General features: G+C 36.6%; 1 protein-coding gene and 1 pseudogene across 1 annotated transcript; one reads left to right on the top strand and one right to left on the bottom strand.

Annotated features, from left to right (window-relative positions):
• Positions 1–32,264: 32,264 nt before the first annotated feature.
• LOC122890653 lies at positions 32,265–32,415 on the bottom strand (annotated as a pseudogene).
• Positions 32,416–34,597: 2,182 nt separating this feature from the next.
• USP38 (ubiquitin specific peptidase 38) lies at positions 34,598–71,797 on the top strand. The gene is made up of 10 exons (XM_044224960.1): positions 34,598–35,759; positions 37,362–37,497; positions 44,228–44,357; positions 46,063–46,164; positions 49,802–49,960; positions 52,655–52,848; positions 55,563–55,656; positions 58,387–58,493; positions 59,897–61,259; positions 67,276–71,797. Exons 1-10 carry the CDS (start codon positions 35,078–35,080, stop codon positions 67,435–67,437), a joined length of 3,129 nt encoding a protein of 1,042 aa, XP_044080895.1. The 5' UTR covers positions 34,598–35,077; the 3' UTR covers positions 67,438–71,797.
• Positions 71,798–72,089: the final 292 nt, after the last annotated feature.

The following is a 72,089-nucleotide window of genomic DNA, read 5'->3' as shown; positions in this document are numbered from 1 at the left end:
GGATAAAAAAATCAATGCCCAGAAACCAGTTGCATTGGTCTACAGCAAAATGTGACAGATGAAAGAGAAATTATGGAGTCCATCCCATGTATAATGGCACCCAAAACCATAAGATACTTAGAATTCCATCTAACCAAAGAGGCAAGGGCTCTGTCCTCAGAAAACTATATAGCAGTCATGAAAGAAATGGAGGAAGACACGAGGAAATGGAAAAACGTTCCATGCTCATGGGTTAAAAGAACAATATTGTGAAAAGGTCTATGACACCTAGAACAATCCACAGAATCAATGCATTACCTATCAAAATGCTATCCACATTTTTCATAGAACTGGAATAAATAATCCCCAAATTTGTATGGAAGCAGAAAAGAGCCCAAATAGCCAAACGGAAGTTGAAAAAGAAAACCAAAGTTTGTAGCAACCCAATTGCAGACTTCAAGCCCTATGACAAAGCTGTAGTCATCAAGACAGTATGGTACTTCCATAAAGACAGATCCATAGATCAATCAAACAGAATATAAAAACCAGAAAGTGTTGGGACGCCTGGGTGGCTCAGTTGGTTGGACGACTGCCTTCGGCTCAGGGCGTGATCCTGGAGTCCCGGGATCGAGTCCCGCATCGGGCTCCCGGCTCCATGGGGAGTCTGCTTCGCTCTCTGACCTTCTCCTCGCTCATGCTCTCTCTCACTGTCTCTCTCTCTCAAATAAATAAATAAAATCTTAAAAAAAAAAAAAAAAAAAAACAAACAGAAAGTGATCCTGAATTCTAGGGTCAACTAATTTTCCTCGAAACAGGAAAGAATATCAGATGGGGAACAAAAGTCTCTCTAACCAATGGTACTGCGAACATGGGACAGCCAAATGCAGAAGAATAAAACTGGACCGTTTCCTTACACCATACACAAAAAATGGACTCCAAATGGTTGAAAGACCTCAGTGGGAAATAGGAATTCATCCAAATCCTTGAGGAGAACAGAGGAGGCAACCTCTCTGACCTCAGCCAGAGCAACTTTTTGCTAGGGATGTCTCCAAAGGTGAGGGAAACAAAGGCAAAAATGAGCTATTGTGATTTCATCAAGATGGAAAGCTTTTGCACAGCAAAGGAAACAGTCAACAAAACCAAAAGATGATGAACAGAATGAGAGAAGATATTTTCAAATGACATATCAGATAAAGGGCTAGTATCCAAAATCTAGAAAGAACTTACCAAACTCAACACTCAAGGAACAAATAATCCAATCAAGAGATAGACGAAAGACATGAACAGACATTTCTCCAAAGAAGACATCTAAATGTCCAACAGACACATAAAAAAGTGCTCAACATCCCTCGACATTAGGAAACTACAAATCAAAACCATAATGAGATACACCTTACACCAGTCAGAACGGCTAAAACGAACAAGTCAGGAAATGACAGGTGTTGGCGAGGATGTGGAGAAAAAGGAAACCTTTTATACTGTTGGTGGGAAAGCAAGCTGGTGAAGCCACCCTGGAAAACAGTGTGGAGGTTCCTCAAGAAGCTGAAAATAGAGCTATCCTACAACCCTGCCATTGCACTACTAGGTAATTAACCCAAAGATACAAATGGAGTTATCTGAAGGGGTAGCTGCACCCCAATGTCTATAGCAGCAATGTCCATAAGAGCTAAAGTATTCAAAGAGTCCAGATGTCCATCGACAGATGAATGGATAGGACGATGAATTGAATATGACACAGCCATCAAAAAATGAAATCTTGCCATTTACAATGACATGGATAGAATGGGAGGGTATTATGTTAAGCGAAATAAGTCATTCAGAGAAGGTATTATCACTGTCCTTCTCTGACTGACTTATTTCATGGATGATATATGGAATTTAAGAAACAAGACAGAGGATCATAGGGGAAGAGAGGAAAAAAAGAAGCAAGATGAACCCAGAGAGGGAGACAAAGCATAAGAGACACTTAAACCCAGGAAACAAACAGCGTTTCTAAAGGGAATGGGGATTGGGGAATGGTGTGGCTGGGTGATGGGCATGGGGAAGGTATGTGTTGTGGTGAGCACTATGTGTTGTGTAAAGCGGAAGGATCACAGACCTGTACCCCTGAAACAAATAACATATTATATGATCATAATAAAAAAAGAAGTGAAAGAAAAACATTTAGAATGCAAATATAAACTAAATAAACATAAATAAATAAATAATCTCACTGATAAGAAAGCAAGCAAGCAAACAAACAAGCAACTAAGCAACCTGGAATCACCACACTCCAATTTCAAGCTAGATTACAAAGCTGCTGTCATCAAAACACCATGGTACTGCCATAAAAACAGACACATAGGTCAATGGAACACAATGGAAAGCTCAGAAACTGATAATCATAGTACTCTTGGCAAAGTTTATTCATTCCTCTATTAAAGGTATATTTAAACTTAGCTCTGATAGAATTATTAACTCTGAGTAGGAATTAATAATATTGATGTCCTGTTCCAACTGTTCCTTCCAATAAATGCATTTCTTTAAACATGCTGTTTTGGATAAGTAAATATTATAAAATAAAGATGATATAGAATCCAAACCTTTAAGAAAAATTAAATTCACTTTAATAAATCTACCATGGAAAAGGAAATATAGATACCCATCATCACAACTGAGAACATCACAAAAGAAGACAATCAGACACAATCTGGTGTCTGATGGAAGAATAGAATACTACTTATGTAGTTCTGCCCAAATTTTCAACCTGTTGAAAGCTATAGATCCAGCTACTCATTTACAAAAACACAGTTGTCAGAGAAAAGTCCTAGCAAAGAGTATGAAGACATCATCAATGAAGTCAACACTGCATGTATTCTGACAGGAAAGATATTTTCCCAACAAATAAATGGTAAGAGAAAGAAAGAAAGAAAGAAAGAAAGAAAAGGAGGGAGGGAGGGAGAAAGAAGAAAGGAAGGGAGAAAGACGGAAGGAAGGAAGGAAGGAAGGAAGGAATGAGAGAGAGAGAGAGAGAAAGAAAGAAATGGGGAAAAAAGAAAAAAAAGGGGGGGGAATAAAAGAAAAGAAAGGAGAAACCTCAGAAACTAATCCACACATGTATGGTCTTAACTTATGACACAGCAGCAGAAAATATACAATGGGGAAAGGACTGTCTCTTCAGTGAACAATACTGGAAAAACTGAACACTAAATGCTGAAGAATGTGATTGGATCACTTTCTCACATGGCACATACACATTATGAATGGATGAATGACTTGAATATAAGAACTGGATCCAAGAAGAAAACACAGGTAGTAAGTTTCTTGATAGTGGTTTTGGTGAAGAGTCTTTTACATCAGACACCAAAAGCAAAGGCAACAAAAGCAAAAATAAACAAGTGGAAGAACATTAAACTGAAATTTCTGCATGAGAAAAGAAATGATCCAACCCTTAAAAGCCAACCTCCCCAATGAGAAAAAATATCTTCATATCATATGTGTGAGAATAGGCTAATATCCAAAATACACAAAACACTCCTTCAAATCCAAACCAAAACTGAATAAAAACTGGGGGAAATATGTGAATAGATACTTTCCAAAGATGACATACAGGTGGCCAACAGACACAGAAAAAGTTGTTCAGCATTATTAACTGTCATCAAGGAAACAAGTCAAAACTGCCATTGGTTATCACCTAACAATGGTTGGAATGGCAATCATCCCAGAGACAGGCACCAGGTGTGGTCAAGGGTGTGTAGACAGGGGACCCTGTACACTGTTGGTGGGAATGAAAATTGGTACAGCCACTGTGACAAACGTTATGGAGGTTCCAGAAAAAAATGAATACAGCTACCACATGACCCAGTAAGTACTCTACTGAGTATTTCTTTGGAGAACACAAAAACATTCCCTCCAAAAGAGATGTAGTCCCATGTTCACAGCAGCATTATTCACAATAATCAGATATGGAAACATAGACCGTGGGAGCCTTACACTAAGTAACTCAGATACAGAAACACAAATACCAGGGGCTCTCATGGACATTCCACATGGGAAAAAAAATGCTGAATTCATAGATAATGAGAACAGATTGGGGGTTGCCAGATTCAGGGATGGTAGGGGGAAACAGATGAAGATAGTCAAAGGTGCCATGTTTGAGTGATAAAGTCTGTGCAAGTAATGGAATTTTCTGTGCAGCATGGAGATGAAAGGTAACCCTTCAGGATAGGGTACAGGCTCCCCCACTACTTGAAAGTACAGTATTCCTAGAAACCTTTCACAGCAGAAATGAAAAGGAATGACCATTTCTTTCTACAGAAAAATGAGTGAGCATGCTCAGGCACCAAAAGTTCCTTCTCTATGGCTCTTCTTGGGTCTCAGGACACAACATCCTAATGGATCCAAAGTAAATAGAGACAAAGCACAGAAGATGCTCACAGACACAATTCAAAGTGCTGGTGGCTGAACGCAGAGAGCAGTGCCCAGGAAGAAGCTGGCTGAGGTGCACACCACCTCTGTAGTGGTTCCCCACAGAACAGATGCTGAATGCGATGCCTGCTTTTTAACTTTTTTCATAAGAGGGAAATTCTCTCCAGGTTTTTTCCTGTACTAGATCCAGGTAATAACACAAATCTTTCCAAAAAGCCAAGTGTCTTGAAATGTACTTTGAGAAAAGTGGGGAAGACTTGTACTTGAAAGTTGCTAAGGGGGTAGAAGTTCAGAGTTCTCCCAGACACAAACAAGAGCAGGTCCACTGTGAAAGGCACCTTCCTCAGCAGGTGGAACATGGACTACCTCCTACCCCCAGAAACCTTCTTCACCTCACTCAGGACAACCTACAAGATCTAGGAGTTACCTCAATTCCTCCTACCTCCCATTCCCAAATCAAACCCATCAGCAAATACTGTGAGCTCTGACTTCACTAGGTACCCAGAATAGCACTAACCCCTCCTTCCAAGGCCACCATTCTGGTCCACACTGGAGCCCATCTCTTGCCTGAGTTCCTGGAAAAGTTTCATCACTGACCTCCCTTGCCTACCCTCAACCCTGTGTCATCTGTTCTCAACACTGTAGCCAGGATGGCCCAGTGAAACAGGGCTCCATGGGGTCATGGCCCTGCAATTGTTTTTTGTCACCCTGCTGTCACCTCCCTGAGGTCATATGCTAAGCTATCTTCTGTGGCCACAGGGCCTTCGCGCTGCTCCTGGACATACCTGCCTGCCCCAGGGCCTTTGCATATGCTTTCCCTTCCACTTAGAAGCTCTTGGTGTAATATCACTCACTTTCTTTCGAACTTGACTCAAGTATCACCTTCCTAGTGAAGTCCCACCTTGCCCCTATGTGAATAGCAGGCACCACCACCACCTCCCCTTCAGCACCCCAGCCCTGTCTCCTGCTTTCTATTTCCAGAGCAGTTATCACAGTCACAAAGGCATCTTGGCAAGGGGGAAATGGAGGCTTATTCAGGTGCTTTCACCACTGACTCCCTCCGATTTCCTAGTCCAGAGCCCAGGGGAAAAGGTGACCAGAGCTCTTGCACAGTCAGGATGCCTGAGACAATGGTCCCACCTATGGCACCCTGAAGACCATCAGGATACTGAGCCATAAGAGGAATTCACTTGCACATGAGACCTGAAACCAGACACCTTCCTTGATTCCAGGTGAGCACACACATTTCCTCACCTTACCTAATGTGCTCATTTGAGAAAGCTGAACAGAGAAGCATCCCAGGATCCAAATGTCCCTCTGGCCAAGGTCCTGGGAAACAGACGTCTCTCCTACATGCATCAGCCACCTGTGATTGACACCCAGTATTCTCCTATGGTGGGGCAGAATGGTGCACCTGTCCCTCTTTCTTGGGATGTCATCACAAACCAGGCTTTGCTGCACACTCTTCAGGAAGGAACCTGCAGCAGCAGCAGCTGCAGGCTGCCCAAGTTAGGTCTCAGTATCACATCAGGCCCCATGTGGAACTGGAGCTTCAAGGAGACTGGTGTGCCATATAGCCTTGGAACCAAATGGCAGGAGCTGAGATTTCAGTTGCAAATGAAAACTGGCCTCTTCCTCACAGCACAGAAAAGTGGAGGATTTCTCAGGGGTGTGGTTTTGGAAGAAGTGTGTCTGCTGGCTGAATTCACAGACACCAGGCAAAGGACACCTGCAGTGCTTCATCTGAGGAAGCAAGGGGCACACTGGTTAAGAATCCAGAATGCTGCCCGTGGGCTGCTTCCCACCAAGCCCCCTGCTGAGACGAGGACTTGAGAACCAAACAGGAAACAAGTTTCATATCACATCTGCAGCAGGAGGGCTGGCTAGGGAGCAGAGCCCTGTCCCTGGACGAGCTGGCCTGTGCATCAAGAATGAAGGCCCACCACCATGGCCTCACAATCTCCTTGCTCTCTGATCTGACTACCCTGCCAGGCTCTTACCTACTGACATGGTTGACTCCTAAGACTCCAGACACTGCTTTCCACCCCAGCTCACTGCTACTCACAGAGAAGCCAACTCCAGCCTCAGAAATGTATTCATTATTAGTTCTGGAATTCCCTGGATTTGTCTACCCTGGCCAACAAAGGTGTCCCATCGAGATCATTCCACAAGTGCAGTAGGGTTCCAAGCCACTTTCAAGCTGCCCTTCAAAAGGCAGGAACTGGTTCGATTAGGCAGACCAGTCGAGTGACTCTGTGTGCAGGAAGCTTGGACAACATCCTCCCTGAACACCAATGCTTCGAAGTCCAAGCTTCAAACCTTCACTGGGCATGGAGCACCACATCAGCATGAATACTGCTCTTTCAAATCTCTTGCCTCCCATTCCTTAAAATCAGAAACTCCAGTCACCGCTCTATTTTCCCCTCAGAGATCCTCTGCCATGTTCTCCCTGCAGGGAAACCAAAGAACTCTTGCACCCAATCTCTAGATTGCTGACAGCTGCTTCAGTTTGACTTTGTGGCTCCATTGGAGATAAGAGAAAAGGACATTTGGGGTTAAAGAGAAGTTTTACCTCCTGTCCTGACACGGATGTGACATTGTGCCCAAGGTACACACTGCTTTCTCTGAATACTGTTTTACCACTGCCTCCAGTGGTGGCAGGCAGCATTGCCATGCCTTCCAGTGACTCTTACACCGCAGCTCACCACTATCTCCAGTGACGTGAACCTGCACTGCCAGGCCTTCCAGCATCTCTCAATGCACTTCACAACTGCCTCCACTGGTCTCAAGCCAAACTGGCATGTCTTCCAACGTCCCTCAGACTGCAACTCAGCACTGTCTCCAGTGGAGGGAATCCACACTGCCTCGCCTTCCCACACCTTGCACTGTGTCTGTTCACTGTATCCATTGTCGGGAAGCTCCCGCAGCACGTGTTCCAGCATCCTGCCTACAGCAATTCAGCATTGCTTCCCTTGGAGGCAAGCTGAACTGCCTCAACTTTCAGCATCTGTTGCACTGGAGCTCAGCACTGCCTCCAGTGGTGGAAAGATGAATGAGGAGAGAACTGCTTGATGGCATGGCAGTGCAGATGTCTGTCACTAGAGGCAGTGTTGAGCTTCATTAGGAAAGCTGCTGGGATATAGGCCGGTGCAGATTGCAGGCACTGGAGGCAGTGATGAGCCACACTGGGAGACCTTGGAAGAAATGGGAATGTCGGTTTCTGCCTGAGTCAGCTGTAGTGAGAGGGATGCCAAAAGGATTTGCAGTGCTGATGACTGCCACTGAAGGCAGTGGTGAGCTACACCATGAGAGGAGCAAGAAGACTTGACATTGCAGCTTATGTCCACTGGAGGCAGTGGTGAGTTCCATTGTGAGAGGCCGGAACATGCTGCAATGCCCTTCCACACTACTGGACGCAGTGATGAGTTGCAGTGTGAAATGCTGGAGGGAGGGGCAGCATCGGTTCCTGCCACTGGAGGCAGAGATCAGCTGCAGTGTCACAGACACTGGAGGCTTGCAGTGATTCTTACAGCCACTAGAGGTAGTGTTGAGATGCAGTGTGGGTCCGGTGATAATGAGGCTATGCAGCTTAACGCCTCTGTAGGCAGTGGTGAATTGCAGTTTGTGACTCTGGATGGAGTGGCAGTGTCAGCTCCCACCATGGGAGGTATGAGATCTCAGTCCAAATCTCATGACAACTCAAGCCCTACTCCATAGATTTTTACCCAAATATCGTGAGAACTTATTCCAAATATGAGATGAGAACTTATTCCAAAGCTCAGGAGATCTTGTTTGAAATCTTGTTCCAAATCAATAGATTTGGGTAGAATTCTCTTTAGAATTGGGTAGAAATCTCGTGAGAACCCTTTTCAAATATCCTGAGAACTCAGGAACATCAGTGATCTCGGTCCAAATCCTGGAAGACCTAATCCAAAACTGGCGAGAACTTATTCTAAAGCTTGAAAGATCTCAGTCCAAATCTCCTGGGAACTCAGGGAATTCTCACGAGAATTCCAATCTATGGATTTCGGTAGAATTCTTACGAAAACTGAGGAGACACCTTGTGACAAGTCTTTTCATATATCATGAGAACTCAGAGACATCACATGACTTCAGTCCAACTCCTGGGAGATCTATTCTACAGGTTGTGAGAACCTATTCCAAAGTTCGAGAGATCTCTGTCCAAATCAATTTGGGCAGAAAGCTCCTGAGAATTGGCCAGAAACTCCTAGTGAACTTGCTTCCAGTGGCAGGGCCCTTCAGGGGAGCTGTGTGCGCCCGGCCCATGGTTTTGAGCTCTAGCGGCAGGAGCCTCACCAGAACATGCTCCCAAACCCACGTACATGTGGCCCAAATTTCCACACAACACACAATGCCAACCAATATCTGGAGCTTTCTGCCCATCAATCCATAGGATTGTTGCAAGGACTAAATGAATTAATAATGTTATTTTGGAAATTAGTGAATATATAAAATTTAGTTATTATTAACCTTTAAGTTAAAATGGTACCATCTTTTATATATATATTTATATAATTTATATGTATATATATTCATATTATTTATATTTATATTATATTTTATAATATATAATATTATTATATTGTATTATATCATAATATTACATTATATATAATATTAATAATGATTAATAATATATATTATATATAATAATTATGATACTTATAATATATAATATTAAATATATATTTATTTTATATTATATTTATATATTTATATTTATTAAATATATTATATATTTATATTTATATTATGTGGGAGTTGCTTATATATATATGCACACACACATACAGCGTTTTATATATATATACACACATATATATGGCATTTATATAAGCACATACCTATAAGTAATATATATATATGCACACACACACACACACATATATATATATGGCATTTATATAAGCACATACCTATAAGCAACTCCCACATAATCAGATTTTTCAGGTATCTGGTGATTAAGTCCCAATGAGTGGTGTCCCAAGTGCATTCTTTTTCCCTTTTAATCTGTAGCAAATTGTCATTTTTCCCCCATTCATTCTACACATATCTATTGAGTCCTAACTATGTGCCACACACTATGTTGGAAGCTGAGAGTATAACAGTGAATAAAAACAGATATTTCCCCTTGTGTTGCTTTTGTACAGTGGGGGCTAATACCACCATTCCTATACCATAAAGCAAATAGAAAACATAAACTATGAAAAATGGAACAAAGAGAGGTACATGGTGCTATAAAAAAGTCAATTTGTCAAAAATCAATTTGCAGAAAGTCAATTTTCCAAATGACTGATTCATTGAATTCCCTAACAGACAATTCACCAAAAGCAAGTTTGCCAAAAGCCAATTTCTAGAAAATCAATTTGATGAAAAGTAGTCTGCCAAATCATTATTTCACCAAATAACCAATTCACTGAATTATTGATTTTTTCATTGAAACTTCATTTTACTGAAGTTTCAATGCAGTCCTTTTATGACAGCTCTTCAGTCCCAAATTTGACAGTCTCTCTGGGCTGATTATCAATTTCATGTTTTCACATTTCAGATGCCAAGCCCTTCTCTTGTAATATAAGCAAATGGTGGACTTCTCTTTAAATGCAGCTTACTGTCTTCAGACTTGAGCTTCTGCCTGTCTCTACCTCTTCCAGAAAGACAGCTGCAGATAACTATCTGATGATATCTGACGATGAACTGGTCATCTGCAAATTGGCTTTTGCCAAATTTGTTCTTAGAACATTGGTCCTTCATGGAACTGGCTCTCAGTTAACTGTTTCTCAGTGAAATTACCTAGAGTTCATGTCTTGAGAGACTATCACTAGGGAATCTGACCCGTGAAGGAAAGCTTCATTGAGCAAAAATAACTGATGTCAGAAGGATAACTCAAAAAACAACCAAACAGTGTGCCTGGATGGCTCAGTCCATTAAGCGTCTGCCTTCAGCTCAAGTCATGATCCCAGGGTCCCGGGATGAAGTCCAGCATCAGGCTCCCTGCTCTGCAGGGAGTCTGCTTCTCCCCCTGACCCTCCTCCCAATCATTCTCTCAATATCTCTCTTCCTCTCTCTCAAATAAATAAATATTTAAAAATTAACATGTAATGTATTATTAGCTTCAGGGGTACAGGTCTGTGAATCATCAGTCTTACACAATTCAGGGCACTCACCATAGCACATACCCTCCCCTATGTCCATAACCCAGCCACCCTATCCCTCCCCCCAACCACCCCTCAGCAATCCTCAGTGTGTTTCCTGAGATTAAGAGTCTCTTATGGTTTGTCTCTGTCCCCAGCTCCATCTTGTTTCATTTTTTCCCTCCCTAGTCCCAAAAGGCCCCCGCTCTGCCTCTCAAATTCCTCATATTATGGAGATCGTATGATAATTGTCTTTCTCTGATTGACTTATTTCACTTAGCATAATACCAACTAGTTCCATCCATATCACTGCAAATGGCAAGATTTCAGGTTATTGATGGCATAGTATTCCACCAAATAAATAAATAAATAAAATCTCAAAAAACAAACAAACAAAAGGGACAGGAAACAAAGGGAACAGCATGTCCAAAAACTAAGTGGAGGTTAAAACACCAGAATTACAAAAATTTGCAAAATGGCCAGAGTGGCTCGAATACGGAAAACAAGGGGAAGCAGAGTGTGATAAGAGACTAGCAATATAGTTGGGAGCTAGATCATGTTGTGCCTCAGAGACTATAGGAAAGACTTCTGTTATTATGTTAACAATGATGATCTTTGATGTATTTTAAGTGGAGAATGACATAAGGTTTTCATTCTGAAAGATCATTTTGCAAGTGCTGTAGAGACCATATTTTAAGAGTGTGATAGCATAGGCTGTTTTCTCACCTGGAGAGTTCTCTCACTCTTGCTCAGTCGTACTTAGATTAGGGGGAATAGAAAAAGTGGAGTAAAGTAAATCACTTACAGTGTTGTTTTTGTTTGTTTGTTTGTTTTGTTTTGTTTTTTACAATGGAGAAACAACAGAATTCATTATGGAATATTGGATATGGGGATGAAGAAGAGAAAATTCTATGGACAACTCCAAGATTTCTGGTTTGCAGAAGTAGATGATGTTGCCATTCCTGAGAAAGAAAAAAAAATGAGACTCTGTTTGTATAATATTCTCATTCAATGTATTGCTACACGTGTATATTTTATGACTCTATAAGAATATCTTCTTTCGAATCTTAAGTTATTAAGAAATGAAATGTAAAAAAAGAAAAAAATTAAATGTGAATTTGATTGAGGATTTTTATGTAATTTAGTGCTTCATGTATGTAGATACTCAATAAACCACAATCTTTATGTTCCAGGCTCCCTCATTTACTAGCTGGTTGACTTTATGCTACTAAATTAAATTCATTGTCCCTCATTTCTTCAACCTTAAAATGGGAATAATACTAGTGCTTGCCTGGGAAGAAACTAGCTAACAATATTCCTGCAATCTATTCTCTCCCTTTACTACAGGGATGCCGCCCCCCTCCCCCCAAAAAAAGAAGTTGACCTAGTTAAATCTCCTCATGAACATGCTAATGACAAAACTGGTAAACACATTAATTATGCCAAGTCATCATTTTACCAAATGATGCTAATGAGAGATCCTTGTTATGGGCTGAATAGTGTCAAGGTTAAAGCCTAATCTCTAATATTTGAAGACAAGGCCTATAAAAAGACAATAAAGTTTAAATCAGTTCGTAAGGGGGGCCTAATCCAATAGGCCTGTCCTTATAAGAACAGGAGGAGGGGCGCCTGGGTGGCTCAGTGGGTTAAGCCGCTGCCTTCGGCTCAGGTCATGATCTCAGGGTCCTGGGATCGAGTCCCGCATCGGGCTCTCTGCTCGGCAGGGAGCCTGCTTCCTCCTCTCTCTCTCTGCCTGCCTCTCTGCCTACTTGTGATCTCTCTCTGTCAAATAAATAAATAAATAATCTTTTAAAAAAAAAAAAAAGAACAGGAGGAGACACTACAGGCTTCTGTATCTCTTCATATCACAGAAGGAAAGACCTGGTGATGAAGTAAGACCTTGTGATGAACAGTAAGAAGGCTACTGCCCAGGAGCCAGTAAGAGAGACCTCATTAGAAACAAACCCTGATGGCACTTTGATCTTGGACCTTTAGCCTCTAACTCTGAGAAAATAAAATTCTGTTGTTTAAGCTGCGCAGGTCGTGGTATTTTGTTATGGCAGCTCTAGATATTAAGACAGTCCTTATCTATGGAAAGCCTTTGGCAGAATGTACCTGATCTGTTTTGATTCCTTATAGTAGCTGAATCTAGAATCTAGGGATTTAGGGGTCAGGTACCAATAACTATCTAAGTGTAAAGTGGAAATGTGTTATTATTGAAAAACTTACCTTTTGTGTAAAAAATGCAGCAACTTGCATTACTTATTTAGAGACTTCATATACTCATCTGTGCCAGAGTGAATCCTGGTACAGCGAGAAAGGACATGGAGATCTGTGTTGGTGGTCCCAGGCCTCTCCCTACTAAGCCTGTGCTTCAAGATTACTTGTAATAAAGATTAGTAAACTTGATGCAGAGTAAGATCTTTAATTCTTTTTTTTCTTTTTTTAAAAAATATATTTATTTATTTGACAGAGAGAGGGATCACAAGTAGGCAGAGAGGCAGGCAGAGAGAGGGGGAAAGCAGGCTTCCCGCTGGGTAGGGAGCCCGATGTGGGGTTCGATCCCAGGACCCTGAGATCACGACCGGAGCTGAAGGCAGAGGCTTAACCCACTGAGCCACCCAGGTGCCCTAAGATCTCTAATTCTTGACTGTCTGATTTGATAATGCAATCCTTTGTGTTAAGATCACTATCTAAGAGAACTGTGGTGAGGATTAAATGAGTCAATGCTTGTGAAAATGCAGTACCAAGTTCATAGAAAATACTCTTCAAGTATTGTTATTATTAGTCTACTATTCTAATCCTAAGGAATATTAAAAAGCTATCTTTAATAGAGTGAATAACATGTGACAACCACTTGAACTAAGTAAGTACTTCTATGGATTATCTCATTTATTATATAAAAAGCCCTAAATTCTCTATTACCATCATATGAGAGGTCTGAAGCCTCAAGACTAATTCATTTTCCTAAGGTCAGATAGCTAGTAAATTATAACACTAGGTTTTAAACTCAGACACTCGAACTCTTCAGTTGAGCTGTTTTTCCTTATTTCAAATCACACTGTCTTGCTATACTATCAAGTCTCTGAAACCACTTTTGGAATGTCTATCTAGGGGCTATTTTTAGTATGATGAAAGTATATATATTAACTAGCACCAAAATGGCCTTAAAACGTTAATGCAGTTTCTAAATAAATGTGACTTCCATCTAGGGAGTTACTAACATCGGGAGAAATTTTTAAAAATAATAGAGAAAACTATTATTTTTCTCAATTTCTCAAACTGTAATGAGCCTTTGCTATGGCACTGAGCATAACCTTCCCCCTATCCCCATGTTACCCCCAAAAGATACATGGCCCGGTCAATTCTGAAACAATAAAACTGGAGTTTTAAGAAAATTAACAAGAGGCTGAGTTAGAAGATATGCATGGAAACTTCCAAAGGAAGATTAGGAAGACTGGGAAGAAAATAAATCTAGATTGGACCACCACAGAGAAGAATGCTTATTAAGAAGAAATGATATAGATGTAGTGAAAAGAAGGGTCATATGTACCCCAATGTTCATAGCAACAATCGCCACAATCGCCAAACTGTGGAAAGAGCCAAGATGCCCTTCAACAGATGAATGGATAAAGAAGATATGGTCCATATGTATAATAGAATATTATGTCTCCACCAGAAAGGATGAATACACAACTTTTGTATCAACATGGATGGGACTGGAGGAGATTATGCTGAGTGAAATAAGTCAAGCAGAACAGTCAATTATCATATGGTCTCACTTACTTGTGGAGCATAAGGAACAACACGGAGGACATTGGGAGGAAAGGAGAAGTGAGTTGGGGGAAATCAGAGGGGGAGACGAACCATGAGAGACTGTGGACTCTGAGAAACAAACTGAGGGTTTTGGAGGGGAGGGGTGTGGGGGGTTGGGTGACCCTGGCGGTGAGTACTAAGGAGGGTACGTATTGCATGGAGCACCGGGTGTGGTGCATAAACAATGAATCTTGGAACACTGAAAAAATAAAATAAAGTTTAAATTTAAAACAGCAGCAGCAATGGAAATTGACATCAGGATCCCATTTGTGAAGAATGTGAACTTAATTTTATATATGTATGCATAAGTCAACTGCACATGAAAATATATATTTATTGTTTTTAAAAACCCTAATGTAAAGCATTTCTTTCCCTAAGCATTGTTAGAAAAAAATACCATAACTAAAAGGATCTGGAAAGATGCTCCACCATGGGTAACTGGCATCCTGCACATTCTTACATAATGTGCCAAGATTGCAAAGCCCTAACCACTCCTTTCTTTGGCCATTCCTCAAGGTTGTATTTACAGTGAGCAATCTTGAGAGATAGGTTAATGCCCTCATCCCAAAGAGCAGGCTTCTTTACTGCTTGCTATAAAAGCAGGGGATTCCCATATTTGGTGTTTTTTTCTTGTAACACAACCAACTAATGTATAGGCCCCCAACTAAGCCCTCTGTGTCATTCGCATGTGAATGAGGGACAAGGGGAACTGATGCAAATATACAGATGCTCAAGCATTGATGAAAAAATACCAGCCTAACTTACTAGCTTGCAGGCCTGGTAGAATCAAATCACAGAACCAACAAACCCTGCTCCACTCTGTAATAAAGATTCCAGAGCCCAGAATAGACAAATGAGATAAACAGCATCTTTCATAACGAGATTTTTAATGGATTTTATTTTTTAGAGCAGTTTTACGTTTACAGAAAAGTTCCCCCAGAAAGTTTTAAATTTTTATAGGCCTCCAACCCCAGTTTTATTATTAACAACTTGTGTTCATGTGGTACATTTCTTACAACTGACAAATATTAATACTTTATCTAACTAAAGCCCATAGTTTACATTAGGGTTTATTCTCTATTATACATTCTACCGGTTTACAAATGCATAATGTTATGTACCCTTCATTATAATATTACATAGAGTAGTTTCATTGCCATAAAAATCCCTGTGCTCAGGACACCTGGATGGCTCAGTTGAATAATCATCTTCTTTGGCTCAGGTCATGATCCCACATTGCTGGGATGGAGTTCCACATAGGGTTCCTTGCTCAGTGGGGAGCAGCTTCTGCCTCTATCTGCCCCTCCCCCTGCTTGTGCTCTCTTTCTCTCTCTCTGAGAAGTAAATAAATAAAATCTTTTTTTTTTAATCCCTCTGCTCTACTTTTTCATCTCTTCCTTCTCCCTAACTTCCAGCAGATATTGATCATTTTACTCTCTGCTTAGTTTTGTCCTTTCCGGAATGTCATATAGTTGCGATCATAAAATATGTAGCTTTTCCACACTGGCTTCTATTACTTAGCAACATGCATTTAAGGTTCCTCTATGTCTTTTCATGGCTTGATAGTTCATTTCTTTTTTTTTTTTTTTTAAAGATTTTATTTATTTATTTGACAGAGACAGAGATCACAAGTAGGCAGAGAGGCAGTCAGAGAGAGAGGAGAAAGCAGGCTCCCTGCTGAGCAGAGAGCCCAATGCGGGGCTCGATCCCAGGACGCTGAGATCATGACCTGAGCCGAAGGCAGAGGCCTTAACCCACTGAGCCACCCAGGCGCCCCTTGATAGTTCATTTCTTTTTAACTTCATCCACTTATGGTAAGAGAAAATATTTATATAACATCTATCTTTTCTAAATTACTGAGACTCAATAGGTCACCTAACATATGGCCTATCCTGGAAAATGTCCCATGTCCACTTGAGAAGAATATGTATACTGTTGTTAAGTAGAGTGTTCTGTATATGTATGTATATGTATGTTAGTGCATTGCATTCTTTAAGTCTTCTTTTTCCTTACTTACCTTCTGTTTGTTCTATCAATTATTGAGAGTATATTAAAATCTTTCAAATGTTATTGTAGAATTATCTATTTCTCCCTTATTTTTTCCAGTTTTATTGAGATATAATTGACATATTGGGTTAGTGTAAGATGTATAAAATAATGATTTAATACATGTGTTTATTGGAAAATGATTACCACAATGTTTAGGTTGTTTGTTTTATTTTTAGAGAGATAGCATGAGCACATAGGGGAGGGACAGAAGGGGAAGGATAATCTTAAGCAGGCTCCACACAAAGCATGAAGCCCAGATGGGGGCTCGATCTCATGACCCTGACATCATGACCTCAGCTGAAATCAAGAGTTGGACACACAACTGACTAAGCCACACAGGTGACCCTTATTTGTCTTTTCTTATGTTTAACTGAACTGCTCTATCCATTCTCTCAATCTCTATTTTCTGATTATCATTTATATATAAAATAATTACTAATAAAATATTTACTAATAATAATTACTTAATTCTGTCATTTTCTCCAGCTTTATTAAGATATAATTGACATATAACATTGTATAAGTTTAATGTATACAATGTGATAGTTTGATACATGTATATGCTGTGAATTATTTAACACAATAATATTAGTCAACACACCCTTCACCTCACATAATTAACATTTTGTTGTTGTTATAGTGACAACATTAAAGCTCTACTCTCTTTTTTTACCTGCATAATATAATGTTTCCTTTTTAAAGTTTTTATTTAAATTTTGTTAACAAACACTGTAATATTAATCTCAGGCATAGAATTTAGTGATTCATCATATACATACAACACGCAGCGCTCATCACAAGTGCCCTCCTTAACACCCATTTTATTGACTTTCTCCACATCTTCCTTTAGTTTGTTGAGTGAGCATCTTTAAGACAGTCTTTTAAAAAGATCATTGTGTAGTATGGGGCACCTGGGTTGCTTAGTCAGTTGAGGGTCCAAATCTTGATCTCATCTCAGGTCTTGATCTCAGGGTTGTGAGTTCAAGCCCTGTGTTGGGCTCCACAGTGTGGAGCATACTTTAAAAAAAAAAAAAATTGTGTAGTAGATCTGCCATTAGATATTTTCAAGGCCAGTTTCTGTTGATATTTTTTTTTTCCTTGAGTGAGCCATACTTTATTTTTTCTTTGTATGCCTGGTGGATTTTTTTTGTTGAAAAGTAGTTATTTTTATCTAATAATGTAACAACTGGAAATCAGATTATCCTCTTCCCTGAGGACTTAAATATTTTTTATTATTGTTTTTATTTTGTTTGTAGTTGTTGTGGTGGTTCTTGTTGCTGTTCTAGTCTATCTCTGTGCCAAGAATCAGTTGCAGGTGTACAATTAAGATCATCCAGGTCCTTTCTGAGACCTTCTCTGAGCCTATACAGCCACATTCTAATTTTTCCCTATGTGAAGTTGTTTTCTAATGTCCTAATCTTTAGTGTCTGGCTCCCAAAAGTGAGGGAAAGAAAAAAATTAAGTGGAAAGGAAAAAGGTGTTGGCCCTTTAAATTCTCTGGAAGTCACTTCAGCCTGGGGGATGGGGGATTGTTAGTGTGGGAGGAGGAAAAACAACAGCTGCATCTCTGTGATCAGACCTTGAGACTTGGAGGATAGGGTCTCTTTTACCCAGTTTGGTTCCTGCAAGCTATGTGGAAACTGCTCCAGGAACATGTCCACAACTGCCTGCCACGGTGGCTAGTAATAGGGAGTTGGTAGTTACTACTGAAATTGACCCAAATTAACTGCAGCTTGCCATCTAAGATATCCCCTGCAATCTGCAAGACTTCAATAGATCCGAGTTGCGAAAAAGTTGCAGCAGACAGATTCTGCCAGTGGAACTGTTATCTCAATGAGAAGACAGCTCCTGGTGCTTCCTACTCTACCAGCTTCTGAGACTCCTTCATAATGTGTTTTTAACATTAATAATTTTATCAATTTTTCCCACAAAAAAGTACTTCCAACAATAATATAAATTACATTAAAAATCTAATATTCATGGATTTCTTTTGAACTTTATTATATGTATCTTTTGTGAATTTATTTCTCTAATTCTTGAATGTACAAAATTAGGTATGAATGTAATTTTGTTATCTAGTTCTATATAAGATGCTATTCTAATATATAAACAGGTGGCCCTTGGTAATGTTTTGATTGTGTTAGTGATGTATTTCAATCATACCAGTTCTATTAAATAATTTTATGAGACATATATTTTGCCATATGATGAAAAGGTAGTTCTTTGGCTATTTCACTGTGGTACGATGGTATTTAAATGATACAAGCAATATGAGGTGTTTTTAAAGTAGTTTTCAAAAGGTTATATCACTCTTCTTTCTAGGGTAAGGTTGGCCTGGGACAGCAAAGTATCTTAGTAGTTGTATAACTACAAAGTAGTCACTGAAATAATGATTGTTTTTCAGGGTAGAAAGTCATAGACTCAGAGAGATACAAAAGTACCCAAGAGGGGGGTTTTCCTGCAAAAATAATATCTCTTTTTTCCTGGTAAATGATATCGATCTTTGTCTAATAGATCACTCTTGAGTAAAATAAGAACAGAGGAAAATAATTTGTTATTAAATTACTAAAGTGAGGATATATTTATAATCACATAAATAATTAATAGAAATCTTTTTCAATAATTTAGAAGTGCATATGCCAAAGTGAATTACATGGTTAAGGCGAGTTTCACTGGTAATTCTCACTGAGGCTCACTAAAGCATAACTCCTGAGCTATAAGTATATGTTCTTTTCCACACAGTTTAGACAGTGTAAAGCATATGTTACTTTATAAAGTTTTGTTAAAATACCATGAGCTCCTAAAGGGTAAATATATAAGATGGTAACAAGATTTAAGAAAGGAACATGTACTTAGAAAGTGAGGAGAATGGAAAGAGACTGATAATACAAGGATAAAATTGATGAAGCAAAGTATCACTAAAAGGTGAAAAGAGATGGAAGTCACAAGCATCAGAATTAACAAAAAAAGGACGTTTTCTTTTCTGAGATTAGAAGGAAGATGGGAAGTGTATAAAAATTCAAAAACTTTTTTCCAATGAAGAGAGAAAATTAATAGAATTGATGTGATAGTCCTCAATCTTTCTAATAAAGAAAGAAGGATATTATCAAAGAAAAGCAGGGGGAGGGTCCTTGGGTACTGGGGGAATATGAAATATTTAGGGATGAATGTAAAACTTGTTTAACAGCAATGAGTATTCCTATTTCATGAGTGGATAACATGAACTAGAAATATAATTAATTAGTGCATTTTCCTGGGCGCCTGGGTGTCTCAGTGGGTTAAGCCACTGCCTTCGGCTCAGGTCATGATCTCAGGGTCCTGGGATCGAGTCCCGCATCGGGCTCTCTGCTCAGCAGGGAGCCTGCTTCCTCCTCTCTCTCTCTGCCTGCCTCTCTGCCTACTTGTGATCTCTCTCTCTGTCAAATAAATAAATAAAAATCTTAAAAAAAAAAAAATTAGTGCATTTTCCTGACTTAATATTTCAGCAAACAAGGAGTAAGAGAATTGAATTATAGGACTGACCCAGCATTTGAATCCAATTAATAAAAATTTCAATAAACTAGATAATGCCTACAGCCTGTGACTACTGATTAGTTGAAATTTCTTTCCTTTCTATAAGTAAGATCTGTTATTAACCATAATAATCTACAGGGAGTTAAAGCTACTGACTGTGGTATACATCACTGGTAAGAATAAAAAACTCTGGAGTAGAACAAATTAATCATTTGTATAATTGTATCTGTTGTAAGCTAAATTGAGTAAGTTGTTTAATTTATTGTTGTGATTCATCACTTCCAGATGATCTGACCAGAACCAAAATATGGAACTATGAGACAGAAAGTGTCCTGTTAGATAAATACAGTTGCACTGACTTTACTCCAGAAGTGACATTAAAAGGGGACAGGCTTTCTTTGGCTTTGGAAGACTATGCTTATAGATTACAAAGTTCTTACTACAAGCTTAGAAAAAAGTGCCTCCCCATCCTTTTATCTCAAACAAACAACCAAAACAAATAAACAAGAAAACTCTAGCCTGCCCACCAATCCAACTTCTTTCTTTTCATGGGTTCCTTTGTAATACAGAAACTCTGTAATTAGCACTTGCACCTACATTATGGACTCATGAATAATAAATTCATTTAACAATTCATTAGCTGTTTTCTTCAATGCTTTTCTAAACAATTTCTTCTCCAAAACTTACCACAACCCCCCACCACCCCCAGTTTTCTGAGCTTTCTAAACCAATCCAAGATATAGACATGGATATTTGAGAAAATATGTATGTTTCATTAACCTCACATCCTAGTGAGCTTCCTCATAAAAACAAAGGACAACCCAAACCACAACCTTTACGTTTCAGATAGAAGGGAAAATAGAAGCAAGGAATGATGGGAGGAAGGAAAGAATGGGAAAGAAAGGAGGGAAGGAGGGAGGAGAGGAGAGGAAATTGGAAGGGTGGGGAGAGGAGAGGAGGAAGACCTGGTCTGAGTGTCGAAGAATATGGTTCAGTAAAATTCTACATTGCTGTTTTTTCCTCAGCCAAATCACCAACTAATAAAAGAGGAAAAATAAATATTAGTTGTGTGCTATCATTTGTCAAACTCTTTATGTACACTGGATTATTTAATCCATAGAACATTCCTGGGAATAAGGACTAGAGTGCATTTTGCAGATGAGGAAACTGACTAAGGTCCAAGCATGTAACCTAAGGCTGCACCATAAGAGTAGGGTCAATCCATTTCGGTCTGTTTTGAAAAACATTTGAAAAAATATTTTTTCTTCACTAATCTATAATTGAAAGTGAAAAAAATATGTAACATATTAAAAACAGAAAGATAAGTTGCCCTGCTTTGTTCCCAAATTCTCTGGTTCTTTGTTTGCCACCACTTAGAGTTAGAAGGGATACTTCAAATAAACCCTCTGGATTGTTCTTCACATGAAAGTGCTTTATAGCTAAATCTGCCTCAAGTACCACCTTCCTAAAATACAAATATTTTTTTCTACATTGGAACCTGTAACCATTATCACATCTTGTTTTATCTAAGAAATCTAAACTAGCTGGTGATACATCTTTGAGAAAAAGTATGTACAAGGCCTCAGAAATAAGGCATTAAAACATTATCAAAAATATTTAGGCATTAAAACATTATTAAAAATATTTAACAACCTACAGACTGGCAATGTCCACATTATCTTAAGAAAACATACACACACACACATACACATATATGTGTATATGTACATATATATGTATATATACATATATACACACACATGTGTTATAGCAGTTACAGCAAAGGAAGCTAAGATACAGAATTCCTAAAGAGACATAATATCACTGAAGAACTTATTTCCTGTCAAATCTCTCTTTAAAAATATTTATTTTTGCCAAATGAGCATATCACCAGAAACATCTTAACTAAAACCAAGATTAATTATTTAATATTATTGAATGCTGAGTCCTGGGAGATATTGTGCTGGGTGCTGGGTTAGAAACAGGAATGAAGATAAATATGATCCCTGTTCTTATGGAACTTAGCTCCCAGTGTAGAAAAAAAGATATTCAAGAATTATAGAAAAAATAATTATAATCGTGATGAGTGCTAGAGAAAGATACAGAATGCTCTGAGAATATTTTATAGTACAGCATTAAAGATCTTATCGAAATATTAGAGTTTGTTGCAACCAGAAGTCATTATTTCTGTTAACACATTAAAAAAATGAATAAGGGAATTTCTCAGAAAATTCTTCAGAAAGAAAATTCAACCTAAGCCAAGCACCTGGCTATATACTTGCATATTTTATTTAATTTACTTTTATAACAAAACCACAAGGTATCTCTTGACAGACCCTGGTTTTATTCTCCAATTTGGTGTGCCAAGTGCATCTTACACAATAACTGTCATGACAGAAACTTTAAAAATTACCTAAACAGTACATGAAAATTTTCTCAGTACTATTTTCTGTCTAAATCTTCAAAACTTGTACACAAGCATTGCACAATTATCCATTCCAGCCCTCTCCTTGTCTTAGCAAACATGAATTTTCAGATTATGCAAAGACCCCAATCACAAAATAAATAAAACTACTACCATTGCACAGCCCCCTGCTTTCTTGCTCTCCACTTCATTCCTATTTACACCATCCTGTAGTTACATGTCCTTCTCTGAGCAAGGCAATACCTCAGTTGTCCCCAACCAGCCAATTGCTCCTCTCTCAACATTTAACAGTAGCAATGGTAGTTCTGAGTTCCTGATAAAAATAAGTGAAGAGGAGACACACAGGTCTAGTCTAAGGGAAAATAACTGCGTTAACCAAAACAAGAATATTCTCACCCACTGTTTTTACTTGTATTATTTGTGGATGATTCTAGGCAGTAGAGGGAGAGCTGTAATAGTTTTTTATGTACCTATAAACATTTCTGCCCATTTTTTAGGGCCATATTTGGAGTTCCCCTACTGTTTATTCTGAATTCATGTTCAGCTAATTCTGACTGCTTTAATCTTTGGTGACTTTTAAAAATTAAATTTCAAGTTTAAAATTTTGTTTGAATGTAACAATAGGTAAAATGTCTGCAAATCAACAAGATGCTACTATTACACAAACTCTTCTCAGGTAAGAGGGAAAAAATTATTGCTTAGCTTTTGAGAAAAATCCCCTTATGATAATGAAAGTCTTTGATATAGCAGCAATAATTGCCTATGACATAAATTGAAGGCAATGTATAATAAGACTTGATTATCTTCAGGGCCTTCAGATTCCTTCATAACCTCACATACCACCCTATACCCTTCAGAGGAAGACATTTTGCCAACAGGTATTTCACTCATGAGTAATCTGAGCCCAAGTTTGTCCTTGAATAGGCACTAAAGGGGGACATTTGTTCATTACAGCTTCAATTCTGAACTTAAAGCTTTTATCAAAGACTTTCATCAAGATTAATTTCACAATGCCTTTTTTATGCATGTTGATTTCAGTTGTCACAAAAATAGTCTGAGTAAACTTATCTTCAAGACTCTAATTCTCATAAGGCTCTGAATTTCCCGTTTTTTGGCCCCATTCCTTATCCCTGTCCAAAACCAGAAATAATACCTGGGCCTTTTGAGACTCAGTCATCAGCAGAATGGCCTTCTTGGAACATTCTCTTCACTTCTTGCTTTAAAACCTGATCAAGCCCTCAGCCCTTTTCTCTGCAGCTCTAAGTCCTAACTCTACTACTAGAAGGCCTGGAAGTAGAGATGACATTCTCATTTTTTGTTGCTCCTGCCATACCATTGTTCTTCCCTCCTCCATAAACATGTTCCATTTAAATTTCATGACATCAAACTACAGCATTAATTCTCATTTCCTTGCTGCAGTACTGGAACAATCTTATCTTCCTCCACCCTGTTCCTTGAAGATTTTAGTTCCTAACTCCCCAATATAGTCTCAGACCCTATTCCTGTCATAAATTTCAGTTGACTTCTATGCCCACATAGATGATCCACCCAATGCATTGTCATTCAGTGCCTTGACCTTCTCTCTTCCAATTTAATCCTCCATCTTACTCCAGTTATTTACTCACATGACCATACCTCCATCTTTGTCATCCCCAATAACTACAGCTTCTCAATCATCTCAATTTGAGGCATCCCACTTTCTGACCACCATCTCCTATCTTTCTAGCTTAACTACCTATATTTGAAGAATTCCAACAAGTCTCTGACCCTACAAAAATCTACAGTTCATTGATTCTATCCACCTTAAATTGTATGGTCAGTGATAATCACTTCCTTGCATATACCACATATATCCTTAACTCTCCTTCCCTTCTCTTATCTCTTTGTATTTGGCTAAACCACAACCGTGTTTATGTCCAGTTCTCTGCCTACTCCATATTTGCACCTGTATATGTAAACATGGCTGGAGGAAACAAATAAATAAATTGACTTGTGCAACCAAAAAAGAGGCAGAACCCTTGGTGGGCCTCTGGATTTGGAAGGCAGCATATTCTTCATTTGGGAGGTTTTTTTAAAAAATTAATTCATTCATTCATTTTAATTTAATTTTGTGTGTGTGTGTGTTCCAAAATTGTTTATGCACCACACCCAGTGCTCCATGCAATATGTGCCCTCCTTAATACGCACCATCAGGCTCACCCAACCCCCCACCACCCTCCCCTTTAAAACCCTCAGTTTGTTTCTCAGAGTCCACAGTCTCTCGTGGTTTGTCTCATTTGGGCATTTTAATCTACCCCATTTACTGAGTGACCTTAAAAGCTTCTAGTTTTGACTGGGGTCTAGAACAGAAGGCTCTGCAAAAGGTTCAGGTGGCTGTACAAGCAGCTCTGCTACCTGCGTCATATAATCCACCACATCCAGTGAGCCTGAAAGGTCAGTGGTAGATAGAGATGCTATTTGGAGCCTTTTGCAAGTCCCTAGAAGTGAACAACACAAGCCCCTAGGATTTTAAAGCAAAATTCTGCCATCTTCTGCAGATAGTTACTCTGAAAAACAGCTCCTGGCCTGCAACTGGGACTTCATAGAAACTAAATGTACAACCATGAGCCACCAGGATACCGTGTGACCTGAGTTTCTAATCGTGAACTGGGTGTTAACTGACCCACCAAGGCACAAATGTGGCACGCATAGCAGTACTCCATTATCGGGTGAAAATGGTATGTATGTGATTAGGCTCAAGCAGGCCCTGAAGGCAAAAGTTACATGTAAAAGTAGCCCAAATGCTCATGGTCCTCACTCCTGCCACACTACCTTCTTTCTCCCAGCCTGCACCTATGGCCTCATGGAGAGTTCCCTCCAATCAGTTGACAGAGGAAGATTCTGGCCTGGTGTAGAGGTGGTTTTGGACAATAGGCAGACACCACCCAAAAGTGGACAACTGGAGCACTACATTCTCTTTTTCTGGGACATCCCTGAAGGGCAGTGGTAAAGGGAAACCCTCCCAGTGCACAGAACTTTGCACAGTGAACCTGATTATTCACTTTGTCTTGGAAGGAGAAATGGCCAGACATGATTACATACTGATTCACCGACTGTGGCCAATCACTTTTGCCCCAACCACCCATGGCATTGTCCAGTGGGTTCATGAACAAATGACTATGGTGACAAGGATGGAGGCTATCATGGGCTTAGCACATAGATTCCCACTTACCAAGACTGACCTATCTATGGCCACTGTTGAGTGTCCAATCTGTCGATTGAAAAGACAACATTAATCCTGATATGGCACTATTCCCTGAGGTGGTAGCCGGTTACCAGGTGGCAGACTGATTACTCTGGACTGCTTCCATCATGGAAGGGGCAGTATTTTGTTCTTACTGGAACAGACATTGTCTCTGGATATGGGTTTTCCTTCTCTGCATACAATGCTTCTGCCCAAACTATCATCCATGAACTTACAGAGTACCTTACCCACATCCATTGTATTCTACATAGCATTACGTCTGATCAAGGAATTCACTTCACAGCAAACAAAGTGTAGCAATGGACCCATACTCACAGAATCCACTGGTCTTCTCGTGTTCCCCACCCCCTTCCTGAAGCAGATGGCTTGACAGAACAGTGTAAAAGCCTTCTGAAGATTTTAGAGACTCAATTACAGTGCCAACTAGGTGACAACTTGCAGGGCTAAAGCAAAGTTCTCCAGAAGTCTGTGTATTCTCTGAATCAACATCTGATATATGATGCTGTTTCTCTTACAGCCAGGATTCACAGGTCCAGAAACCAAGCGGTAGAAGTAGGAGTGACACCACTCACTATTACTCCTGGTGACCTACTAGCAAAATTTTTGTTCCCTCTTACTGAGACATTATGCTCTGCTAGTTTAGAAGTCTTGGATCCAAATGGAGGAATGCTTCCACCAGGAAATACAACAATGATTCCAATGAACTAAGAGTTGAGAATGTCGGGACGCCTGGGTGGCGCAGTTGGTTGGACGACTGCCTTCGGCTCAGGGCGTGATCCTGGAGTCCCGGGATCGAGTCCCACATCAGGCTCCCAGCTCCATGGGGAGTCTGCTTCGCTCTCTGACCTTCTCCTCGCTCATGCTCTCTCTCACTGTCTCTCTCAAATAAATAAATAAAATCTTAAAAAAAAAAAAAAAGAGTTGAGAATGTCACTAGACTACATTGGACAACTCAAACCAATGATTCAATAGGCAAGGAGAAGAGTTGTTGTGCTTGATTGAACCTGACCATCAAGGGGAAATCAGGCTGCTAGTCCACACTAGACATGAGGAATGTACTCTGTCCAGAATATGAGAGATACTTTAAGGCATCTCTTACTATACTCCCTAAGTGATTAAAGTTAGTCTGTAAGAATCCAATCAAAATAGGACTACTAATGGACCAGACTCTTCAGGAATAAAGGTTTGAATCACTCTACTAGGCAAAGAACCATAATCAGCTAAAGTGCTTGCTGAAGGCAATAGTGAGAAATAGGTGAGAAAAAGATTCTTACAAATACTAGCTATAACTACATGACCAGTTACAGAAATGAGGACCATAATTATCCTAAGTATTTTTTCCTGACTTTTGTTATATGTTTGTGTGTGTGATATGCATGTTATGCATGATATGCATAACAGAAGTATTTGCTTAGTGTATATATGTGTGTATATATATATATACATATATATATATGCAGCAAACATTTTGTCTTTCCTCTTATTTCCTTAAGTAACATAGAACATATTGTGTGCAAGTATTATTAATTTTATATCATTTGGTATTTAAATTATAGGATATAAAGAAGAGAAAGTATCATTCAAAAATTTTACCTCCTCTTGTAGGGAAGCAAGTATTTTAGGATATTTGATAAAATTACAATCTTGTTATTGTTTCATTTGGAGATTAAATATGGTTAAGGAGAAGTGTGTAAGTGCCAAACTGACAACTGTGTAATTTTGTGTCACCTTGACTGAGCCACAGAATGCCCAGATATTTGGTCAAATAGTATTCTCTGGTGTGTGTGTAAAGACATTTCTGAATGAGATTAACATATGATTCACTAGACTGTGTAACGCAAGTTGCTCTATCCAATGTGGATGAGCCTCATCCAATCAATAAAGGCATGAATAGAAGAAAAAGGCAGAATAAGAGAAATTCATTTTCTCTGCCTGTCTTCAGACAGACAAACTACAGCATTGACTCTTCTGGAACTCTATCTTATCAACTTTAGATCCCAATACTTCTGTTTCCATAACTGTGTGAGCTAATTCCTTATAATAAATCTCATACACTTCAAACCCCTCAGACTGTTTTTCAGAGTCCATAGTCTCTCATGGCTCACCTCCCCTTCCAATTTACCCAAATTCCCTACTCCTCTCTAACGCCCCTTGTCCTCCATGCTATTTGTTATGCTCCACAAATAAGTGAAACCATATGATAATTGACTCTCTCTGCTTGACTTATTTCACTCAGCATGAAGTGGCGGGGGGGGGGGTGGGAGGTTGGGGTACCAGGTGGTGGGTATTATAGAGGGCACGGCTTGCATGGAGCACTGGGTGTGGTGAAAAAATAATGAATACTGTTTTTCTGAAAATAAATAAATTGGAAAAAAAAATAAATCTCATACAGTTCTGTTTCTATTCAATCTGTTTCTCTGGAGAGCCATGCTAATACACTAAACTATTTCATCACCACAAAAATCATCTTCATGTTATCTCTTTACAGTCATACCGACCCTTCCTCTTCTCCAACCCCACCATCCCTAACTTCCGGCAAACACTAATCCAATCTTCATCCCTATTTTTTTCATTTTGAGAATGTTACATAAATGGAATCTCATTACATAACCTATGAGATTGTTTTTTTTCACTTAACGTAATGTCCTTGAGACACATCCAAGTGGTGTGTCTATCAAGACACACCTATTTTGTTCCTATTTTGATTAGTGTTCCATGGTATGGATGTAGCACAAGTTGATTAGTCATTCACCTACTGACAAACGTTATGATTGTTTCTAGTTACTGCTTATTACAAATAAAGCTGCTATGAATATTTGTATGTTTTTGTACAAACATAATTCTCATTTCTCTGGAATAAAAACCCAGAGTGATGACTCAGTCTATGGTAGTTGGGTATTCAATTTCTAAGAAACTGCCAAATAATTTCCCAGAGTAGCTGAATGATTTTGCATTCTATCAAGATGTACGAGAGATCCAGTTTCTCTGCATTCTTGCCAGCATTAGCATAGACACTACTTTTTACTTGAGCTGTTCTAAGAGGTGTGTAATGATACCTCATGATTTTAATTTGTATGTCCCTAGTGACTACTGACTGAACATCTTTTCCTGTGCTTATTTGCCATCTATGTATACTCTTCAGTGCAATGTCTTCATGTTTTTTTGCTTTTTATGGATTGCTTAATTTTTTTACTGCCCATTTTCTAAAAACTCTTTAACCATTTTTATGTGTACAGTTCAATATTAAGTACATGTTGTGAAATCATCACCACTATCCTATTCTAAACAGTTTTATCCTCCAAAACAGGAACTCTGTCCCCAGTAAGCAGTAACTCCCAAGTTCCTCTTTCCGCTAACCTCTGGTAACTTCTATTCAATGGTCTCTGAATTGGACTTTTCTAGGTACCTCCCCTAAATTAAATCATGTAATTTTTGTTCTTTTATGTCTGACTTATTTAACTTAGCATAATGTTTTCAAACTTGATCCCTGTTGTAGTATTTCACTCCTTTTTATGGCTGGCTATTGTGTAGATATAACTTATTTTGTTTATCCACTCATCTATTAATGAATATTTACATCCTTTTTTAAAAGCTTTTAAATTTTGTTGAAGTCCAATTTATTGCAAATATTTTCTCCCATTTCATGTTTAATCTTTTCACTTGCTTGATAGCCTTTTATTGTTGTCTTTTCACTCGCTTGAAGCCTTTTATTGTTGAACTCCCTGAGTTCTTTATTCTAGATAAAAGTCTTTGTCAGATATCTGGTTTACAAATACTTTCTCCCAGTCTATAACTTGTTTGTTCATTCTCTTAACAGGGGAAGTTTCCCTGGAGAAGGTTTTTAATTTTGACGACGTCCAATTTATTGATTGCTTTTAGTATTACGTCGAAGTACTCTCACCAAGCCCTAGGTCCCAAATATTTTTTCCTATGTCTTCTAAAAGTGTTATGATTTGATGTTTTACATTTAAATCTACGATCCATTTTGAATTAATTTTTGTACAAGGTGTGAAGTTTAGGTCAAAGTTTTTTCTTTGCCTATAAATATCCAATTTCTCCAGCACCATTTGTTGAAAAAGCTACCCTTTCTCCACTGAATGGCTTTTGCATCTTTGCCAAAACTCAGTTGTCTGTCTATTTCTGGGTAGTCTAACCTGTTATATTGATCTGTGTGTTTATCCCTCTACCAGTACCACATTTTGTTCATTACTGTAATTTATAGTAAGTATTAGATTTGGGTTAAGTGATTCTTCCCACTTAACGCTTCTTTCAAAATTATTGTTACAATTTCAGTTTGCCTTTCCATATCAATTTTTGAATACTCTTGTATCTCAAAAAAAAAAATCTTGCTGGGATTATAATAGGAATTATGTTAAACCTGTACTGTCGGCTGGGGAACAATTAGCATCTTTACTATGAGTTTCCCAATCCATGAACACAATATGCATCTCTATATATTTATATTTCACTTTATTTCTTTCATAAGTGTTTTGTCGATTTCAGTGTAAGTCCTGCTCATGTTTTACAAAACTTATACCTAAATTGTTTTGTTGTGACTGTAAATAGTATTACATTTTTTATTTTGGTTTCCATGTGTTCATTGCTAGTATATAAAAGTATAATTGATTTTTGTCTATTATCTTGTATTCTGAGAACTTGCTGAACTCACTTTAAGTTGTTTTGCTGATTTCTTGGAATTTTTAAAATAATTCCTTCATTTTGTTAAAAATAATAAGTTCATTTGTTCAATACATTATTAGATTGTTTACTTTGTGCCAGATACCGTTCTAACTACTAGATATGGAGGTTACTGAGAAAATTAGAGTTTCTTGACCTCATGGAGCTTAGATTTTAGAGGAAAGAAAAGGACTGCAATCAATTAAATAACAATTAAGTTAATTTCACTTAAGTGGTTGATGGTTAAGTACTATAAAGAAATAAACAGAGTAACATAATAGAGTGGTAGATAATCTAGAACTGACCCTATGAGGAGATGACTTCTGAGCAGATTTAAATTATAGTAACCAGAGAAAAAAATTTCAGTAAGTACAAATGCCCAAAGACCTGAAAGAGGATGACCTGAGGAAGAAATCATAAGAAGGCCAGTGTGGCTCACATTGTAAGGAGGAGAGTAGTAGGAAAAGACTCAAGAGTTACTTCATGTAAAGTCTTGCAGTTAATAGTAGGCACTTGAATCGCTTGAATTTTATTCTAAATAAGATAGGAAGCACTGACAGTTTTAAAAGTTGTTAGGGAGTTGCTTTTCGGCCTTTTGGCTAAGATCAAGTATAAAAGTTGTTAGGTTAAGTTTGGTGTGTGTTATTGAAATCATAAAAAATATCACCCCACCATACCAGTGATCGGTATATTTCTTTCTATCTTTTTAATTTAAAAAATGTACATTAACATAAAATGCATAAAGTGATTATTAGTAATTATTCACAAGATGATTTATTAATCACAGTTCTTTCTAATCTACACAATGAGTTTGCTTTTAATTCTATAGAGAAATATAAATAATCTCATAACTTCATAGTAGTGGTGTTGCAGTTGGCCAACTCTAACCACTGCCTTTGAAAATGTCTTTCCTCTTTGCCTATCACAAATATATAAACGCACACACACTTCTCAACTAATAGCTATTTATTTAACCTCTGGTGCTTTCATGACCTTGTCTGTAAAATGTGTCCACTGATGTCTACTTCCAAAGTCTATTTTGAAAACTAAGAATAAAGTATACTATATTGAGTCCCAGGAAAACAGAGGGTGTTTAATAAATGCTATTTTCCTATCCTGAGCTTTTTCTCATTCACCCCCATCACAGCTCCTACTTTCAGATTTAAGATATTTCTAAAACCATTTCATTCATAACTGGAGTCTAAAAACATTTCATTCATTCATTCATTCATAAAATTTATACAAAATTTTAAAGCCTGTGGCAATAGCACCTATTAATTCAATGATTAGGGGCAGAACACACTTCAGCAAAACCTTTCCACAGACTTTTGAAAATATTTTAAGATGTTGAACAAGAACATGGTATTGTATATAACTTTTAGTTGTGGGATAAAATCAATTATGTAAAATCACATTCAAATGAAATCTTAAAACAATAGAACAGGATATTGTGTACATTTTTTTTAACCAATGGCAACATAGGAAAACATGCTTTGACTATTTGAGGATAAAAACCTACTAAATATTTTATTTCATGCATCTATCACTCAAGAAATACTTTAAAAACACTGAGTCATGGGTGCTTTTGGAAGCCTGATAGTATGAAACTATGTTATCTGTGTTATGCAGACTGAGAACAACTTGCACTATGCTCTCTCAGACATCTTATTTTACAACATTCAATTTCTCAAGAGAGAATATTAACAAAAAGAAAGAAATGTTATTAATGATCTGTTAAGTTTTTAACTAACCAGTATTTTTTTTTTCTCCTATTTTGGAGTGATTACTTCACTCCTGTTACTCAGCAATCTTCAATCATCTTCAGTTGGCTCCCTAGCAAATCCTTAACTAAGGCTAATTCCAAATCTCTGCTACTCCTCAAATTCATAGGCCTACTGTTCATTCCTCTTAATGTTTCACTTTTTATATTATTTTTGTCTTCCAATACGGAACCATTCCCAGTAAAGTACAACTTTCCTCTATAATTTTACCCTCTATCTATTTGAAAAAGAAAAGTTCCAAAGTTATTCCTGTGCTCTAGCATGGTTGTCTTTTAGACTCATCAACTGCTTTATTTCTCTTTTATCTTCAATTAGCAATAATCGCGCCTCGGATAAACCTCATTGGCTACGATACTGCCACTGCGCTCTTTTATCTTCAATTTCTTCCTATAAACTCAGTCCAAAAGTTTACTCTACTTGGTTCCTTTCTCATCTAAACTGCTATTCTTATGATTACCACAACTGGCATGTTAAATATGTTGGTGTAATCATTTTGTAAATTGGTAAAAGAAAAACATAGGGCGCCTGGGTGGCTCAGTGGGTTAAGCCGCTGCCTTCGGCTCAGGTCATGATCTCAGGGTCCTGGGATCGAGTCCCACATCGGGCTCTCTGCTCTGCAGGGAGCCTGCTTCCTCCTCTCCCTCTCTCTGCCTGCCTCTCTGTCTGCTTGTGATCTCTGTCTGTCAAATAAATAAATAAAATCTTTAAAAAAAAAAAAAGAAAAACATACAACTTTATTCATTTTTCTTTTCTCTTTTTAAATTTTATTTATTTATTTGACAGACAGAGATCACAAGTAGGCAGAGAGGCAGGCAGAGAGAGAGAGAGAGAGGGAAGCAGGCTCCCCACTGAGTGGACAGCCCGATGCGGGGCTCGATCCCAGGACCCTGAGATCATGAGCTGAGCCGAAGGCAGAGGCTTAACCCACTGAACCGCCCAGGCGCCCCTTTATTCATTTTTCTATTGAAAAATATTTCTATTTTATTTCTATTCTATCTTAAATCATTTAAGTTTTGTCATTATTGGAGGCCATTTATGCCTAATTTCACAATTATATTAGCTAAAGGTGAACGGGGATATAATTACACTATTTTTCTTTCCAATTTAAAGGCCTCTGATTAAAGGCTATATTCTTATTGCAAATCTTTGGACTTTAACTTGAAAAATTACAAGCATAACTGTAGCTGTTTATTGTAAACCATCTTCAATGTCAGCATGCTCGCATAAAGGCATACCTCAGGGATAATGTAGGTTCAGTTCCAGACCACTGTAGTATGAAGTAAGTATCACAAGAGTCAAATGAGTTCTGGGGTTTCCCAGGGCATCTAAAAGCTACGTTTACACCATACTGTTGTCTATTAAATGTGCAATGGCTTTATGTCTAAAAAACTACATACCTTAATTTAAAAATACTGTATTGCTAAAAGATGCTAACCATCATCCGAGCTTCCAGTGAATCATAATCACTGCTCACAGATTACCTTCACAAGTAATTATTAAAAAGTCTGAAATATTGCAAAAACCAAAATGTGACAAAGCCACAAAATTAGCAAATACAGTTCAAAAAACCGCGCCAACAGACTGGCTTGACACAAGGTTACCACAAGCCTTCAATTCATAAACCAATATCCGCAAACCACTATTTACTCTAGCACGTGAAGTCCAAGAAAATGAGGTATTAAACACTGTGAAATTTTCACCTGGCTTTCTATTTTCGAAGTACTCTCCGAGATGAACATGGGCAAATATATACCTTTCATTCTTTCTCACCTGCCACCTTTTCCTTACTCTTCCATTGTTTGGACACCTTTTAGTTTTTCAATATGACCCAAAAGCTCACTAAAAAGATACTTAGAGGCTTGACAAAAATCCCTACCCATACTGGCCCTCACTACACGCACCCAACTGCCAGTACAGTTCTTACTTTACTAACCACAACACTGAAGGCACTCACATTTAGGAGCCTTAGCTCATTTCTCGATGAAGGAGCCAAGACCTAAACCATTTCTCCTCAGTCACAGTTTTGAGTTTCTCTTCCTTACTTACTCCCCAAATGTTTTTCTCTCGTTTCCAAAACGTTTTCACAAAATTTTACACAAATAGCACTTCCTCAGGCTTTCACGAGTAACCTGACCGGCACAGAACCTACAGAGTTCGGAAGGTGGGATTACTAAATTCGTGGTCACTTCCTCAGCGTCCGCTCCTGGCCGCACCTGCCAGAACACCGCCTGTGACTCGACACACGCTACCCAATGACGCGAGCGTCGCCCTGCGACTCCACAGGAGGCGGCCGCACCTGCGCAGCTGCGAAGGAGCGGGGCGGGGCTAGGCGAGGAGGGGCGGGGAGGCGACGGGAGCGTAGTCTGGAGGGTGGCCGCGAGTTGGGGAGGATTTGGAGGGGGAGAGGAGGACGGGGGGGGGGGACGGGGGGGGGCGGAGGGCCTGAGGGCTGTAGGGCCGGAGGGCGGGCCTTTCCGGAGGGAAAGGTGTTTCACTTCCTGTTTGCGGGAACTTCTGAATCCGGGTCAAGGAGGGTTCGCCTCCTCATCTTCTCCGGGGCTGACCCGGCACTTTCAGTGACAGCGGCTTCTGACTCAACCTAAGGCTGGTTTCATCTTACGACCTGCTGAGCCCGGACGTCCACACCTGCCTCCGGACGCTAGGTCGCGCTTCCTCCACCTATTGGGAGACAGCCACGGGCCTTAAGTGACCGCCGCCGCCGGGGGTCCTCGCCAACCGCTCCGCGCTGATGCTGAGGGGGAGCGTGGGCCCGGGGCGGCGGCGGAGTGCGAGCCTCTGGCTCCCTAGGCCTGCCGCGGGCGCTGCCGGTTGTTACGCTCCCCAGACTTGCCACCTCCCGCCCGGGCTTGGATGGGCCCTTCTGCCCGATAAATGTGGCTGCTGAGACTGCGGTGGCGGTGGTCGGTCCCGCTGCTGCTGCGGCGCTCCAAGTTCACCTGTGCCGCGGGACTCTCCTGCCCCACGTCGCCCCCCGCTCCTAATCCCGCGGCCCCGGCCTTGCAGTTTGGCGACAATGGACAAGATCCTGGAGGGCCTGGTGAGTTCTTCGCACCCACTGCCCCTAAAGCGGGTGATTGTGCGGAAGGTGGTGGAATCGGCGGAGCATTGGCTAGACGAGGCGCAGTGTGAAGCCATGTTTGACCTGACCACCCGGCTCATTCTGGAGGGCCAAGACCCCTTCCAGCGGCAGGTGGGGCACCAAGTGCTGGAGGCCTATGCGCGATACCACCGGCCAGAATTCGAGTCCTTCTTCAACAAGACGTTCGTGCTGGGCCTCCTTCAGCAGGGCTACCACTCGCTGGACAGGAAGGACGTAGCCATTCTGGACTACATTCACAACGGCCTGAAGCTGATCATGAGCTGCCCATCGGTGCTGGACCTCTTCAGCCTGCTGCAAGTAGAGGTGTTACGTATGGTGTGTGAGAGGCCGGAGCCGCAGCTGTGTGCCCGATTGAGCGACCTCCTGACCGACTTCGTGCAGTGCATCCCAAAGGGAAAACTGTCCGTCACCTTCTGTCAACAGCTTGTTCGAACGATAGGCCATTTCCAGTGCGTGTCCACCCAGGAGAAGGAGCTGCGGGAATATGTCTCTCAGGTGACAAAAGTGAGTAACTTACTGCAGAACATCTGGAAGGCCGAGCCCTCCACACTCCTGCCTTCCCTGCAGGAAGTTTTTGCAAGCATTTCTTCCACAGGTAAGTGTCATTATATTCCAGAAAAATCTCTCTTGGAAATTCAGTATGTCTCTTAGACACACACCATGTTTGCTTCTCTGCCCTGAAAACATTCTTAATGGAGAACAGATCTTAATACCCTCATCCAAAGTTTTATTCTCATCCACTTCCGTATTTAGGGTGTCCCTTTGTACCTTTGGGGGCGGGGGGGGGGGGGAAGCAGTGTTCCTATTTTAAATGTTGAAAACATTGAGGTCTAAGACCTTTGGCACTGAGTAAGTTGCTTAATTACCTAGCCTCTGCTGAAGTTATGGAATGCTTTGAGGATGACAGCGACTAAATAAAGCTTCTATTCATTAGTGACTAATGATAGCATAATAATGTTGACCATATTATTATTGTACTGTGACTCTGTCATCTTGTCGTTACTAGTTTTTCTCCTGTTTTTTAATTTTCCCACTTTTTTATTCATGGGCTGTGTGGTTTGTTTTATTACTGGATTATCACAGTTTAACTATGTAGTTTTTGCATATTGACTTTTTTTTCTCTACAGTAGTTTATGAGAGAGGGTATAGGTAGAAGGAGGGAAAGACTATGAGAACTTAAATAGATGTTTTTGTGCTCAGTGTATATAGCCCATGAACTACATCCTTAGTGGGAAGGAGTGGGAAGGAGTCAAGTGATAATTGGCAAGAAAATGCTTTCTCACCAGGAATTTTACCTTGTACTTACATTCCTTTTTTGGACTTGGAGCTTTCAGCTCTGTAAGTTGTGAGACAATAGACCCAAAACTGTGTTCCTTTCCGCTCTACTTGCTACAACCATTCTCCTTGGCTATTTGAAGTTGAACTTGTGAAGGAGGTGTCTTTTATGTTGGGAACCAGAAATAAGAGTAGAGTTTTAACAAGCTCCGTATATTCTGATGAATTAAATATGTTTAGGAAAGAATAATCAACTAAATATTTGCAGTATCTGAGTTGTCTTATTTTTTCATTGTAATTTTTCTTTTATTACCTGTGTTGCTAGAACTGTTAGATTTCCCCAGAACTTGTTCAACAGTAGCAGTAAAGGAACTTGTCTTGAATTTGCTTAATCATTATATAATTTAAACAAAGTCCCCTCAAAATTCACCTTAATTTTTACTTCTTTAAGAGATTTCTTTTAAGTCTTCCTTAGAACAATGGCTACTGTAATTAATAGTTACAAGTTACTTTGGAAGATCTAAAGTGGGAATTTAAATGATACCTTGAATTTCTTTTCTGACTGACTTACAAATGAATATTTTAACGCAACTTAATATTAATATGACTTAATATTAACTAATGCAGGAGAATAAAGTAACTTATGAGCTGAATATGGTGATAGTGAACAGTAGCTTTTATATTGCAGTAGTTCTGTCTATAATGAACAATCATTGCTCCTCACGTTTCATCCCTCATTTCTGTAGTTTAACATTCCTTGGATGTTAGCCTGCCCATGAGGTAGAGCATAACAGCTTGTCCTGAGTAACACCTTTGCTGCGAATACTTTTTTTTTTTTTTTGTAAATTGTTGTTTCTCTCTAAATACTTTACTTGAACCTTCTTGCCATATCCCTTTTTCTTTTTTTTAATTAAAAAAATAGATTCATCATTTGAACCTTCTGTAGCATTGGCAAGCCTTGTGCAGCATATTCCCCTTCAGATGATTACAGTTCTCATCAGGAGCCTAACTACGGATCCAAATGTAAAAGATGCAAGTATGACCCAAGCTCTTTGCAGGTACTTCTTCATGACACTGTAGATGGTGTTGTAAATTTGGGAGGAGGAAATACTTTATTGTATTTTGTGGGTAATGAAAAACTTAGATGTTTAAACTGAAATTGTAGAATGAAATACATATTCTCCAAATTAATTGGAATGAATTATTTACCTTACTATCTAGGTTTGACAGGTCTCCCAAATTCAAAGTAATTCAAAGTCCATTTTCAGTTCAGCTTTTTAAATTCCAAAAATATACACATGAGTAGACTTACTGTACAGTAAGGAATTGGTTGGATTATCAGTATATTTTACTAATTTACTTACTCATTGTGGTTTCCTGCAACCTGTTTTCCCTGGGTTTTTGTTTTTTGTTTTTTTAAGCTAAGTACATACTTTTACTTTCTCTTTCAGTCAGAATCTCTGGATAATACACTCTACCTTAGTCTGTTTAAAATGTGTTTTTTCTTCCTTATTCTTAAATAGATGATTGGGTAAAATGCAGAATTCTAATTTGATAGTCATTTTCTCAGTATTTTGAAAATAATACTGCATTGTCTTCTGGCATTTATTGTTGCTGATATGGTGATATGGAGTCTGCTGTCAATCCAGTTGTCATTCCTTTGTGAGTAGTTAGGCTTTTCTGGTAATGTTTATGTCTCTTGATGTTTTTCAGTTTATTCTTATATTTCTAGGTGTAAACGTAATATATTTATCTTCAGCATTTTCATGCTTTTATTAATTCATTTGTTCATTTATTCAAACCATACTTATAGACACTTAACTTACCATGAGTGCTAGGCAGTGTTTCAAAACCTCTTTGAACAAATGGATAAAAAAAATCTGTCTTCATAGATTTAGTTTCTAGATGAAGAAGAAGACAGTAAATTAGTAACATATCTCTTTGATTGCAAGATGCATTCTAATTTCAGAGATGTTAAAATGTGGAAATATAGTCACGTGGTATTCTAGTCTAATTGGCATGACTTTTCCTGCCTTAATGGTACATAAACTAATAATACATCCTAAAATTAATTTTGTTTTAGATTTTTTAAAATATGATAATTAAAATTATAATTTAGTATTTGAATAGTGATAACTGTTTTTGGAAAAAAAGTAGATAGGAAGGACATAAAGTATGAGAGATTGGTTTGCAATTTTAAATTAGGTGGGTTAGGAAGGCCTCAATGAGAACATGAAGATGAAGTAAAGACACAAAAGAGGGAGCAAAGCCTGTGGAGATCGAAGGGGAAGAACGTCAATATTGTCTTAAAACTCACTGATTTTTTTCTTCAGAGTACCCATTTATAGGGCTTATTCTAGCTATTGAGTTTCTTTATTTCAGTGACTCTATTTTTCTTTAAAACCTCAACCTCTGCTCTTTTTAAAAAAATTTTTATTTATTTATTTGACACAGAGACGCAGCGAGAGAGGGAACACATGGGGAGTGGGAGCGGGAGAAGCAGGCTTCTGGCTGAGCAGGGAGCCCAAAGTGGGTCTCCATCCAAGGACTCCTAGATCATGACGTAAGCCGAAGGGAGATGCTTAACAACTGAGCCTCCCAGGTGCCCCTTAGTGATTATTTTTCTAATCGAGCTTTTCTCCTCTACCTATTTTTGTTTCACATCTGCCTGAGTTTTTTTGTAGTTTTTTTCTACAGTGTACACATTAGTGCCTGTGTATGTGGCACATCTAAATAAAATATAAGGATTTGGAACAAAATGGTTTCTGTGTACCTGTTACAAAATTGTAGTCATGACATAGAAACTTAAGTATTTATGTTGGATATTCAGAAAGCTACATGTATACAAATCTCACTATCTGTAACACAAACTTTGGGGACATGAATTTTTTTTCCACTTTTCCCCCCTTTTTGTCTAGTGTTTGAAAAGACCCTTCTATTCCAACTTTCCTTCTTTTTTCCTTGTGCTCTTAAATTTAACTAAATCAATTTAGCTGTACCTATTACTCTCAGTTTCTTGTTGCTCATTCTCTCAACTTCCATAGACCTATATAAATATCATTCCTGCTGTATGGCCTTTATCTCTACTACATTCAATTTATGGTGATCTCCTTGCCATATTTAGTGGTCTGTATTTTTGTTTTCATAGTCCTTAAAATTATAGAAATCCTGTGATACCATGCTGTTAGGATATTTTTCATATTGTTCTTCTTATTTTTCCTTTTCCCTTTATTTTTATCACTTTATCAATTCTCTTCTATATGTCTTCTATATGTCCAAGTCTTTATGTAAAGTTCTCATTGTTTACTTTTAATTTTAAGAAACACTCTTACCAAGGCAGCTGGTGGCTTAGTCATTTGAGCCTCTGACTCTTGATTTTGCTAAGGTTTTGATCTCAGGTTTGTGTGTTCAAGCCCCACATTAGGCTCCACGCTAGTCGTGGAGCCTACTTAAAAAAAAAAAAAGAAAAGAAAAAGAAAATGAAAAGAAAGACTTCTATCTCATCCATCTCTCCATAATGAAATTCTGTATATGTCCTATTTAGCAGTAACACTCCATTATAAGTGTGACCTCAACAGCACTAAAATTTCTTTCTCTTTGAGATGAAGATACCATAAATTATGTGGTCCTTAAATAAAATAGGAAGATTCAGAGAATTATATATTTCATAGGTGAAAGTGAAATTAAAAATCCGTTTGTCTGTCACCTTCATTGCCTAGGTAATAATATCTAACATTTTTCATTACATGCCATAAGTCATTGCAACAGAGTCTTCTAATTGGTCTTTTTGCCAACAGTGACTTATACTTCTCTCTCTTCTCTAAGTCATCCTGATCTATTCAATTCTCCCACTGCAGTAACAAACTGCAGTGACTTCCACCCATTACTAAATCAAGTGCAAATTCCATTTCTTGGCAGTTGGCACTTTTCATCTTAATTTTTCAACCTTTTCAAAATAGCCATGGTATCTAACTTCTGAATTTTTCTTGTTTTTAAAAATATATTTGGTAGTTAATTTTTGCCTGTTTGTTTCTGTGGGAAGCTATGATTCAATTTTTAAAAGTTTGCATATTTAATTTATCCTGTATGATCCTGTTTAACCCATAGTCTATCTGAAGTAGTTATTCTTATATTAAGATGTAACTCAACGGGATAGCAGTGTTCATTTTTATCATTCTCCTACCTTCTCCTTCCTCATAGTCTGTATTTCCCCACACGTAGCACTTACTGTGCTTGAACTGTTATTTTCTGTAATCCAGAGAAATGCAAATACCATACCAGAAACAGATAAGTAACATTAAAGTATGAGATTAGCCAGATGTAAGTGAAATAATAAGGAATGGGGTACATAAGTACCTTCTAAAAGAGAATGCTGATCTTCAACTCTGGTTTTCTTGTTGCCATAAGGAAATTTGAATTCAGTATGGCTGATCTGATTTTTCAAAAGTCTGTAATCCAGTTTTTTATGTGAAATTTCCCAATTTTTAAAACAGTGGAACAAGGTAAACTGAGGCTGGCTCTAGCCATGAAGGTGCCATCTAAAAGTGAAAATTGGTTTTATTCTCTACAAATTAAGAATAAATCTATTTTTTGTCTTTTGTAATATTGCCAGTTTTAATGTTAAGATTTTCAAGTTGTAGGGGTGCCTGGGTGGCTCAGTGGGTTAAGCCGCTGCCTTCGGCTTAGGTCATCATCTCAGGGTCCTGGGATCGAGTCCCGCATCAGGCTCTCTGCTCAGCAGGGAGCCTGCTTCCCTCTCTCTCTCTCTCTCTGCCTGCCTCTCCATCTACTTGTGATCTCTCTCTGTCAAATAAATAAATAAAATCTTTAAAAAAAAAAGATTAAAAAAAAAAAGATTTTCAAGTTGCATTTTTTTGCAACTTGGATGGTTTCATTTATTCATCAAATTTGAATTCCTTCTCAGCTCCAAACAGTATGCTAAGTACTGGAGATCCATAAATTAAAGATCACTGTTCTTAAGCTCATGGTCTAATGGAGGAAAGAAGATTTCAAAGTACATAAATTATAACTATAATCAATGTTCTTTAAATAGTAAGAAATTAACTCAATATACCAGGGTTAAGTATCCTTAAAATTCATGTAGAAACCAATATATATTGGACAAAATTAGTGTAGTTAATCATAAAAATAATTCATCCTATAATACCAGTGCCTGAAAGGATTTGGGCATATGCAAGTCCAATCAAATTGAAGCAGAACTGGAATATAATTAATGTGTAGCTCAAAGCATTGCGTTTATACACCAGCAGAGCTTAGTTCAAACACCAGTACTGCTGTTTATTAATTATATAACTGTTGACAAAATTCCTAATTTTTCTTACCAATTTGAAAGCAGAAATTGTAATTATTTTGTTTTCAGCACTTAACAGAGTAACTGTTATGGAATAAGCACAATATTTGTTGAGTGAATGGCTTCTTATTCATTTACTTTTGATTGGAAGTTTCTTTAGTATGCTGGAGGACATTGTGGACATATGGGATAAGGTAAAGAGTAAAGGCTTTTGAGATGGGAAGCTAGAAATGGGAAGGAGAGGAAAAAGCTGATTGGGTGATTAGGTATAATGCGGAACCATGGCCAAATGGAATTTTTTTTTTAAATTTATTTATTTGACAGACAGAGATCAAAAGTAGGCAGAGAGGCAGGCAGAGAGGGAGTGGGAGGCAGGCTCCCCGCTGAGCAGAGAGCCCAATGCGGGGCTCGATCCCAGGACTCCGGGATCACGACCCAAGCCGAAGGCAGAGGCTCAACCCACTGAGCCACCCAGGCACCCCCCAAATGGAATTTTCTACTCTACTCTTAGACCTGAGCTAAAGGGAGTTCTGGCCCAGGGCCCCCTGTTCTGGAGAGCCCAGTTTCTTTCTACTCTGGTGGTACCATTCCCCACACAGGACAGAGTCCACAAAGCCAAGGAGATGTGCTCACATATACTTCTCTGAATCACATTTTTGTATGTGTGTATATTTGTACTAAAAAAAATATGAACTGTGTCCAGCATGATTTTTTTATCCATCTCATTCTTTAAAATTAGGGGCGCCTGAGTGGCTCAGTGGGTTAAATCTCTGCCTTCAGCTCAGGTCAGGGTCTCAGGGTCCTGGGATCAAGCCCCGCATCAGGCTCTCTGCTCAGCAGGGAGCCTGCTTCCTTCCCTCTCCGCCTACCTCTCTGCCTACTTGTGATCTCTCTCTGTGTGTCAAATAAATAAATGAAATCTTTAAAAAAAAAAATACTAAGTTTAAAAAAAAAGGAATAAAATTCTACATAATGTTCCATAGTATATTTAGCCATTCCCTCATTGATGGACATTTAGATTATTTGCATTTTTCCATATCCTAAATACAGTGCAACAGTGAACTTACTCTTTATACACCAATACAAGTGTCTGTCTACTCCCTATATATAGAGTGGCTACAAACTTTTATGAAAATCAACTTAACAACAGTTAGAATATGTGGAACATCTAGCTGTCAAAGGCTATTTTAACGATTTGTAATTATCATTGTTTAAAGAAGATGGCCAGAAAAACAAGAAAGGAAATAAAATACGGATTTAAAATAGGAAACATAAGGAACATATAGATAACTAACATGCATTTGGACTTTGGGCTACTCTTAACATCTGATGGAACATTTTAATCTTAAGAGCAAAAACTTTAAAAAAGAAGATAACACTCCAGTGTTAATATAGATGGTTATAACATTAGCTGTTGTGAAAATAACCATATCAGTTTTGGAGTCAGTTTTTTTAAGATATTAGTTGCTCTTTTTGGTCATGTGCTTTTGTACGTAGTATTTATGTTTGACATTTTATTTAGTTTATTTATTGCCATATGTGTTGATATTTGGTAGAAGAGAGGCATTCACAATGAGTATTTCCAGTGTCATATATTAACTCATGTAGTCTTCAAATCAGCCCTGTAAAATAAACATGTTTATCTATAATCCATAGATAAGGAAATTGAGACATAGATATTAGGGCCCCCCCAACTAATAAATGGTAAGTTAAGATTTTGAAACCAGATCACTCTGATTTTAAAAACCTTTTTTTTTTCTACTACTATTTTCTTATTATGTAATCCCCAAAACTGGATTATTGGATCAAAACAGTTGTACTGCTCTTTAATGTGATTGATATTTAACATTAAGGACAGTCTCCATCACACCCCATATTATTTTGTCTTTATTTCCATTTAACTGGGTTGATATTCAAGAAGAACACTGATTAATTCAGTATGAGGCCATTTAGTGTATTTACAGATTCAGTGCCCTTTTATCTATGTAAAGCTTCCTTCTTTGTTTTGGTATAGTAGGATAATGAAAGGGATAAAAAGACCTATTTCTCAATTCAAAATAGTCATTTTTAACAGTACATTTCATTTTTAGACTGCAATCACCAGAAAGGTAAATTTTGTTTCCATATATCTTAGTCAATAGCTACATTTGAGCTCTTCTTAGGGTAAATTTGCCTAATAAATTCTAGCTAGCACTGTGTAGAGTCAAGTTAAAACTGCATTTATGTGAAATGACACTTTATCAGAATTTCTTTTTATTGAAATATGTAAGAAACTGTCAGTTTCTTACAAGTTCGGAAACTCCTTGAGTACAAGCACCTTTATACTTATTTCTGCATCTTGAACAGTGCTTTTCACAAGCCAGCTCAGTAAATATTGAGTCACAAAGGGAGAGATTATCTACTGTAACTTTATTATTCCCAACTAAAAGATGTTGAAAACATTTTCAAGACTGATAGTTTTCTTTTTCAATTTTCAGAATGATTGACTGGCTGTCCTGGCCATTGGCTCAGCATGTGGATACATGGGTGATTGCACTCCTAAAAGGACTGGCAGCTGTCCAGAAGTTTACTATTTTGATAGATGTTACTTTACTGAAAATAGAACTGGTAAGTGGGAGTATATAAATCTCTTTGGATGAATGGTCTCAATCTTTTAATCTTTGGGTAGTCCCCTGTAAAACATCTAATGTTGAATATGTTCTTGTTTTTGGTTGGTTTTGAATCATAATTTTGAAATAGAAATTAAGAATGGTATTTTAGTATAGATAATTAAAAGAATTTTGCTGTTTTCAAGTATCTAATATGAAAACATTCCTCCCATTATCTCTTAAATCTGGCTAAAAATCAAGCTTTTACCACCCTTATTCTACCAAAACCATCTTTGACACCAGTGCTTGCCAGTATTGCTAAACTCAGGAGTTGTTTTTTAGGCCTCCTCTCATTTGACCTATCAGCAGCATTTGACACAGTTGATCGCTCCCTCTTGAAACACTTGCCTCACTTTGTCCTAGTTCTCTTGGCTTTTGTCCTAGTTTATTACTGGCACCTCAGTCTCCCATAATGGATCTTTCTAACTTTAGAGTACTTTAGAGTTTAATTTTTCAGCCATTTTCTACTCAGTCCATTCTCACAGCATATGAGTCCCATCACTTCAAAATAATGTTTCTAAGTTAATGACTGCCAGGTATATATTTCTTGTTCATTATAGTCCCATGAACTCCAGAGTCATGTATCCAAGTGTCTATACTTGAATATCAAATCCAGCTTATCCACGATCTAATTTCTGATTTTTCCCTCCCAGACCTGGTCTTCCCCATCTTAAATAGTGACTCCATCCTTCTACTTGCTCAGGACAAAACCTGAAAGCTATCCTTCTTGCTTTTCATTCTCTCTCAGCCCTTATCCTACAAATCCTATTGACTCCACCTTTAAAATGTCCAGAACCCTACCTCTTTTAACCAGCTACATCACTACCACCTTGGTCCAAAGCTCTCATCATCCCTTGCTGTACAGATTGCAGTAGTCTCCCTGCTCCTCCCCTTTGGCCCCGAAAGATGTCACACAAGACCTACATGATCTAGTCCATTGCTCCTTCTCTCCTCAAGTCTTCCACTATTATTGTCTCAGTCTCTGTACTTTGCTTACACTGCCCTTTTTGCTCTATCTCTAGTACCAGGCTGAAGACATCAGGGCCTTTGCAGTACTTGGCCTTTGCTTTGCTTATTATGCTCTTCTCTCAGGTGTCTGCAAGCTTACTTTCATTTCCTTCAGCTTTTTTATATATACAGATATCACCTTTTAAATGACACATTTTTTGAATAATAAAATAATGGGTCCCTTTGCTACTCAGCAGTCCCTATTCTTCATACCCTATTTTCAGTATTTATCTCCATATTACTTTTTATTGTCTACCTGCCCTAGAGACAGTAAGCCCTATCAAATTGGGATTTTTTTTAATCCACTGTTGTATCCTCAGTGCCTAGAACAATGCCAAGCAATAGTAGATACTCAGTCAATGTTTGTTGAATGAAATTGAATGAAGTGTGGGCCAAGGAACGATCACTTTGTAGGTAAAGCTTGACAGATTTGTATTTGATCAAGGGGTTTTAAGAGTTTTTTAGACCACTATATTCTCTTGATCTCTGTTATGTTGTTATTTCCCAACTTTCTCTCCCAAAGTGACATGTTATGATAGAACTTTCCAGGAAGGGAGATAGTCACATAAATATTTTTGGTCCAAGGAAAAGAGCCACTGATTGGGTTAATGATTTCCCTACAAACTCCTAAGGTGGATGTCTTCTCTTTTTTGAAGGTTTTTAATCGACTTTGGTTTCCTCTTGTGAGACCTGGTGCTCTTGCAGTTCTTTCTCACATGCTGCTCAGTTTTCAGCATTCTCCAGAGGCGTTCCATCTGGTAAGTTAGGACACAAGCTTTCTGCACTGAAGAACTTTGTGTTAAAATTTTAGTTTAATATGGAGTCACATTTGTATATAGTGAAAAAGATTGTAAGTTAGTCCTGAATCTATTTTCTTGTAGCTTTATGATTTCTTAGAAAACTGAGGTTGTGGGTTTTCCCTCCAAAAAGTATGTTTTCAAAATGTTTTGAGTCTCACGAAAACTGCTGCACTTAGAACCACTACCAGCAGTTAAATATTATTGCTCTACATGAGAGATGTTACATGTCAACATCACTGATGGTTGTCTCTGGCACACAGGAACAATGTAGAAGAAAAATGCTTTAGAATTTCAGAAATGTGAAAAGATTAGATGTTGTTTTATAGCCCCAGAATTGAGATGTCATTCTCTCCCAACCCATAACCTATAAATCCAGTTAACTCCACCTTTAAAATATATCCAGAACCCTACCACTTTTAATGTGCTATATCACTGGTTTTGATTTGATTTGATTTCAATTCTTTGATTATCAGTCATTACAGGTGGAAATGACAAAATGTTATTTTGAGACTCTGTCCATTTATCTGTCTAGTGCATCGCAGGAAAGCAGTGCTTTATATGGTTATTTGCTTCTTTTAGGGTCTGGTCCCCAGTTTTACAGGATTAGAATCTTATTACTGGTACACCCACAATATAAATATCTTAGGAATGCTGACCCAATACAAGCAAATTCAAGGGAGACTGATGATGAAGTGCTGAATTCCAGTTGTTGATTATTAGCTAGAAATAAAACTAGCCTCAAAGAACCATGTACATACTTAGGCAGCTTAGTGCCTCACTGCCACTGAAGTTAAATCTGCAGGCTTTATAGAAAGTAATCCTGATCAACAAGTAATTCTATCATCCATTGTCACTTTGAAAGGGTTTTTCTGAGAATTTCTACAATTAATTTCATAATTGATGCATCAACCAATAACCCGATATTGGTTTGTTACATAAACAAAACTCAGAACTCAAGCTAAGATAGCATGTGTACTAGCTAAGTCTAACAAGGTAAAGAACATCAATTATTTGTGTCTGTCTTCAGGCATAATCATGTGTAGGCCAGTTGAGAAAAGGTTTATTTTCAGATTCTCTGAGAAGGAGATTCTTTAATAAAACTTACTCATCCATTCTAATGTTTACTGCTCCTCTCACTGATGACATTTCTTAATCTGATTTGTCACTTATGCCATACTCTAAACCTATTTTTTGGCTCCCAGTTTTTTTAAAAGATGGAAGATATCTCCATATGTTGTATTACTTCTTTTTCTGAAAAACATAGTTGAAATAAAAATGGTTGACTTTGAAATATTTGGCTTATTGAACTATTGATATGAAATCATTTACTTAAGGTTTAGTTAGATCTGAAATTGAATATTGTCATCTGGCTTAGTAAATTCTAAAAACTAAGATCTAATTATTGCCTATATACTGTATGTAGCCTGACTGGCTACTCAACTAAAATAAACTTGGCATCTAATGGTCATGTAGTAGTTAAATCAGTATTACTCTAACTCAGTAAAGGATGCAGGCTTAGAAGTTCTTAAATGTGAGCAATAACTGGGAATCACCAACATCATTATTCATAGCATTTTAGAGCAAACTAAGATTGATGTTATAATATATATTATTATAGACCAAATTGCTTTTCATATGCTTTTTATAAGTGGAAATTTATTTTAAACTAAAGAAAAATATCAAAGTTTCTAATAAGTCATACACATTTTCTCAAATGGTAACTTAAGTTTAGTGAGTATTACAGTAATGTCCACAAATATTTAGATTTACTCACTCAAAAAAAAGCAACTTTCAAGCAGTTAGAATGTAATAGCCTGCTTGGACATGTATTATGTACCTGTGAAGAACTTAGTCTCATTTCTATGTCAGTGATAATTTTGACCATACAGGATACAATAGTAGACAACTATATTACCTGATTGCAAAGACCAAATCTACACTAGGAAGGCTTTTGGAAGATTTAGAGTTATAAATTAAATAATCATTTTTTAAAAATTATTTTCTCTTCTCTTCCACTTCTCTCTCTCTTTTCACCTGTGAGGAAGCAAAATAATTTTGGATTTCTGCTATTTTAGCAAGAGACTATCTGATAGATATAGCTATATGAAGCAAAATTATAATTCAGCTTTGTTTAGAAATGAGATGAGAGCAATACAGTGAACTCATTAGGAACTGATGGTTTCATGGTGATGGAGGTAAGATCAAAGAAGGTTGTGCAAAAGTTAAAAAGCGATTTTGAGACCTCAGGCATAGAATCAGAGCAAAATGAGAGTAGCACTGTTAATTTAATAATATGATTGTTCCTGGGGTGCCTGGGTGGCTCAGTGGGTTAAAGCCTTTGCCTTCGGCTCAGGTGGTCCTGAGATCGCGCCCTGGATCGGGCTCTCTGCTTAGCAGGGACCCTGCTTCCTCCTCTCTCTCTGCCTGCTTCTATACCTCCTTGTGATCTCTGTCTGTCAAATAAATAAATAAAATCTCTAAAAAAAAAAAAAAAGAAAGAAAAACTGAATATGATTGTTCCTTTTAGGAGGAAGGAAAGGGAGTTGATTATGATGCTACTATAATTGTTATTGCCGTTTAGTGATAAGACGATAGAGCCATAACTTCACTTTTATCACAAGTTAACAACCAAAAAAATGTTCTACAACTAGAACGTAATATTATTAGACCTTTTACATGTGAAGTATAAACGTGTATTATTAGATTATGATTAATAATTAATTGGAACAAAGATATCACTGCACTCATGGAAAGAGCCATTTCTGCAAAACCGAGTTCATGTTGTTAATAACCTCTTGAATATGTGATGACCCTGTATTGACTTTAATTTTGTAATGAAAGCACACTGTAGTGCTTATTATCAATACTAAGTTTTCTGCATGTTTTTGAACAATGAGCATTTTAGATTTCCATTTTAACTCCAGTTTCTTAAAAGTAATAGAAATTTTTGATTCCATTTATTCTTTAGAACCATCTCCTCTTTTTGGAGGTGGGGAAATGGAGTTGTTAAAAAGAATAACAATGCTAACATAAGACATCTTCTCGGTATCTTCTCCATACTTACCTAAAAGAAGAGCTGAGCTCTAATTTCAGTTAAGTTCATTACTTTCTTGAAGTAGACTTTAATGTACAATGTACTGTGTTTAATTCTTTCAAGTGAAAAATCTCAACTTCACACTAGATGGAGTTCTTAAGCTAATTCTAGGTTTATATTTTTAAAAAGTTTGTTCCTATTGAACAATCTGGTAAATAAAATAGCCCTTTTTTTCAGCCTAGCATTTTTCAGAATGGCAGAAGTGACTACGACTTCTATTTTGTACCTTAGTTTGTGTTTTAGGTGGAGTATAAGGATAAGGAGACAGGTCTTAGATGGAATTAAAATTATATGTGACTTTGAAATTTTGATTTACCTTGATATTCTAGAAATTTTAAATTCATAACTTTTTTAGAAAAAGACTGTGACTGAACATACAGAAAAGTACTTGCTGATCATGTAACATTTGCATTCCATTTGTAGGCTAGAGAAGTTGTTGTCCATTTGTATATTAGAATGTTTGTCTTTTTATATTGGAATATGTGTCTTTTTTCTCTTCAGATTGTTCCTCACGTAGTTAGTTTGGTTCACTCCTTCAAAAGTGATGGTCTGCCTTCCAGTACAGCCTTCTTAGTGCAGTTAACAGAACTGATACACTGTATGATGTATCATTATTCTGGATTTCCAGATCTCTACGAACCTATTTTGGAAGCAATAAAGGTATGATGGTAGTTGCACCAGTATTTGTTCAGCTGCAAACCATGATGTGATAGATGAATGTAGTGAAACATTTATGTAACTAGATACTCAATTTACTATTCTATGGTAATGTGCTTTTTATTTGAAAAATGTAATTAGAATGAGGGTTCATTAATATTTAGGGAGTAATCTCTTTCTTATTTGCTATAACTAATCTAAATTAATAACCATATTTCTTCAGTTCTACAATGCTATCAGTTATAAGGCGTATCTTTAAATTTATAACAGCTGTTGGGGAAATTTGTTTAAAATTAAATGCTACATTAAGTGAATCCATACAATATCTAATATCAGAATTGTTAAAATATTTTTTTAAAGATTTTATTTATTTGTGAGAGAGAGAAAGCATGAGCAGGGGGACAGGCAGAAAAAGAGGGAGAAGCAAACTCCTGCTGAGCAGGAAGCCCAACATGGGGCTTGATTCCAGGAGTCCTGGATCATGACCTGAGACAAAGGCAGACACTTAACTAATGGACTGAGCCACCCAGGCTCCTGTAGTAGTGTTAAAATATTTAAGAAAATCTTAGAATCAAGAAAAGACAGTTTAACAAAATATTTGACTTTGTTTCTTTACTTACTTTTATTCCATTTTTGTTGTGAACTATTCATGTATATCCATATTTTATAGAATCTTTACTTGAGTTCTTTGTGAATTCACCCTGTTTTTCAACTTTGTGTAACTAGTAGACCTAAAAAGCACTGATTCTATTTGTCTTAAAGAATCGGTCACACATAGACATACTTCACTCTTAAATTTACTACATAATCAGGGTTTTGCAAAAGAATTGGAAAATGTGCCTCAGGCAGACCTAATGAGAAGTTACTAGAAATCAGTTCTATTAATAATGTTCCTTTTTACGCTGAAATACAAGATAAGCCTCATTATCTTTATTACCTCTTCTGTATCTGAAATGAATACATTTTTTTACTATACAGCTCTAGCTAAATCAAACTGATTTTGGTTGAATGTAAAACAAGACTGTTGAGCAAGGTATTCCACTAGGTATCCCACTAGTGTTACATTTGACATTTCAAAAGTAAATATTTTGGGGCTCCCAAGTGGCTCAGCGGGTTAAGCCTGGGCCTTCGGCTCCGGTCATGATCTCAGGGTCCTGGGATTGAGGCCCGCGCCAGGCTCTCTGCTCAGCAGGGAGCCTGTTTCCTCTTCCCCCTCTACCTGTCTCTCTGCCTACTTGTGATCTCTGTCAAATAAATAAATAAAATCTTTTTTTTTTTTAAAGATTTTATTTATTTATTTGACAGAGAGAGATCATCACAAGTAGGCAGAGAGAGAGAGAGAGAGAGGAGGAAGCAGGCCCCCTGCTGAGCAGAGAGCCCGATGTGGGACTCGATCCCAGGACCCTGAGATCATGACCCGAGCCGAAGGCAGCGGCTTAACCCACTGAGCCACCCAGGCGCCCAAATAAATAAATAAAATCTTAAAAGAAAAAAAAGAAGTAAATGTTTTTATGTACAGGAGCATTTTATCATGGATTTATTAGTAATGTTAATCTCTTTCTACAGTGTCGCTCTGTGTCCATAGATGAAACCTCTTGCTGTTAATTGCCATTTTTCAGTGCTTTATGTGTTGAGAATTCTGAAAACTGAAATAGACTCAGAAGAAGCAAGGTTCTCACTCTCAATCCAAGGGCAACACTGTTCTATTAGCTATTAATTCTACAACAAGAGAATTAAAGCGATTAAAATTCCTTCAGAAAATGTTTTCTGATGTCTAAGTACCAGATGATAATATCAGTCCAAAAATAGGCTTACTGATGTTACCAACTTCCATTATTCTGCATTGCTCCATTCATACTTGAAATCACTTAGATTTAAAATTGTATCGTGGGGCATCTGGGTGGCTCAGTCTGTTAAGCATCTGTTTTCTGCTCAGGTCATGATCCCAAAGTCCTGAGATGGAGCCCCGCATTGGAGTCCCTGCTCATTGCTTCTCCCTCTGCCGTTCCCCCTATCTTGCCTTCTCTTTCTCTCAAATTAAAAAAAAAAAAAAAAAAAAAATCTTTTGAATAAATAAATAAGTAATTGTATCTCAAATATCATAGAGCAAATAAAAGAATCTATATCTTATAATAATTATATTGTTAAACACGAGATTGAGTTTAATTTTTTGAAGTCAGAAGTCATTGTGCTTAGGTGCTTTCATTTTTCATATCCTGATTACTTTGAGCTTTTATTTCTAAGGGTTAATATTGAGTAAATAGTAGTAGTGAATGAAAAGGAGATATTTTTTACTTTCACTAGAAAATTTGAAAGCAAATTGTCTAGGCTATTCAGTTGTGTGCTAATTTAAGTCCTCATTCTGATGTCTTTGAGTAGCACAGCAATATACTCTCTGGTCTCAGAGTTTTATTCTGAAACATTTTGCTGGCACATTGGAACATAAATAGTTCCAATGTGACTTAATTCCTGGTTCTTGAATATTTCTTCACTTGATAAACTCTACTGTTAGGATGTAGTTATTTATTTTAGGAGACAATTATTTTTGCCAAGTATTTTGTCAAGTATTAGGGATGATTTCAAAACTAAGGAGGAAAAGAAAAGTTAAATGTCAGTGGAAGAATCTTCTTTATGATGTTAATTTAATAACAAAAATAGTTTCTATTTTTAAGCTTTTCTCTTCTTGATGTTCTACAGGATTTTCCTAAGCCCAGTGAAGAGAAGATCAAATTGATTCTCAGTCAAAGTGCCTGGACTTCTCAATCCAATTCTTTGGCCTCTTGCTTGTCTAGACTTTCTGGAAAATCTGAAACTGGGAAAACTGGTCTTATTAATCTAGGAAATACATGTTATATGAACAGTGTTATACAAGCATTGTTTATGGCTACAGAGTAAGTTTAAATTTGAACCTTTTTTGTTAACTGTAGAAATTGATGCGTACTGATGAAATGTAAGATGATGGGATTGTCTTGACATTATTTCTTATAAATGGCAGAAATATTAATATTTGTATATAATTGCCTTATTTGGAAATGTAATTGCTGTCAGTGCTCAGGAGCTATTAAAATGTTAACTTATATAAATTCTGCTCTATATTTATATTGTGTATTGCATTGAGACTCTTTTGGTTATTCTGGCTGGATATTTCTTAGTATAACAGAAGCATTAAGTAGGCTTATTCCAAAGAGTTTAAGTGTCCTCAAGTACTAATTTATTACTATCCTATAAGACAGTGTATTTTTTTAGCCTATATATCTTTTAAGGCAGTTATGTTTAGTTTTTTCTGCTTTTAGCTATTTTGCTGTTTATCAGATTGGTAACTTCTCTGTTACTGTGAAAGAAGCATAAGCTCTGTTTCCCTCCACAAGTTGCACATACTGAACAAATATGTAAACATTTATGTTCCTTTGTTCTCTTACAGATTTGCTTTCAAAATTTTTTTTTTGTAGCCAAGCAAATACGAAATCAGAGGTTGTTAGCTACTTGAGTGCTGTGTGTAAAAGTACAAAATAATGATAAACTTTTCCTAAAGACAAAAATATGGTTGGATTTTTCTCTTCATTGCCAGTAGAGTATTTATGGAACTTGACCAATGGTCTTTACAAATTGAGTTCCATGCCTTTGTAAGTTTTTATGCTTCCCTAAAGGAATCATAAACTAAAAGATGAATTCTTAGTTTTAGTTTATTTTCTGGCCCCAGAATCTGCTATAACACTAGTGTTTTTTTTTTGTTTGGCTCAGTGTTTTATTTTTTTTTTAATTTGTTTGTATTTGAGATTTTTAATTTTTTTTTTAAATGTGTACACTCAGACACAAGCATAAAACTAAATTCAAATCTGTATCTCACCACCAGATGTCATCTCGTCCAGCCAGATGATGGTGAAAGCAGAAACCCAAAGCAAGTGTAACTGGCAACAGCAATTCATAAAGCCATCTTATTGAATAAGCCAATTATACTGTCTAAAAATAGGCATATAACATATTTTATTTCTTTGGTAATATGTGAATTCTTTGTGGTTTAAAAAGATAAATTTAGAAGTATATAAAATAAAAATCAGGTATAAAAAATTTTTTTATCAGACATCTCCATTCATAAAAGTAATTGGTTAACAGTTTTGTGTGCATTGTTTCAGATAATTTTTTTTACAGTTAACAAGATTTTATTTAGAACAAGAACAAATGCATTGTTTTTTAAAAATAATTTATAATCTTATTTATATGGTTTTTTCCTAGCACTTTTATCTTTTAATGATTCATGTTGGCAGTATTCCCATGATAGGGTAATGACAGAACTGTCATTCTGAATAAATAGATGTACTATATTTTATGTAACCATACTCCTGTTGATGAACATTAGGTTGTTTTGCTCATAATTAACATCTCTCTGCCCATATGCAGATGTAGAGGATTTGCTTTGAATAGGTATGCCAGTTGCTCTCCAGAAAGACTGTAGCATTTGAACTTACATATTAATATATAATTATACCTGTGACCCCATTCCTTTAGTGGTACTTGATATAGTTAGTCTTTGAGATTTTTTTCTAATTGGGGCAAAAGTGTCTTTTTGCTTTAATTTATAATATTACTGACCATTACAGAGTTTTCTGTCTATATTTTTCTTTGATCATTTGTGTTTGTTTTCTGAATAACTTGTTCTTTCTTTTGTGCACCTTTCTATTGGGTCTTTTTCTTTTTCATACTGATTTATATATACTCTGGATGATAATCCTTTATCACATGCTCCCTTCCAGTCGGTGTGATTCAGATTTATAGAGTGTTTCATTTGTAATTTTTTTTAAGATTTTATTTATTTACTTGACAGAGATCACAAGTAGGCAGAGAGGGAGGCTGAAAGAGAGGGGGAAGCGGGCTCCCTGCTGATCAGAGAGCCCAATGCGGGGCTCGATCTCAGGACGCTGAGAACATGACCTGAACCGAAGGCAAAGGCTTAACCCACTAAGCCACCCAGGCATCCCAGTGAAATCTGCTATTTCTCATTTATAGTGTCTGAATTGTAGGAAGGCTTCCCGCTCGACATTTCCCCCATCTTTTTTCTTTTAAATACTTCAATAGTTTTCTTATTTTACATTAGCTCATTACTCCTATGTGACATTTGTAATAATTTAAAATTTTATTTAATTCCATTTTTTTCCAAATGGATATTGAATTGTTCCTATTCTCTTATTTGAATAATTTATCCTTTTCCCATCCTGTACTTGTACCACAGACTATAAAGCACTCTAAAGTTATAGTATGTTTTGTTGACAATATATTTTATTTCATGCAGGTGTATGAAAGAATTTAAAAGTTGCTTATTTAAGTTATTAATTAATAGCTTAATCCATTTCTGTTTGCTAATCCAGAAAATAGTAATAATATGTGACAGCACATAGGCCATTGGCTGGTCCCATAGTAACTGTTTTATTGTCATTCTTCCCTTCCTTCTTCATGACATTGTAAGTAGTAACTCTGCTAGGTAAAGGGCCATCAGATGAGTGATGTTTTACTTTGAAGATAATAAGTTCTTGAACTAATTTCCTTTTAAAAAATGTGTGTGTATATGCATGTACATGTATACAAAAATCACTGTTTTATTCTCTGTCAGTTTCAGGAGACAAGTATTATCTTTAAATCTAAATGGGTGCAATTCATTAATGAAAAAACTACAGCATCTCTTTGCCTTTTTGGCTCATACACAGGTGAGTGTAAGTGTGTATAGTATGTATATGTTAACTTCATTGATAATATTCTTTAAACTTCACATTATACCAAACTTGATGAATCTTGTTTTAATAATATGTATTTGACGCAGCATAACAAATCCACTTAGATGTACTAGACATCCTGCCTAAAATCAGGATATGCTTTGAGTTTTTATTTCTTCCTCCTGTTTCCCATTCTTGTAGATGAATATTATGCTGACCCTTTCTTCTAATATAGATAAAATCCGATTTCTTCTCTAATAAATAAACATCTTCATGAAAACGTCTTTTTAAATGCATCTCTAATAGTTTATAATACTAAATTGATAGATTTTTCATAATAATTAATAAAATAATTTTGTGGCACATTGGCTTTTCTCTCCTATTTCTAATGTATGTACCTTCTCATTCTTATTATGACCAAAATTTTAAGCTCTAGAGCCTAATGGGTAAACAACTTTATCCATTAAGTTCTAAGGCTTAAGATTTAAGATGATCTTTTATGTCCACAAATTAATCCAAGGAAATGAATTTATGCTACTGGCAAGAAAGTCACATATAGTAAACATTCATTTGAAAGACATTTATTGATGGACATTGGGGGAGGATATGTGCTGTGATGAACACTGTGAATTGTGTAAGACTGATGAATCACAGACCTGTACCTCTGAAACAAATAATACTTTATATGTTAATTATTTACTTAAATAAATAAAGACATTTATTGAGAGACAATATGGAATCTGGTAAGCATTTAAAGGGGAAGGCAATCCTTACACTCATGGAACTCTTAAGTTTTGAGTACTACATATGAACAATATATATATCATTTATAAATAATGTATACTATTTTTTTCTGGTTTTACTCTGATTGTCTTACTTTTACTCTGTCTTACTCCTGTAAAAGGAGTAGGTGGGAGAATCAGAAGAGAAGATAGCTTTACTGGGATTGAGTTGATAAGAATGCCTGTTTCCTATATATAAGCTGTGAAATAGCTCAAGTATAACTTCTTTTTTTTTTTTTTAGATTTTATTTATTTATTTGACAGAGCGAGATCATAAGTAGGCAGAGAGGCAGGCAGAGAGAGAGAGAGAGAGAGAGAGGAGGAAGCAGGCTCCCTGCCAAGCAGAGAGCCCAATGCGGGACTCGATCCCAGGACCCTGAGATCATGACCTGAGCCAAAGGCAGAGGCTTAACCCACTGAGCCACCCAGGCGCCCTAGTATAACTTCTTAAATGGAAAAAATTAACATATGGGTGATGGCCTATAAGTAGTAGTATACTCAAAGAAATAATTTTATTTTTCTCTTTCTGAAGAAAATCTGTTCACAAATTAAATTTAACGTCTCAGGACCAAGGGAGATGAAATCTCTTCCCTCCAATTGCCAAACATTATTTTCCTAGTAAATTGATTTCTGTACTTGCTTTATCACTAGTCTGTATTTACCTTATATTATATAAAATGTATATATATCTATGTGTGTATAGGTAGCTATAAATACATTATATATACTATATTACCTTTCTGAATCAGAGCTGTTAGGAAAAAAACTATAGGAGGGTTCCATGCTCCCAAGGAAAAGAAGACAGGAATTCACCAGAGAACCTAATAAAAGTTCTGTCATAGTTGAGACCTTGTCTGATAGCAATCCAGCAAGGATTTTTTTGGATTGATAGATTTCCCTATATAATTGAAAAGCCTTTTTTTCTTACAACTGAGGAAGCTAACATTTATTAAGCATTTAAATTTGCCTAGCTTCTATCCTAAGTATGTATTTACTTATATTTTACATGTATTATTTCTCAATTCTCAGAAACAATCTATGAAGTAACAAGATAGTATCTCCATTTTACAGATGAAAAAACTAGGTTTATATTACCTGCTTTTCAGGGTCATGCAGACAAGTGGCAAATTGGGGTATGATATGAACCAAATGACTCTAGAACTCATGCTTAACTAGTATGTTGAAGTTCCTTCCTTCAGAATGCTATCAACACCCCATTTTGATAAAAAATTTTTCAACTGAGGACTCTGTTACATTCCACAAATATTCAAAATGTCAGAATTCTAAGTTTTCAGGTTTAAATCACATCTTTTCAGATGCCTTTTCAGTTACTTTTTGTTGTTGCAAAATCTAGGATTTGAGCCAAGATTGCTTCAAAGTCAATGAGCATCCACTTCACTAAACCTCCACCACACCAAAAAAGATCAGCAAGGACCCTAAACAGTATACTTACATTCTGTCCATTTATGAAATGTGTACCTAGTCAAGGAAATTTTCACCTAAAGTAGATATGTGTGGCCCTATATGGTATTCTCCTTATTATTTTATCCAAAATATGTATTCATTAGCATGTCTTTTTCAGATTTGGTTTTACAAAAAAATTGGATGCAAGCATGTGACTGTCAGAGAGAGATAATGCCAGTAGCATTATATTAAGTGTTTGAGAGACCTGGGTTCCCTCTGGTACTATTTTAACTGTAAAACCTTGGGCAAGTCACATGTTTCTTTAGCTATTAATTCTTATCTGCAGAATGAGAAGTTATGAATGAAGATTACCTAAATTTATTTCTAATTTTATCTGTCCCCATTTCTGGGTCTTTGTAGTAGTGTTAAGTGCAATATATTTTTAATTGATCTTTATTAAACATTGTATATTAAGATTTTAGTTATTTGATTCATGGTATGAGAATCACTTCCTTGTATTTTCTCTACTGATATCAAGAGAGAAGCATATGCACCTCGGGTATTCTTTGAGGCTTCTAGACCTCCATGGTTTACCCCCAGATCACAGCAAGACTGTTCTGAATACCTCAGGTTTCTGCTAGACAGGTAAAAAGTATTTGAAAGTTATGATTTGAATTGTTTTCTTTCATAACAGATTATTTCTGTGGCATATTGTTTTTGCCTTTAAAAACATATTTCAAATGTTAATCTTTAAAATACCTTGCATTTACTGTATATATTTAAGTGTTCTTTTGTTTTTAATTTGGCTTCTTTTTTTGATTTTCTTACTTTGGACCAGCTGTTCTTAGAGTGTGGTACAAAGACCCCCTACGGGTTCCAAAAACATTCTCAGGGGTCTTCCCTTTTCTAACTATATATCTGTGTATATGTAATTGAGCCAGATTTTCTTCATATGTTTCATCCAGAGCAACATATCACAATAGATTAAACGCAGAGCAGCTATGAGGATCCAGCTGTCTTCTATTAAGCCAGATACTTGAAATATTTGCAAAATGTAAAACAGTGCCATTCTTCTCACTAAATCTTGTGGTTTTAGAAAATACAACTTTTTCATAATGAATATTAACACATAATGGGTTTATTATTTTCAAATGTATTATTTTATTACTTTTATTCTCAGTTTTTGAATACAGTAAATATTGATGGGCATAACCACATGAATGGAAGCTGTTGGGTTCCTCAATTTTCCTCAATTACTTTTAAGAGTATAAAGGGATCTGGAGACCAAAAATTTAATAGTTGCTCCTTTAGATCAGTATATAATTAGATGAGTTTGGTGTATTTTGTTGTATCCTTACCACTTAGTTAATAAAACCTCTGTCTTCTTCTCCAGATCATTGCCTCTCTTCTATTACATGAATGACTAGTAAAGTTAGTTGAACTTAACATGTGCTGATTAGCTGATTGCTAAGGACATGTTGAGTGCTTTCTTTGTACCAGGCTTTCTATGAGATGTCAGGCAGACAAAGATATAGAAGATAATTAGTGGACATATATCATTTACTATCATGTAATAAGTGCTATAAAATAGCAGTATCAAGAAAGAATGAGACTATAAGGTAATGATAGCCCCTAACTTCTAATCTACATTCTCAAATTGTTCAATATTCCTGTGGATTAAAAGAGGAAAAACTCGATTTTTTAAGTTACTATATTTGATTAAAAAATAATTTGGCTGTTTATATAAGCCACCAATTTTCTTTTAAAGATTTTATTTATTTATTTATTTATTTATTTATTTGACAGACAGAGATCACAAGAAGGTAGAGAGGCAGGCGGGGGGGGGGGTGGGAGGAGGTGGGGAAGCAGGCTCCACACTAAGCCTGATGCGGGGCTCAATCCTAGGACCCTGAGACCATGACCTGAGCTGAGGCAGAGGCTTAACCCACTGAGCCACCCAGGTGCCCCTAAGCCACCAGTATTTTTAAATAGCAATGACATTGAAACATAAGTGAAGCAGCAATATAATGATATATACTCTCCTGCAGGCTACATGAAGAAGAAAAGATCTTGAAAGTTCAGTCCTCACACAAGCCATCTGAAAGTCTGGGGTGCAATGAATCTTCTTTACAGGAAGTAGCCAGTAAGGCAGCTGTACTAGCAGAGAGCCCTTGCACAAGTGATGGTGAGAAGACTTTAATAGAAAAAATGTTTGGAGGAAAACTACGAACTCATATATGTTGTTTGAACTGCAGGAGTACCTCACAAAAAGTGGAAGCCTTTACCGATCTTTCACTGGCCTTTTGTCCTTCCTCTTCTGTCGAAAACTTGTCTTTTCAAGATCCAGCATCATCAGCCAGTACACAAGATGGTGGCCTAACGCAAGCCAGTGTACCTGGTCCTTCAGAAGAACCAGGAGTTTATAATCCAGCAACAGCTGCCTTTGTTTGTGACTCAGCTATGAATGAAAGAATGTTAGGCAGTCCTTCTGATGAGTTTTGCTGTACTGAAAACACTTGTGTCCCCAGTGAATCTAGCACAATTCTTGTTAATAAAGATGTACCTCAGAAACCAGGAGGTGGAAGCACACCTTCAGTAACTGACTTACTAAATTATTTTTTGGCTCCAGAGATTCTTACTGGTGACAACCAGTATTATTGTGAAAACTGTGCCTCTTTGCAGAATGCTGAGAAAACTATGCAAATCACGGAGGAGCCTGAGTACCTTATTCTTACTCTCCTGAGATTTTCATATGATCAAAAGTATCATGTGAGAAGAAAGATTTTAGACAACGTGTCACTGCCACTGGTTTTGGAGTTGCCAGTTAAAAGAACTACTTCTTTCTCTTCATTGTCAGAAAGTTGGTCTATAGATGTTGACTTCACTGATATTAGTGAGAACCTAGCTAAAAAATTAAAGCCTTCTGGAACTGAAGAAACTTGCTGCTCCAGATTGGTGCCATATCTATTAAGTTCTGTTGTTGTTCACTCTGGTATATCCTCTGAAAGTGGGCATTACTATTCTTACGCCAGAAACATCACAGGTACAGAGTCCTCATACCAGATGTGCCATCAGTCTGAGACTCTGGCGTTAGCATCCTCCCAAAGTCATTTCCTAGAGAGAAATAGTCCCAGTGCAGTTATTGAACAGGATTTAGAGAATAAGGAAATGTCAAAAGAATGGTTTTTATTTAATGACAGCAGAGTGACATTTACTTCATTTCAGTCAGTCCAGAAAATTACGAGTAGGTTTCCAAAGGACACAGCTTATGTGCTTTTGTATAAAAAACAGAATAGCACTAATGGTTTAAATGGTAACAGTTCAACCAGTGGACTCTGGGTAAATGGAGACCCACCTCTACAGAAAGAACTTATGGATGCTATAACAAAAGACAATAAACTATATTTACAGGTAAGTTGGATATAGAAACTTAATCTGTGGAAAATATTTAAACAATTGGTTTAACAGTGGTTAAATGAGTATCCTAATTTTGAAACCCAACTTCTGCATTTTCAAGGAATTTACAGTGGCAATTCTGAAATTTGGGTCTGGGTTTATATAGAAATCAGCCTATATACTGTATATATATATACTATATATATTTCTATATATACTTCTATATATATAGAAAGCCATTACTTTCTAATATTTTGAATTAGCTATGAAAAGTTGGAGTTAGATGCAGTTTAAAAGACCTCACTTGTTTTTAATTACAAAAGATGTGATCATTATACAGTTATTCGGTACAGAAATATAGGAAGCTTAGTAAAATGGAAGTATCTTCCCTCTCCTCTTTAATCCCACCTACCAGAGGAAACAGCTGCTGAATCTGGTGTTTATTTCATTCTACACTATTTGACAGGTATTTTAAGGGCACTTATTAACATTCAGGTGGATAAGATAAAGAACACTGAAAAGATAGAATATGTAAAAAAAGCAAAAAACAAAAACAAAAGCACATAATTGTGTTCTTTAAGGACCTGAGCAATAAAACCAGAGAGCTAATAGAACAATTACTAAATAAAAGCCATGGAACAAAGGTTTCATATGACCTGAATTTACTTAAAACTACACTTTTTGCAAGGAGTTAGTGATTTTATTATTTAAAAGTTAATAAAGATCTTGGCTGCAAGTATTTTTCTCTGAAACCTGCTAACTTGCTAATAGCGTAAGGACTAACACTAAATTATCAATGAAACTGTAGGTGTATTAACTGTGTAGTCCAAGTGATTTTATGAGTTTATGTAAGTTCTAAAAATTTGGTGTTTGAAAATCACAAAGCTGAAAAATACAAATTAAGAGAAGAAATGGGTCATTAGAGTACTGATTCTTAGAACTTGATTTTTCTCAAAAAATTTCAAATTTGCCATGTTATAAAATACTCAAATAATGATACATGATACATTATTAGTTTGGCAATGTCCTGGAGCAACAGAAAAATTTTATATTTTACAGAAAAAAAATTAGAAATACTATTAAGCCTGATTCACCACCAAAAATTCTGACTTTCAGTCAGAAGACTTATGATCAAGTTAACAGGATGTATTCAATCATATCCTTCTTGCTAGATATTCCATAAGCACCAGATATTAATTGTCATGATTCTTGGAGATTAAAAGGAGGAGTAAGGGCAAGAGGGTTAGGTTGAAATAGAAATTTTCTGTGATATAAGATACAGAAAATAAGGCCCATATAATCTTGATTTGTGGAAGTATGCAGATTATATTTCAATGACTGGGTAAAATAGTATCTTTATCCAAGGATAGAGACATAGATTTTTAAAAGATGAGGAACCTATTACTCTCTTTCTGTGATTGGATTGCCAAAAGCTCTTGTAACCATAACTATTTCATTATAGCCTACCTCCAAATGATTTTCTCTGTCTTAACTATTTCCCCCATTACAGTATTTACAATATCTGGGTGTGATAAGCCATCCTTTTCATTATTGTTTTAAGGCCCATTGTCGCTATAAAGGAAAGCATTATGTACTTTGTTAATTCAGTTTTTCAGTGCCTGCAGTTTTTCTAAATTCCTTCTGAAGTCTCAGATTGGCAAGTTAATGTAATTTAAAAGATATTGTCAAATTTTATTTTTTTATTTTTCTGTTTCCTTTTTGCTTTTTTTTTTTTCAACTGATTTATTTTATTTTTAAGTGTTCAAGATTCATTGTTTATGCACCACACCCAGTGCTCCATGCAATAAGTGCCCTCCTTAATACCTACCACCAGGCTTACCCAACCCCCCATGCCCCTCCCCTCCAAAACCCTCAGTTTGTTTCTCAGAGTCCACAGTCTCTCATGGTTTGTTTCCCCCTCCGATTTCCCCCAACTCACTTCTCTCCTCCCAGTGTCTTCCATGTTATTCCTTATGCTCCATGAGTAAGTGAAACCATATAATTGACTCTCTCTGCTTGACTTACTTCATTCAGCATAATCTCCTCCAGTCCCGTCCATGGGATACAAAAGTTGGGTATTCATCCTTTCTGATAGAGGCATAATACTCCATTGTATATATGGACCATATCTTCTTTATCCATTCATCCATTGAAGTGCATCTTAGTTCTTTCCAGTTTGGCAACTCTGGCCATTGCTGCTGTGAACATTGGGGTACAAATGGCCCTTCTTTTCACTACATCAGTATCTTTGGGGTAAATATCCAGGAGTGCAATTGCAAGGTCATAGGGTAGCTCTATTTTTAATTTCTTAAGGAATCTCCACACTGGTTTCCAAAGTGGCTGCACCAATTTGCATTCCCACCAACAGTGTAAGAGGGTTCCCCTTTCTCTACATCCTCTCCAGCACTTGTTGTTTACTGTCTTCTTGATTTTGGCCATTCTAGCTGGTGTAAGGTGGTATCTCAATGTGGTTTTGATTTGAATCTCCCTGATGGCTAATGATGATGAACATTTTTTCATGTGTCTGTTAGCCATTTGTATGTCTTCTTTGGAGAAGTGTCCGTTCATGTCTTCTGCCCATTTTTTGACATTATTATCTGTTTTGTATGTATTGAGTTTGAGGAGTTCTTTATAGATCTTGGATATCAGCCCTTTGTATGTAGTGTCATTTGTGAATATCTTCTCCTATTCCATGGGTTGCCTCTTTGTTTTGTTGACTCTTTCTTTGCTGTGCAGAAGCTTTTGATGTTGAAGTCCCAAAAGTTCATTTTTGCTTTTGTTTCCTTTGCCTTTGGAGACATCTCTTAAAAGAAGTTGCTGTGGTCAATGTCGAAGAGGCTACTGCCTGTGTTCTCCTCTAGGATTTTGATAGATTCCTGCCTCATTTTGAGGTCTTTTATCCATTTCGAGTTTATCTTTGTATATGGTGTAAGAGAATGGTCGAATTTCATTCTTCTATACATAGCTGTCCAATTTTCCCAGCACCATTTATTGAAGAGACCGTCTTTTTTCCACTGGATATTTTTTCCTGCTTTGTCAAAGGTTAGTTGACCATAGAGTTGCGGGTCCATGTCTGGGCTCTCTACTCTGTTCTTCTGGTCTATGTGTCTGTTTACATTAAGATGTTTATGATCCTGTATTAAGACAGGCTCCTAAAGCTTATTATCAAACTACCTTTTTAAAGCGAATTATGATAATAAATACTCAACTCTTAAAAATTTAAATACATTTATACTTTGTATTATTTACTTTTAAATTCAATAATGTAATTGATTTATGATGAAATTTGAATTGTGATGGTTCTCATACTATTTAACTGAATCATTGTGGTATTTTAAGTTAGTATTAAGAGACTTGTATTTTTTTGAATACAGGGCATATATTTTTTATTTTCATTTTTTTATATTTTTGAGGCATAGTTCAAAATTTTTGCTCATTTATAGTAATAATGCTTTGAAATAGATTGCTATGTCAAGAATACAACTTTGGTTTTACGATATAGCTTTATACCTATTTATGAAACAATTGCAAAAACTTAACTAAGTCTTAGTAGAATGCAGAGTGAATATTTTGAGTTCCTTTGCTCTTGAGTAGTACTCCAAATGAATTTACCATCATAGTACATATCAGGGTAGCTACGTTCTTTTTTAATTCTTCATAATTACGTTGGAAATTCATCCTGTATAATTTGGGGGGATTCCATTTTTAAATTTTACAAAAATCACATCTAGATTGACGTGTTGGAGAAAAACTCTTGCTCTTTCTGGTGCTGATGAGACTAGTGATTTTGAAAAGTGGGCAAAAAATCCTATGTGACCAAACCATTTTCTGCTTTGTATCATACCTGACACATAGGATAGCAGTATCATAACTGTGTATCATAGCCTGACACATAGCAGTGCAGATGGTGGATCTCGAAGTAAATTTGGGAAGGGCTTTTCCTTCTTTTATTTCTTTTTATTTCTTCCTTCTTTTATTTCTTTCCCTTAGATCCAACTTGCATAAAGAGTGTCTCTATTATTTTAGTGTCTACACTCCAAATGTAGTTAGGATCCAGCGAGAAAAATGTTGTGTGAGTAGCACCAGCACCACACTGTGAAGTGATATCACCACCTATCTCCACGTGTCCCGCATCAACTACAGACAGACCTTCTGTCCTTTATTTTTGGTTTCTTTCCTTTGTTTCTTTGGAGGAGGTGGTAGTTTAGTGTCTTAATATTTTTCTTTATCATACATACAGAAGAGTATACATAATATATCTGTGTAGTTTGAAGAAAAATAAAAGATGGATTAATTTAATGTTAACATATCTACTTAAATGAGAGATCTAAATATTCTGAAAGTTATTTGTCCCAAAGCAACAGTAACTCCAGGCCTATAGTCCATTACTGAACTAAGAATTAATTTTAATACTTGATATAAAATTGGAATATAAAATATACACTCTGAGAATCATAATTTTTAGCATTCTACACAGTGCTCTCACTGTACTAAAAGAAGTAAAATGAGAAGCAGTTTTCCCTGCTTCAGTCCATTAAGCTTCTGAAAACAGGATATCATACATTTTTCTCTGTCAGCCATATATTTATATAAGTATATAAAAAGCAAAAAAGGAATATTCCTTTCTTAGGAAGCTGTTTTGAAATACAATGTAGCTCTCATGCATTTCAGAAGCAGTGGGGTTAAATTTGTATTGTGTGTGTCCTTTAACACTGCTTCTGGGGGGGAATTACTTTGTAACAAAATCTGGCCTATCTTTTGGGAGCAGAACTTCTTGAACTCTACCTTGCATATTCAGTTTTATTTATTTCATTAGGGAACATGATCTATATCTGAAACCAGATCTTAGAGTCATTTTCATTGCTTGTTGGGATAGTTTAACAGGTTATAGAGCTAGAGCAATGAGGATTTTCTTTCTTATTTTTGTGTCTGTTTTATATACATACCTATAGCTTTTATTTTCTATCAGTAATATTGAAAATTTTAATTTCTATTTTGATTTTTTCTTTAATTCTGTAGACTAAATAATAGATTATGTCTTAAAAAACATTATACAAAGGAACCAGTACAGTGAATTAAAAAGTTTTTGAGAAGTATCTTACAAATTAAGTTTTAAAAGCCTTTCTAAATCCTTCCTGTGACTGGTTAATGAGGCCATTCTGTTACAAGAATTTCTTATCTAAGGTCACATAAATATAAATTATACATATAAGTACAAATAATATATATAATATATAACATATAAATTATAAATAATTATATATAATTATAACATATATAATTTATAAGTATAAATTATAAATATATAAATTCTATATTTATATTTGTAAATCCTAAAAATATTTATAAATAAATAAAGTGTTCTAATCTGAGATCATTAATATTTATTGAACACCTAATATGTGTCTGGCACATAGACCAGTACAACTGGTTCTCATAAAAGTTCTGATAATCTGGTAAGGAAAATGTTATAAGTAATACTGTAAGGTTCCATTTTCCTTAGCAATGTTATTGAAATTCTACCTTTATTTACTGAGAAATATTCTAAGGAAAGGGTAGCTAACATTCAGCCTTCTTTCATTATTTATACCTTTTACTGTATCACCCACATACAAAATAGCCCCACTTGATAAAGAGTAGATAATCCATTGTTGTAACCTTTAAATATCTACATTCTGTATATTAGCAAGGAAATCTATTGGTGAGTATTTACAAGAACTATAGAATTCCTGTAGAGGAATTTTAGGATGTGGGGCTTCAGTTTTCTCTTCTGCAGACTGAAGTATTGAAACAGAACAGGCCATAGGGTTTGTCATTTGTAGAGTTACACCAGGATTTTGTTCTCTGTCTTACTTGTACCATCTGTGATTATGTACTTTATTTAGTAATATTTGGTAAGGATTGGTATAGTCAATATTTTTTAAATTACTGAAATTGATGGATGCTTATTAAGAATTAAGTCAGTTTTAAAATATTTATACATCCATTGTATTTAGGATCTTAACTTTATAAAAATTCTTTTTAATTTTAGGAACAAGAGTTGAATGCTCGAGCCCGGGCCCTACAAGCTGCATCTGCCTCCTGTTCATTTCGGCCCAATGGATTTGATGATAATGACCCACCAGGAAGCTGTGGACCAACTGGTGGAGGGGGTGGAGGAGGATTTAATACAGTTGGCAGACTCGTATTTTGATCCTGAGAGATCCAAAATGCACTGGTCACAAAAATCTAATACTATGACTGTTAACAAATATCATACCTATCTTTTATTTTTCTTTTCATTAGACCCTTATACTTTAAGAAAACACACTCAGTGCTTGTTTTGATTTTCTTGACAATACCGTTATTAACAAGTGCATCATGGGAAAAAAAATCTACCTCTTAAAATTCCATTTTGCTTTCATGGTTAGACATGCTTGACCAAAAATTTTCAGAGAAAAATATGTACCCGGTCCCTAATTAAGCTGCATTAAATTTAGCAAAGGCATTTAAATGGTCTCATTCTCAGTCGTACTTAACAAAAAAATATGATTCATTTAGCATCTTTTATAAAAGAATTGATGCTACAAATAATGGAAATATTGTTTAAAAAGAAAGAAAAAATCCTTTATTTCATGCATAGTACCCCATTATTAAATTCAAATCTTTTAAAATACTAAAGATAATACAGTCTCTAATGAAGGCAATAACATAAAATTTATCAAGCTATAGTACTTTTCAGGTTTTTGTTTAGTGCTGTTTTCAGCATCACTGTATCTGCATTTCAAGTATAAATGTTTTCAAAAAGGATTATTTATACATATATGCTGAACTGATTTTAAGAAAGGTGCATGATCCTGTAGGAACAACATTTTTACCTAAAAATTGCTAACTTTGTAGTATTTCTAATTGTTTAAGGATTTTTAAATTCTATTTCAGGGAGTATATCTTCTGTGTGTTTTGAAGAAGGTGAGTTCTGTATGTGCCTTGCAGTACTGTAATTAAAAAATAGGAATCTTTGGCTGCGGAAAAGTTTTTAAAAATGAAATGTTAGAAAGTAATTTTTTGTGCTAACATTAAAATTATAACTTTTTGAAAGATATTAGATATTCCTGAAGTAAAATCTGACGGTTCTAAATCAATAAGTATGATAGATTATTTTTAAATTATAGAAGAATTCAGAGGGAATGAATCTAGGCAAGTAAAAAATCTTTTGATTTTGTTACTTAATCCTCTGATTATTAAACATCAATTGCATATTCTTAGAGTTGGACATTTGGGATTTTTTTTTCATTTGAATCTTGTGCTTTGCACAGTTGTTTCTATTTCATAGTTTCATATAAAATGTTGAAATGTAAGACCCTACCATCCTGCATTTTCTTTTACCAGAGAGTGAAAAACAAGTCAGTTCTCCTGGGTCTTGATTATATGTATTCTATAATTATCCCAGTTTTCCCTTTCCCTAAAACTTTTAACTTATCCATGGTTGTACATTGTTCTAAAATCTATCTCATATTTATTTTGAAAACACTTAAAGGAAAGGGTGTTCTTTGGTGATTTGGAGTTTATCTTTTTCCTAACCTTTTAATTCTGTTAAAAACAGAATTCCTCATCTTCATTCCACTGTATCCCACCCCTAACTTGTTTCCAGTCACCAGGAAAATTGGGAAAACTGATTGGATTAGAACTGGAAATTCTTTGCAGAATTGATTGAGATTTGTCTTTTCTATAAATGAATGAAACACAAATTTTTATCATGCTGTCTTTTCCTGTGCGCTTCCTTTTGTCTTAATAGTGTATTCCTGAGATACTCTATGTGTTCAGTTACCCACTGGCTAATTAATGATTTATTATCAGATTATATCAGTGTTAGCATTTACTGAAATTGGTGAAGTTATTTAATTCTTGGTACATTCATATTGGGCTCAGCTGCTCCTGGGAACTTTCTTAAAGACCGACCTACACGTGGTTTTATCTATGAATACCAAATCATTCAAGGATTTTGTCTGTCAAGGTGATACATACTGAGTTTTCAAAATGATAAAAAGATGGAATAATACTGGGACTATTCAGATGATAATTTCATATCAGTAGCAAAAACTTGAAATTAAGGATTTCCTTTTCAGATTAAAACTGTAATAACATTAATCATTTGCTGAATTTAAAGTATTTATATCTATGTAAATGAACTTGAAACTTGAAACCAGAATAACCAGAGGCTCCATTTCTTACATTCCTAACCCTTGTGCTTTCCTCTGCCTCTTGCAAATTTTATAAGGTCTGACTCGGCCAGAATATAATTGCTGTTTTAGTTCATTTATTTGATTACCAAGGTAATCAGTTCAAATGAAGCTGCTCAATGCTGCTTAAAAGGGTGCATTACGCCACACCACCAACAAAAATGAAAAACCAGATATCTAAGTCTGTTCCTTTCAAATATCTTTATTGACACATTGAGAAAAATAGATTTTTTTCTTCAGAGAGATAGGCAAAGAAGAAAATGTGTGTAATGTGGTCAGTCATGCAAGCCCTTGTAATCCATTCACTAAGCAGGTGCCTATGCAGCTCTGCCTCATGACGTTTACATAGCTCAAGTTGGAGAATGGAATCTAATTTGTTCTTTGTTCAAGCTTCTTCCCACCACCTCTCTTCCCGCTGAATAATCAGAGATAGAGCAGCATTGGGCTTGAGATCCCTGACTTTGGTCTCCATACCTTAAGACTCCAGAAGAATCCTTTGGATGTTAAAATAAAGATTCCTCATAATGTGTAGAGGTATTGGGGATCCTTATAACAGGTTCAAAAAAGCCTAGTTTTAGCTGAAATCTAGAAAGAACAAAAAATATTCCAAAACTAAAGTTTTAAGCTGAAATCTGTAGTATTTCTTCTCAGTTAGTTCTGTTCCCTTTATGGTCATGTTATTTACAAAAACAGTTGTCTTTTCATATACTACCCCTTTAAAAACTTCTGCTACCTTCTTAGAAGAAGGGGTTGAATGCTTCTTATGTGTGCATCACAGTTGAAGAAAAAGAAAATTGTCATAGTTTGTTCAGTACACAGATGTTAATGGAAATCACCATTTTAATGTTGTATACTTTGTTCCAGTTCTTAATTTTCAGTATATCTTTTTCCTGTGATTGTGCACTGCACTTCACATAATATACACTATACAAGGAGAGATTTTTAAGTGACTGTTCAGAGAAAATAATACCATACCTTTATGTATAGTATCTTCTCTCATATGAATGCTATGCTTTCTAAATCCTTTCATCCTTGACTTTTTTCTAATGAGTTTAGATTTCTAAAACTATTGTGAAGTAAAGAAGGATAAATCATTCACATTTTATAAAAGCATACAAAGAAGCGTTAACTGACTTCTGTTAACTACTCAGTAATGTGGTCATCTGAGGGAGTAAGGCTAAACCTTGGATAATGTAATCTGAGAGCTTAAAGTGCAACAGCTAGCAAATTTAAATTAAAAATTATCTCAGGCTTAAAAAAATAAATCTAAAATATATGTTGCTCCATATATACAATCTTAAGCATTTACCAAACTATTACGTACCGTTATAGTATTAGCCTTTCTTGATATTACTAAGTTAATTTTCTTACAGAGTTCTTTATAGGAGTGAGTGAATCTCAGAATGAATAGAGGATTTAAAATAAACAGGGCTTTAAAAAAAAATCTTGTAAAGAAACTGCAGCTTCCCTTTATAAAAAGAAATCGCAATAGAACTAATTTTTAAAGAAATGAAATAAAGATTTTTATAAAATCAACAACCTGAGTTTTACAGATTCAAGGGACTTGTTATGTAAAACTTTTAGCCCCGATGTTATATAACCAGTGTGGATTTGGCATTAAAAATAGAATCTAAGAAGTCAGCCAAGTGTGTTGCCAGCGTTCATCAGTGTCAGTTATGGCCTGCAGTTGTTTTTCTCTTGATCTCATGTTTTCACATTTTGCTTTGTGTGCTAGACACACACACACATAAACATAAACACGTACACATACACCTTGATTTCAGAGAGATGAAAAAGCCTTCCCTAGCTAGATCAGCAGTATTCAACTTTGCGTTTATGTTAAAATCACTCAGTTTATAAAAAATAATAGCATACTCAGGCCTCACCCCAGACCAATTAAATTATGTGGGGACTGGGCATCAATATTTTTTTAAGTTCCTCATGGGATTTTGATGTGCAGCATTGGTTGAGAACTTCTGGACTAGAAAAGGAGTTTTTTCCTAGGGCTTTTACCCAAGAGAACTAGCATATTGACTGTCTACCATGTGCAGGAGACTGGTTGATATTTATATGTATTTTTTGCTCATAACTTTGCTTTCCCTAACCCCATTACAGATCAATAAATAAATTCTTATTAAGGAACTTGCTTGAAATCATGCAGCTAAAAAATAAAAAGTTGAGATTTCTTAAAATTGAAATTTTAACCTAAGTCTTAAGAACTCCAGAGCCAGTATTCTAGTGGAAAGATAGTAACAAGTAGGAGAATAAATGTGAACTAAAAACTACGCGAATTACATATTAATAAAGGCTTGGCAATAAATTTTTGAAACAAAATTTCTATATTGTTTCACTTCTTGTGCCCTTAAATATGATTCCAAAAATAAATAGAGATCTGCTTTGTTAAAGCCTGTTGGTAATTATCTAAATAGTTAAAACATGATTCTTAGCAAACTCATTTGCTAGACCAGTTTAATTCTGCTTACCTGCCTAATTTCTTCCATTTTTCCCCTTCTGTCCTCCCTCAGTCCTACCAGATCTTCCGTAGTTCTTATTCAAACATTGTGTTCTTGCCATCTCTAGACTTTTGCACATACAAGTCTCAGCAGAGCATACCATTCTCCTTAAT

Source organism: Neovison vison, chromosome 11 (assembly GCF_020171115.1).
Source record: "Neovison vison isolate M4711 chromosome 11, ASM_NN_V1, whole genome shotgun sequence".
NCBI lineage: Eukaryota > Metazoa > Chordata > Mammalia > Carnivora > Mustelidae > Neogale > Neogale vison.
Note: the sequence above shows the minus strand (reverse complement) of the source record. Positions and strands in the feature narration are given on the sequence as shown.

What these genes read in the sequence shown, in the direction of transcription:
- USP38 (XM_044224960.1), top strand. Translation starts at nt 35,078, where the DNA reads ATGGACAAGATCCTGGAGGGCCTGGTGAGTTCTTCGCACCCACTGCCC. An exon ending in CTTTACTGAAAATAGAACTG is followed by an intron (nt 44,358 to 46,062) that starts GTAAGTGGGAGT and finishes TCTTTTTTGAAG; the next exon opens with GTTTTTAATCGACTTTGGTT. An exon ending in GCATTGTTTATGGCTACAGA is followed by an intron (nt 52,849 to 55,562) that starts GTAAGTTTAAAT and finishes ATTCTCTGTCAG; the next exon opens with TTTCAGGAGACAAGTATTAT.